General features: G+C 45.4%; 1 gene segment (V, D, J or C); it reads right to left on the bottom strand.

The window, feature by feature from the left end:
- Positions 1-39,105: 39,105 nt before the first annotated feature.
- LOC143795456 (Ig heavy chain V region PJ14-like) lies at positions 39,106-48,870 on the bottom strand. The segment is given in 3 exon segments: positions 39,106-39,175; positions 43,196-43,478; positions 48,810-48,870. Coding segments are annotated over 3 exon segments (414 nt in total).
- Between the last annotated feature and the right edge of the window lie 23,219 nt (positions 48,871-72,089).

Raw genomic sequence — 72,089 nt, 5'->3', positions numbered from 1 at the left:
GCAGTGTATGGTATGTACATACACAAAAAAAGGAGGCCACATCATAGACCCTGGAGGTAAAACATATGATTTCAGTTATTTTATGATTTGTGACAATTATATTAAAACATATTCTACATAAAAAACATATGTATCAGACTTTTCATAGACATACAACCGCAATTCCAGAAAAGCTTAGTCACAGGGTAAAATGGAATGAAAACTAGAATGTAATGCTTTGGATTTTTATTCTTCGTACATATGTAGGAGTAGTAAAACTGTTCCCATTCTCTGTCGGACAGTAGTGTTATAGTTCATTTGTTACAACAGTTATTTCCTTTCCACAGTTCAGTATTTTTCAGTTGTCAGAATATTTCAGACGAATATCTTACATAGACCTTGACATAGCCATCATACCTGTAAGTGGGTTTGCTTACTGTAGGATGGATTGCTATCTTTTATGGCATTTAATTTGCCGCATCTTAAATTTAAAAAGAGTGAAAAGTTTAGTTATGGTGTGGAATAGAAAACACATCATGTCCACCAATGTTCTATTCATCTTGTTTTCACTGAATTCGCTTTGCGCTAAAGATAACGTTGTATACTACTATTTTTGTAAACCCCATTACACCTTTAGAGGAACAAAAATCAATTGAATTGACAAAAAATATAGTAAAATGCTGAAGTTTATGAATTCATCCAAAACAAACTTTAAAAATACAGGAACATAATGGTACTGGAGAAAATGGTGGCAGATAAAAATCCTAATGTAATATTTTCTATGGCAATATAACAATAAAGCTTGCTGTCACTTTTTGATTATTCTTCTTATTAGACAAAATTAGCTAGGTGTAATTCTAAAGAGCGTATGCTGAAAAGTGCGAATGGGGTAAGAATCCCTTTAATCGTATCATATTGCTGTTGATAATGGCATTACTGGTGCACTTTTAATCTTATCAACAGGTAACAAAGGAAAAAGCCAGAACGTATGGTATAGGTGATCCAGCATGTATTAATAATCTAAGATGTATAGAATACCTGAGTGCTGCAGTCCTGTATTAGGGGCTATTTTGGGGACTTCTTGCCCCTTGATATAGCGTGACAGCCGTTGTATTTGCTTTGAGTTTCTGTTTTTTGGCAAATACAGTAAGAGATTATACTTTTGTGAAACGTTGTAATGAAAATAGCTGGATTTGTATAGGGGTTTGCAAATATCTGGCAATAGCACCATCTGCTGGTTAGTTCAAAAATAGCAATTGCTTTGTATTACAATATTTCCACATTGTTGAATGTTATTGTAGCACCTTTTGCACTAGGCACTTTACTTGGGAATAATTCTTATCCCATTAGCACTTTTCAGCATACGCTCTTTAGAATTACACCTAGATAATTTCGTCTAATAATAAGAATAATCGAAGTGTGACAACAAGCTTTATTGGGATATTGACATAGAAAATATATCATTAGGACTAGTGATGAGCGAATATACTCGTTACTCGAGATTTCTCGAGCACGCTCGAGGGTCCTCTGAGAATTTTTTTAGTGCTCGGAGATTTAGTTTTTCTTGCCTCAGCTGAATGATTTACATCTGTTAGCCAGCATAAGTACATGTGGGGATTCCCTAGCAACCAGGCAACCCCCACATGTACTTATGCTGGCTATCAGATGTAAATCAATCAGCTGCGGCAAGAAAAACTAAATCTTCGAGAGCTAAAAAATACTCGGAGGACCCCCCAGTGTGCTCGGGAAATCTCGAGTAACGAGTATATTCGCTCATCACTAATTAGGACTTTTATTTGCCTCCATTTTCTCCAGTACCATTATATTCCTGTATTTTTAAAGTTTGTTTTCAATGAATTAATAAACTTCAGTATTTTGGAATATTTTTTGTCACTTCAATTAATTTTTGTTCCTCTAATGGTGTAATAGGGTTTACAAAAATAATAGTAGATAATATTGTTTCAAAGAACTGCTACCCATAAGTGATGGGCAATCTTTATATATAAGGACTATTTGTTATATAGACCTAAAGATAACATGTTATCTTTATTAAACAGCTTTTAAATGTTTTACTGCTTTTAAAAAAAATAAAAAATAATGGCACAGGTTGCTACATTCTCAGACCTATAACTTTTTATCTTTGTTTCTGACAGAGAAGCTGAACAAACGTTTCTTTTCCTCAGGACAAGCAGTAGTTTTTATTGGAGCCATTTTGAAGTGCAAACAAGTTTTTTCCATTCTTTGCGAGATGAAGTGATAGAGAAACAGCATTTTTCCAGCATTAAACCTGTTGAATTAATATTCTGGATATTAGAAAAGTTATACTCACATCAGGGCTCACATCTCTGGCCCCTCCGCTTCTCTCCATCACCCATTCAGTTCTCATCCCTTGTTCAGTTTGCTGCCATTCACATTGAATTCCCCCATTTTGCACAAGTGTATGCCAAAGGACGCAGCACCATGACGTTGTACGCCAATGCGTTAATCCCTCCCAAGCATAATAAAACCAGAAGCCAAAGCCCACTGTGGAGGCTCTGAACGTGAAGGATCAGCATTATTTTTTTACATTTTGATGACCTTTTACAGCTTAGTAAGATGCTATTTTTCTAAATCTTCACAAAAGTGAATAACAAAAAATCTTCATTTATCGAATGCAAATGTTTGAAAATTAAAAATCGAATTCAATGTTACTGAAATTTGTTTCCTCTCTAGAATAATCTGTAGAATAATCTCACCTATGATATGTAGCAGGATGTAATTTACAGACAATAGAATAAGGTTGTAGGGTTAGAAGAAGCAAGTAGTCTGATCTTCAGTAACAGGTTCAAAGGTGGAAAGTGAGCATGAGGAGCGTGAGGGAAGGAGATGCAGGATCTGAGGGTATTATGCGAAAATGGCCTGATGCATATGGTTGATTTTTTTTCTAGGAAATAAGTGGCCAGAAAATCAGTGCTGAGGTTGGTGACCGGGGCCCCTACTTTAGGACTAAAGGTACCGTCACACTAAACGATATCGCTAGCGATCCGTGACGTTGCAGCGTCCTGGCTAGCAATATCGTTTAGTTTGACACGCAGCAGCGATCAGGATCCTGCTGTGATGTCGCTGGTCGTTGATTAAAGTTCAGAACTTTATTTGGTCGTCAGACCGGCGTGTATCGTCAGGTTTGACACCAAAAGCAACGATGCCAGCGATGTTTTACGCTGGTAACCAGGGTAAATATCGGGTTACTAAGCGCCGGTCCGCGCTTAGTAACCCGATGTTTACCCTGGTTACCATCGTAAAAGTAAAAAAAACAAACAGTACATACTCACCTGCGCGTCCCCTGCCGTCCGCTTCCTGCTCTGACTGAGCGCCGGCCCTAAAGTGAAAGTAAAAGCACAGCGGTGACGTCACCGCTGTGCTGTTAGGGCCGGCGCTCAGTCAGTACAGGAAGCGGACGCCGGGGGACGCGCAGGTGAGTATGTAGTGTTTGGTTTTTTAACTTTTACGATGGTAACCAGGGTAAACATCGGGTTACTAAGCGTGGCCCTGCGCTTAGTAACCCGATGTTTACCCTGGTTACCCGGGGACCTCGGCATCGTTGGTCGCTGGAGAGCGGTCTGTGTGACAGCTCTCCAGCGACCAAACAGCGACGCTGCAGCGATCGGCATCGTTGTCTGTATCGCTGCAGCGTCGCTTAATGTGAAGGTACCTTTAGGAGGGAATGGAAAGTTGTGAAGAGTCATCTTCACCAATTTGGTGAAGGTGTTAAAGTAGGCTTGTTTGGTCAGATGGTGTGCAGAGTTATAAGTTTTGATCGTGACCTTATAGTGGATGAAACCCTCTACTGAAGGTGATTTTCTCCTCTGACACTCAGCACACCCTGAACAATTCTGGAGAAAACGGGTTTGCAGAGTGTGCCAGAGTTACCATTATCTGTGCTGGGTCGTTGTGCGTGTATCTGTGCTGCTTCATCCAGGGCACTCTGCAATGTATCATTATAAAGTGACAATGTGGCGACTGGGTAGGAGAGGAAGGAGATGGGAGCTAAAGATGACTGTAGATTGTTCATAAGCTGCTGGAAATTGATGACATGATCAATACACAAATAGAGACAAATTTCCCACTTTGAGGAGATGTGCAATAAAATATACATCTGTGTTCAGAGAAACTTACTGCTGCAAGCCGTTCTTTATAAAACTTATTATTGCAAAGAGTCAACTGGGCTTCAGACCAACACAAATCTGGAAAATCAGTTGTGAGTCGGAAAATCATCAATACCAGCTAATATCACATGTCTCACCAAAGACAAGCATTTCCAGACGTCACATTAGGGGCGAGTTAATTATCTATTTAGCTAAATAAAACAGTTTAATGTTTATGTTGATAATTCACAGCATGTGAATGATGGTATAAATATACAAATTGTTCTGTGCTGAAAAACTGCTCCCCAGTATGTCATTTATTAGTGTTTTGTTGCTTTTAAAAAAGACTAAAAAGTTAAAAAGAATTTGGTATAAGTCACAATTAAGTTCCAACAATATTGATCACACATATGTACGTGTCAAAGGGCCAGCATAAACGACAAAGTGTGAATCTGAATGCAAGACTTGTATAAATACATCTTGGTCTATATAGTGGTGCAGATAAGTGAAATAAAAGTGAATTTTACCACTAGTGGAACAATTCATTTTGCTAAGGTGATTAATGAAAATTTTGTCTCCTTTTTGTTAGTATTTGTTCTTGACATAGCAAGAGTTGGGCTATATTCCAAATATAAGGCCGGGGTCTCACTTGCGAGTGTGATGCGAGAAACTCGCACAAGTCTCTCGCATCAACACCCGGCAGTGCCACCGGGTAGTGATGCGAGAGACTCACACGAGTTTCTCACATTACACTCCCAAGTGTGACCCCGGCCTAAGGAACACTGTTCTTTGCTAATTGTGGAGTTTGTGGAGCAGAGTCCGGCTGGTCCGAAGGCAAATCCAGAGTTCTCTTAACCAGGTGGAAATCAGTAGCCTTCCTACTAGCGCCTATGTGTTGTAGTACCTCCCTGCTGAGCACCACGGGATAGTCCTCACAACCTTTGTAGATGTTTCTGATGTTCTCTCTCTCTCCGTCCCCCAGATGGTATGGATAGGACAACCCGTATGACGGGGTAGGCCTGGAGCTTATTTATAGGGACCCTAGAGACGCCCCTCTCCCACAATTTGCCTCCGTGTCTTCTTAGGTATTTAGGTCGGGCAGCCAACTTGGAATCGACTGTCCTGCCAGTCTCTGAAGTAATAGGTACAGTCAATTACTCCCTCGGTGTTCTGGCCACTGGCTACGCACCTCAGAAGGAGGCTGCCGATCTTGGGGCAGAACTCCTCCCGGTATTATCTCCTTGTGCTGTGACTTCGTTTCTCACTCTCCACAATATACTTTGCTTCGTGTCCTTTCTTAGGATGCTGCCGCATGGGGTGCAGGCGCAGGTCCATAGCATTCTATCTCTTGCTAGGCCTCTGCCAGGATCCCACCCCTGACAGGGACCCTCTGTCTGCAGCTCAGATGTTCCTCCTTCTCCCCCTGTCTGCCTGACAGATCCTCTCTGGGTCAAACCCAGGCAGCTTCTCACTAACTTCCTATCCAACCCACTAGTTTTACCCGTGTGTGAGGAGTGCCCTAATAGATAGAAGCATGGCTCCCCCTGGTGGACTGGAGTGTGAAGTGTAGTGTGTGACTTGTGATACCTGGCAAGGTGAACTCCTTTAGTACCATCAGACGTAATATCACTCCCCCTGGTGGAAGAGCGATATTACTGCAACGACCAGGACTCTGGGGCACTGCACTTGCATTCCAACTTGCAGCTGGGGATAAAAGTGGATACTTAGCGCCAGTGAACATCTTTGAGATCAATGTCCATATCATGTTTCTCTCTCTTCCTCTTGTGGTTTCCTATAACCAGTGAGACACAGCAGGATTTTGTACGATCTCCTCATTACTTTATATTTATGTGTGTCTTGCACAGTAATATTCTCCAGTGTCTGCAGCCTCCATGTTACTCATCTGGAGATAGGCCTGCTTCTTGGCATTGTCTTTTGTGATTGTGGTTCTGCTCTTTAGTAAATCACTATAATTAATGCTACCATCACCCCATATTACTCCAATCCATTCCAGTCCTTTCTCAGGGACTTGTCTGATCCAGTGTATACCATAACTGGTTAACTCAAACCCAGAGACTGTACAGGTCAGTTTTAGTTGCTGTGAAGGCTTCACAAGTCCTGGACCGGACTCCTTTAATGTCTGACTGAGGACACCTGAAATAATAAGAGAACATGGTAAGAAATATGTAACATATGGTCACTTATAATTGATATTATATACAATACAGACACAATCTAAATCTTACTTATTGGAGAAATCACCAGCAGTAATAGAAGATACATTGTCACTGATCAATTTACAATGTGAGGAAGATAAGTGAGATACAGAGGAGAATGATCTAACCCTTTATATGCTGGGTCATACATATTTGAATAGACTTCATCCTGGGTTCCGGTGCTGAATGTAGGAGGATATAAATTACAGACATTAGAATCAGATTTGCTTCTTTTACAAAAATAAACAATTCAGCAGAATTGTAATAGGAATACAGTATTTAGAAATGTGGGTTTGACGAATGATGTAAAGTATTTTTAATCTTTTCTAGTTACACTTTAGTGGTAAAAACCAGATGGACTGCATTGAGCTCCAAAACTATTACCCATAGCGGCATCATTAGGACACCAATACTGTTAATGGCTATAGCATGTTCCCTGGACAAGGACAAGGACCATCTAGGAGGAGATGGCAGCTGAAATGGGAACTAGCATTAGTTGATTATATATTTTCTATATTATTATCATGTGGCTTGTGTATAGGGGAGCTGTGGTGCATTATACTAGGGGTTAATTGGAGCCATCATACTATTGGTATTTTGGCTCTAGAACACCATATTATTTACAGGAGTGTCAATGTACCATCATCATACCATACATATGGAGTAGCTATGGGTCATCAAACTGTGTATATTGATGGAATATGGGTAGTGTTGAGCGATACCTTCCGATATCGGAAAGTATCGGTATCGGATTGGATCAGCCAATACCGGCAAAATATCGGATCTCGCCGATACCGATACCCGATACCAATGCAAGTCAATGGGACGAAAATATCGGAATTAAAATAAACCCTTTCTTTCCTTGTAGGTTCGTTCTACATGAAGGAAAACAACTAAGAATAATGTAGGATGTATTGGGGGAGGTGGCGGAAACATTAAAGGCACAGAGGTTTAGCCCAATCAAATAGAATAGCAGGAATTTTATTTATTTTTTTTAAGACGTTCGGATTTACCAAGATATTGACTATGTTAAGATTTTTTTTATTTTGTCAGATATTGATGTTTCACCACTTCCACGCCCTTCACCTTTTTTTTAACTTCTCCCACACTTTCTTTTTCATCATCCTCAGCAGCAGCATCTTTGACATCAACTTCTTCTTCACCTTATTCATCTTCTTCATCTTTTTCCATTTTATTTTTTGTTACATTCTTCATATCCTTTTTATTCAACTATTATTCTTCTTCATATTCTACTTCTTCATCATATTCTTATCTGTGACAGGCATTCCTGTAGGTGTTATATATAAAAGTTTGAAGATTACACCTTCCGTTCTGCCTGTCACAAAAGAGTTACAACAGGATTTGTCCGCATTCAGTTTGGCCTGCAGCAGCAGGCTTTATTTAGGGGCACCACGAGGAGGAACGGACTCACCCCCATACACTGCTTAGTCTTCTTCTGCTTATAAATTAGATAATATCTTTTGCTCTGATGTTTAGTGTTATGCTTAATGTTCTTCTGCTCTTTGTTCTGCAGCCTCTTGTTCTTCTGCTTCTCGGTCTTCCATGTCGTCGTCTCCAGGGTCGTCGTCTCCGGGGTCGTCGTCGTCGTCGTCATCGGGGTGGTCTTCAGGGTCATCGTCTCCAGGGTCGTCGTCATCTCAGTGGTTGTCGTCTCTGGTGTCATCGTCATCTTAGGGGTGGTCTTCCGGGTCGTCATCTTTAGGGTCTTGAACTTGGAAATGTAGCAGAAGGTACAAGAAGGCTGAGAAAATGCAGAGAACCAGCTGATGGAACTGGAACTCGGATGGCTACCCGAAGGTCCAAGAGCCAATGGAACTACCGAGGACCAGCTGACGTTACTGGAACCCAGTTACTAAGCAGGAGGTACTCCTGCCAGAAAGCACTACCAAGGACCACCTGACGTTGGTGGAACTCGGATACCCAGAAGGAGGCACCTAAGCCAAAGGCTCTGCCCGGAACCAGCTGACGGTACTGGAATCAGGATGGGGAGCAGAAGGTACAAGAGCAAAAGACACTGCCGAGAACCAGCTGACGGAACTGGAACCCGGATGGGTAGCCGAAGGTACAAGAGCCAATGGAACTACCGAGGACCAGCTGACGTTACTGGAACCCGGTTACTAAGCAGGAGGTACCCGTGCCTGAAAGCACTACCAAGGACCACCTGACGTTGGTGGAACTCGGATACCCAGAAGGAGGCACCTAAGCCAAAGGCTCTCCCGGAACCAGCTGACGATACTGGAACCAGGATGGGGACCTATTCAAGATTGTCATCCAAGAGCCCCAACTAGCGTTGTTGGAGCAAAGGGTCAGCAGGGGGAGCAGAGTGCAGGCCGAAGCCTGCACGGGAGACAGCTTAGTGTCTGTTGTGTCTGCGTGCTGTTTGCAGGACACGTTGCTGGCTACACAGCAGGGGAACAGCTGGCGTTACTGGACCCCACTGACACATTGACGGGTGTTTTTCTCTGTGCAGCTAGCACTTCTGGGCACCAACTGGCGGTGTTGAAGCCCAGGGACAGCAGGAGGAGCAGAGGAGCAGAGTGTAGGCCGAAGCCTGCACTGGAGGCAGATTTGTGTCTGCGTGGTGTTTGCAGGACACGTTGCCGGCTACACAGCAGGGGAACAGCTGGCATTACTGAACCCCAATGACACATTGACGGGTGTTATTCTCTGTGCAGCCAGCACTCCCGGGCAACAACTGGTGGTGTTGAAGCCCAGGGACAGCAGGAGGAGCAGAGGAGCAGAGTGTAGGCTGAAGCCTGCACTGGAGGCAGCTTTGTGTCTGCATGGCGTTTGCAGGACACATTGCCGGCTATACAGCAGGCGCACAGCTGGCGTTACTGAACCCCACTGACACATTGACGGGTGTTTTTCTCTGTGCAGCCAGCACTTCCGGGCACCAACTGGCGGTGTTAGAGCCCAGGGTCAGCAGGAGGAGCAGAGTGTAGGCCGAAGCCTGCACTGGAGCAAGTTGAAAGGGAATCCTTGAACCCCCCCAGGCGTTAGTAACTGGAAGAGCCATCTTGTGCAGCAGTAATGCTGCACAAGGAAAAGGTGGCTCTTTTAATTATGTTCCTTGCACACGCTGAATGAAACACTTATAAAATGTTTCCCCTCACGTCTCGGAGGCGGGACTTTCCTTCTTAATGAGACGAAGCACAGCTGTCAAACATACCCCCTTGGTGCTGGGCGATGCCTCCTGAGTTGCTTTTTTGTGTTCCGAAGTCTGCGCTGTTGTGTTATCCCTTGGCCATGTGCTGTTACTGCGCAAGGTCATGAATCCCAGCTCGCAGTGTCTTCTGATTTATTTACACTGCGGGGCTGGGATTCATGGCCTTGCGCAGTAAATATCGGCGCCTGTCACTCATGTCCTTACTCCTGCTTCAGACTGTGCAGCGTCAGCTGATCCCTTATCGCATGCCACGGCCATGAAGCCGCAAGTCTGAAGAAGGCGGAAGGAGATGAGTGAGAGGCGAAGATATGCACAGCGCATTCCCATGAATCCCAGCCCCGCAGTGAGAATAAAGAAGACACTGAGGCGTGTGATCTTGGGCAGTGCGTCCGCACAGGCGCAGCCAGCCTGACTACAAATGATGTCAGAAGACGGGCAGCGCTAACTGCGGATGGCCAAGGGATAACATTACAGCGCAGGCTCCAGGACAGTTTCAAACAACGCTAAGGCGGTGGCGCACGGCGTCAAGGGGGTTGCTGCGTGTCATTACGAAGGAAAGTCACATCTCTGGGACATTTGAACGGTATCAGGGGAAACATTTTATAAGTGTTTAGTTCAGCGTGTGCAAGGAGTAACACTAAAAGCCACCTTGTCCAAATGCAGCATTAGTGCTGCACAAGGTGGCTCTTTTAGTTACAAACACCTGGGGGGGCAGGTTCCCTTAAATTTTTGTTGTAGTGTCTGCGTAGCGTTTGCAGGACACGTTGCCGGCTACACAGCAGGGGCACAGCTGGCGTTACTGAACCCCACTGACACATTGACGGGTGTTTTTCTCTGTGCAGCCAGCACTCCTGGGCAACAACTGGCGGTGTTGAAGCCCAGGGACAGCAGGAGGAGCAGAGTGTAGGCCGAAGCTGTTGTGAATTCTGCTTTTGGGCTCCCGCCGGTGGTTGTAGGTGGTAACGCAGTTGTCCCTGAGTTGCAGTCCTGGTCAGGTGTATCTGCTGATTGCAGTTCTGACTGGGGTATTTAGGCGTGCAGGATTCATTAGTCCTTGCCAGTTGTCCATGGTTGTTGGGAGGTTTTGGTCCTGGTTTGGTTCCATCTGCCTTCTGCCAAATCAGCAAAGATAAGTGTCTGGTTTTTTTTCTGTGGCATACATGCTGTGTGCTTAATAATTCTGTGCTATTCAGTGTTTTTTTGTCCAGCTTAGATTGTCAGTATTTTCTCAGTCTTGTTGGATTCTCTGGAGTGGCAGATATACATTCCATGTCTTTAGTTAGATTGTGGAACTTTTTGTATTATCTGCTGTGGATATTTTTGGAAGGGTTTTAATACTGACCGCTTAGTATTCTGTCCTATCTTTCCCTATTTAGCTAGAGTGGCCTCTTTTGCTGAATCCTGTTTTCTGCCTGCGTGTGTCTTTCCTCTCCTACTCACAGTTAATATTCGTGGGGGGCTGCCTATCCTTTGGGGTTCTGCTCTGAGGCAAGGTAGTATTCCTATTTCCATCTATAGGGGTATTTAGTCCTCCGGCTGTGTCGAGGTGTCTAGGGTTTGTTAGGCACACCCCACGGCTACTTCTAGTTGCGGTGTTAGTTTAGGTTTTGCAGTCAGTACAGTTTCCACCTACTCCAGAGAAAGTTCATGCGGCTCCAAAGTCACCGGATCATAACAGTACAACTGGCCCACTATGAGTTAAATGCATCTCAGAAGAAGTGAAGAAAGGTGTTGAGTCATTTTTTTTTTCTCTGTAGTTTGCTTTGCCTTTTCTTCCCTCTTTTTCTCTGGGTGGCTAAGGAGTCTTGTGTTAGCATGGATGTTCAGGAATTAGCTTCTCGTGTAGACCAGCTTGCTGCTAGGGTACAAGGAATTTCTGATTATATTGTTCAGACTCCTGTTTTAGAGCCGAAGATTCCTACTCCTGATTTGTTTTTTGGTGACAGGTCCAAATTTTTGAGTTTTAAAAACAACTGTAAACTGTTTTTTGCTTTGAGACCTCGATCCTCTGGGGATTCTATTCAGCAGGTTAAAATCGTCATTTCCCTGCTGCGTGGTGATCCACAGGATTGGGCATTTTCCCTGGAATCTGGGAACCCGGATTTGCTTAATGTAGATTCCTTTTTTCAGGCTTTAGGACTATTATATGATGAACCTAATTCTGTGGATCAAGCGGAGAAGACCTTGTTGGCCCTATCTCAGGGTCAAGAGGTGGCAGAATTGTATTGTCAGAAATTTAGAAAATGGTCTGTGTTTACTAAATGGAATGATGATGCTTTGGCTGCAATTTTCAGAAAGGGTCTTTCTGAATCCGTTAAAGATGTTATGGTGGGGTTTCCCACATCTGTCGGTCTGAGTGATTCTATGTCTTTGGCCATTCAGATTGATCGGCACTTGCGGAGCACAGAACTGTGCGCTGTGGCATTGTCCTCAGAGCAGAGTGCTGAGCCAATGCAGAGTGATAGGATTCTGTCTAGGACAGAATGACAAGGACTCAGATGTCGGAATAGGTTGTGTTATTATTGTGGCGATGCTTCTCATGTCATTTCAGTCTGCCCTAAATGGACAAAGAGGATCGCTAGTTCATTTACCATCAGTACTGTACAACCTAAATTTCTGTTATCGGTGTCCTTGATCTGCTCATTGTCATCATTTTCTGTCTTGGCGTTTGTGGATTCAGGCGCTGCTTTGAACTTAATGGACCTTGAGTTTGCCAGGCGTTGTGGTTTCCCGTTGCAGCCTTTGCAGAACCTTATTCCTTTAAGGGGCATTGATGCTACACCTTTAGCTAAAAATAAGCCCCAGTTTTGGACACAGGTGACCATGCGGATGGCGCCAGCCCATCAGGAAGATTGTCGATTTCTGGTTTTGCATAATTTACATGATGCTATCGTGCTGGGTTTTCCGTGGTTGCAGGTACATAATCCTGTGTTGGATTGGAAGTCTATGTCTGTGACTAGATGGGGTTGTCAGGGGGTTCATAATGATGTTCCTTTAATGTCCATCTCCTCTCCTTCCTCTTCCGAAATTCCAGAGTTTTTTTTCTGATTTTTAGGATGTATTCGATGAGCCCAAGTCCAGTTCTCTTCCACCGCACAGGGACTGTGATTGTGCTATTGATTTGATTCCAGGCTGTAAGTTTCCTAAGGGTCGATTCTTCAACTTGTCTGTGCCTGAACATACCGCTATGCGGAGTTATGTTAAGGAGTCTTTGGAGAAAGGGCATATTCGGCCATCTTCTTCACCGATGGGAGCGGGATTTTTTTTTTGTTGCTAAGAAGGATGGCTGCTTGAGACCCTGTATTGATTATCGCCTCTTGAATAAGATCACGGTCAAGTTTCAATACCCTTTACCTTTGCTTTCCGATTTGTTTGCTAGGATTAAGGGGGCTAGTTGGTTTACGAAGATTGACCTTCGGGGAGCGTATAATCTTGTTCGTATTAAGCAGGGTGATGAATGGAAAACTGCGTTCAATACACCCGAAGGCCATTTTGATTACCTTGTGATGCCGTTCGGGCTCACTAATGCTCCATCTGTTTTTCAATCTTTCATGCTTGATATCTTCCGGACTTATATTGATAAATTCTTGATTGTATATTTGGACAATATTTTGATTTTTTCTGATGATTGGGAGTCTCATGTGGAACAGGTCAGGATGGTATTTCAGATCCTTCATGACAATGCTTTGTTTGTGAAGGGGTCTAAGTGTCTCTTTGGGGTGCAGAAGGTTTCTTTGTTGGGTTTTATTTTTTCTCCTTCATCTATTGAAATGGATCTGGTTAAGGTTCAGGCCATTCATGATTGGATTCAACCCACGCCCGTAAAGAGCCTTCAGAAATTTTTGGGTTTTGCAAATTTTTATCGCCGTTTCATTGCTAACTTTTCCAGCGTGGTTAAACCCTTGACCGATTTGACGAAGAAAGGCGCTGATGTGGCAAATTGGTCCTCTGCGGCTGTTTCTGCCTTTCTGGAGCTTAAACGTCGATTTATTTCTGCTCCGGTGTTGCGCCAACCGGATGTTTCTCTTCCGTTTCAGGTTGAGATTGACGCTTCTGAGATTGGCGCAACGGCCGTTTTGTCCCAGACGGATCATGTTGGTTCCTTGATGAAACCGTGTGCATTCTTTTCCCATAAATTTTCGCTTGCTGATCGCAATTATGATGTCAGCAATCGGGAGTTGTTGGCTATGAAGTGGGCATTTGAGGAGTGGCGACATTGGCTTGAGGGAGCTAAGCACCGTATTGTGGTCTTGACCTATCATAAGAATTTGATTTACCTCGAGTCTGCCAAGCGGCTGAATCCTAGACAGGCTCGATGGTCCTTGTTTTTTTCCCGTTTTGATTTTGTGGTCTCGTATCTTCCGGGTTCCAAGAATATTAAGGCTGATGCCCTTTCTAGGAGTTTTTTGCCTGATTCTCCTGAGGTCCTTAAACCGGTCGGCATTCTGAAAGAAGGGGTGGTTCTTTCTGCTATTTCCCCTGATTTATGACGGGTTCTTCAGGAATTTCAGGCTGACAGACCTGATCATTGTCCAGTGGGGAAACTGTTTGTTCCTGACAGATGGACTAGTAGAGTGATTTCTGAAGTTCACTGTTCTGTGTTGGCTGGTCATCCTGGTATTTTTGGTACCAGAGACTTGGTTGGTAGGTCCTTTTGGTGGCCTTCTTTATCACGTGATGTGCGTTCTTTTGTGTAGTCCTGTGGGACTTGTGCGCGGGCCAAGCCTTGTTGTTCCCGTGCTAGTGGGTTGCTTTTGCCATTGCCGGTCCCTGAGAGGCCCTGGACGCATATTTCTATGGATTTTATTTCAGATATTCCAATTTCCCAGAGGATGTCGGTTATCTGGGTTGTTTGTGACCGGTTTTCTAAGATGGCTCATTTGGTGCCTTTGCCTAAATTGCCTTCCTCTTCAGATTTAGTTTCGTTGTTTTTTCAGCATGTGGTTCGTTTGCATGGTATTCCGGAGAATATTGTGTCTGACAGAGGTTCCCAGTTTGTTTCTAGGTTTTGGCGGGCCTTTTGTGCTAGGCTGGGCATTGATTTATCTTTTTCCTCGGCATTTCATCCTCAGACAAATGGCCAAACCGAGCGAACTAATCAGACCTTGGAGACTTATTTGAGATGCTTTGTGTCTGCTGATCAGGATGATTGGGTGGCCTTTTTGCCATTGGCCGAGTTTGCCCTTAATAATCGGGCTAGTTCGGCTACTTTGGTTTCGCCTTTTTTTTGTAATTTTGGTTTTCATCCTCGTTTTTCTTCTGGGCAGGTTGAGCCTTCTGACTGTCCTGGTGTGGATTCAGTGGTCGACAGGTTGCAGCAGATTTGGGCTCATGTGGTGGACAATTTGGTGTTGTCTCAGGAGGAGGCTCAACGTTTTGCTAACCGTCGTCGGTGTGTTGGTTCCCGGCTTCAGGTTGGGGATCTGGTCTGGTTGTCTTCCCGTCATGTTCCTATGAAGGTTTCTTCTCCTAAGTTTAAGCCTCGGTTTATTGGTCCTTATAGGATTTCTGGGATTATTAATCCGGTGTCTTTTCGATTGGCGCTTCCGGCCTCTTTTGCTATCCATAATGTCTTTCATAGATCTTTATTGCGGAAATATGTGGTACCCGTTGTTCCCTCTGTTGATCCTCCGGCCCCTGTGTTGGTTGATGGGGAGTTGGAGTTTGTGGTTGAGAAGATTTTGGATTCTCGTTTTTCGAGGCGGAGGCTTCAGTATCTTGTCAAATGGAAGGGTTATGGCCAGGAGGATAAGTCTTGGGTTTTTGCCTCTGATGTCCATGCTGCTGATTTGGTTCATGCTTTTTATCTGGCTCGTCCTGATCGGCCTGGGGGCTCTGGTGAGGGTTCGGTGACCCCTCCTCAAGGGGGGGGGGTACTGTTGTGAATTCTGCTTTTGGGCTCCCTCCAGTGGTTGTAGGTGGTAATGCAGTTGTCCCTGAGTTGCAGTCCTGGTCAGGTGTATCTGCTGATTGCAGTTCTGACTGGGGTATTTAGGCGTGCAGGATTCATTAGTCCTTGCCAGTTGTCCATGGTTGTTGGGAGGCTTTGGTCCTGGTTTGGTTCCATCTGCCTTCTGCCAAATCAGCAAAGATAAGTGTCTGGTTTTGTTTCTGTGGCACACATGCTGTGTGCTTAATAATTCTGTGCTATTCATGTTTTTTTGTCCAGCTTAGATTGTCAGTATTTTCTCAGTCTTGTTGGATTCTCTGGAGAGGCAGATATACATTCCATGTCTTTAGTTAGATTGTGGAACTTTTTGTATTATCTGCTGTGGATATATTTGGAAGGGTTTTAATACTGACCGCTTAGTATTCTGTCCTATCTTTCCCTATTTAGCTAGAGTGGCCTCTTTTGCTGAATCCTGTTTTCTGCCTGCGTGTGTCTTTCCTCTCCTACTCACAGTCAATATTCGTGGGGGGCTGCCTATCCTTTGGGGTTCTGCTCTGAGGCAAGGTAGTATTCCTATTTCCATCTATAGGGGTATTTAGTCCTCCGGCTGTGTCGAGGTGTCTAGGGTTTGTTAGGCACACCCCACGGCTACTTCTAGTTGCGGTGTTAGTTCAGGTTTTGCGGTCAGTACAGTTTCCACCTACTCCAGAGAAAGTTCATGCGGCTCCAAAGTCACCGGATCATAACACGAAGCCTGCACAGGAGGCAGCTTTGTGTCTGCATGGCGTTTGCAGGACACGTTGCCGGCTACACAGCAGGGGAACAGCTGGCGTTACTTAACCCCACTGACACATTGAAGGGTGTTTTTCTCTGTGCAGCCAGCACTTCCGGGCACCAACTGGCAGTGTTAGAGCCCAGGTTTGCAGGAGGAGCAGAGTGTAGGCCGAAGCCTGCACTGGAGCAAGTTGAAAGGGAACCCTTAAACCCCCCCAGTCGTCAGTAACTGGAAGAGCCATCTTGTGCAGCGGTAATGCTGCACAAGGAAAAGGTGGCTCTTTTAATTATGTTCCTTGCACACGCTGAATGAAACACTTATAAAATTTTTCCCCTCATACCGTGAAAGCGTCTCGGAGGCGGGATTTTCCTTCTTAATGAGATGAAGCACAGCTGTCAAACATACCCCCTTGGTGCTGGGCGATGCCTCCTGAGTTGCTATTTTGTGTTCCGGAGTCTGCGCTTTTGTGTTATCCCTTGGCCATGTGCTGTTACTGCACAAGGTCATGAATCCCAGCCCCGCAGTGTCTTTTGATTTATTTACACTGCGGGGCTGGGATTTATGGCCTTGCGCAGTAAATATCGGCGCCTGTCACTCATGTCCTTACTCCTGCTTCAGACTGTGCGGCATCAGCTAATCCCTTATCGCATGCCACGGCCGTGAAGCCGCACAGTCTGAAGAAGGCGGAAGGAGATGAGTGAGAGGCGAAGATATGCACAGCGCATTCCCATGAATCCCAGCCCCGCAGTGAGAATAACGAAGACACTGAGGCGTGTGATCTTGGGCAGTGCGTCCGCACAGGCGCAGCCAGCCTGACTACAAATGGTGTCAGAAGATGGGCAGCGCTAACTGCGGATGGCCAAGGGATAACATTACAGCGCAGGCTCAGGTAAAGATTCAAACAACGCTAAGGCGGCGGCGCATGGCGGCAAGGGGTTTCCTGCGTGTCATTACGAAGGAAAGTCACATCTCCGAGACGTTTGAACGGTATCAGGGAAAACATTTTATAAGTGTTTAGTTCAGCGTGTGCAAGGAGTAAAACTAAAAGCCACCTTGTCCAAATGCAGCATTTGTGCTGCACAAGGTGGCTCTTTAAGTTACAAACACCTGGGGGGGCAGGTTCCCTTAAATATTTGTTGTAGTGTCTGCGTAGCGTTTGCAGGACACGTTGCCAGCTACACAGCAGGGGCACAGCTGGCGTTACTGAACCCCACTGACACATTGACGGGTGTTTTTCTCTGTGCAGCCAGCACTCCCGGGCAACAACTGGCGGTGTTGAAGCCCAGAGACAGCAGGAGGAGCAGAGGAGCAGAGAGTAGGCCGAAGCCTGCACTGGAGGCAGCTTTGTGTCTGCGTGGCGTTTGCAGGACACATTGCCGGCTACACAGCAGGGGCACAGCTGGCGTTACTGAACCCCACTGACACATTGACAGGTGTTTTTCTCTGTGCAGCCAGCACTTCCGGGCACCAACTGGCGGTGTTAGAGCCCAGGGTCAGCAGGAGGAGCAGAGTGTAGGCCGAAGCCTGCACTGAAGCAAGTTGAAAGGGAACCCTTGAACCCCCCAGGCGTTAGTAACTGGAAGACCCATCTTGTGCAGCAGTAATGCTGCACAAGGAAAAGGTGGCTCTTTTAATTATGCTTCTTGCAAACGCTGACCTAGACACTTATAAAATGTGTCCCCTCACACCGTAAAACCGTCCCGGAAGTGGGACTTTCCTTTGTAATGTGACGCAGCACAGCCGTCATTCCTACCCCATTGGCACCGTGCGCCGCCTCCTCAGCGTTGTTTGATTCTGTCACGGAGCCTGCGCTGTTGTGTTATACCTTGGCCAGGCGCACTTAGCACTGCCCGTCTTCTGACATCATTTGGTGTCAGGCTGGCTGCGCCTGTGCGGCTGCGCTGCCCGAGATCACGCCTCGCAGTGTCGTCTAATGTAATTCCACTGTGGGCCTGGGATCCATGGGCATGCGCAGTGCATATCCTCGCCTCTCACTCCCCTCCCTCTGGCTTCTTCAGACTGTACGGCGTCATGGCCGTGGCATGCTATTAGGGATCACCTGACGCCGCACAGTCTGAAGAAGCCGGAGGGAGGGGAGTGAGAGGCGAGGATATGTACTGCGCATGCCCATGGATCCCAGGCCCGCAGTGGGATTACATTAGACGACACTGTGAGGCGTGATCTCGGGCAGCGCGGCCGCAAAGGAGCAGCCAGCCTGACACCAAATGATGTCAGAAGATGGGCAGCGCTAAGTGCGCCTGCCCAAGGGATAACATAACAGCGCAGGCTCCGTGAATAGTGTTGAGTGATACCTTCCGATAGTCAAAGGTATCGGTATCAGATGGTACCGGCCGATATCCGAAAAATATCGGATATCGCCGATACCGATACCCGATACCAATGCAAGTCAATGGGACACAAGTATTGGAAGGTATCCTGGATGGTTCCCAGGGTCTGAAGGAGAGGAAACTCTCCTTCAGGCCCTGGGATCCATATTCATGTGTAAAATAAAGAATAAAAATAAAAAATAGGGATATACTCACCCTCTGACGCGCCCTGGTAGTAACCGCTGTAACCGGCAGCCTCCATTCCTAAGAATGAGGAGTTTAAGACCTGCGATGACGTCGCGGCTTGTGATTGGTCGCGTGACCGCTCATGTGACCGCTCACGCGACCAATCACAAGCCGCGACGTCATCGCAGGTCCTAAGCTCCTCATTCTTAGGAACGGAGGCTGCCGGTTACATCGGTAAGGTCCAGGGGCCGCCGGAGGGGTGAGTATATCCATATTTTTTATTTTAATTCTTTATTTTTTACATGAGTATGGATCTCAGGGCCTGAAGGAGAGTCTCCTCTCCTCCAGACCCTGGGAACCATACACTGGGAACTTCCGATTTCCGATATCACAAAAATATCGGAACTCGGTGTCGGAATTCCGATACCGCAAGTATCGGCCGATACCCAATACTTTCGGTATCGGAATGCTCAACACTATCCCTGACAGAATCAAACAACGCTGAGGAGGCAGCACACGGCGCCAAGGGGGTAGGAATGACGGCTGTGCTGCATCACATTACAAAGGAAAGTACCACCTAGGGGACACATTTCATAAGTGTTAAGTTCAGCGTGTGCAAGGAGCACAATGAAAAGAGGCACCTTTTTCTTGTGCAGCATTACTGCTGCACAAGGTGGCTCTTTCAGTAACAAACGCCTGGGGGGGGACAGGTTCCCTTAAATTTCAGTACTTGTGCCAGCGTGGCGGTCGCATGACACATTGCTGGATACACAGCAGGCAAGCAGCAGGCGTTACTGAACCCCACGAACACACTGATGAGGTGTTTGGCTCTGTGCAAACAGCACTTCCAGGCAGCAACCAGCGGTGTTGGAGCCCAGGGACAGCAGGAGGAGCAGAGTGTAGGCCGAAGCCTGCACTGGAGGCATTTGAATGTCTGTTAGTGTGCCAGCGTGGCTTTTGCTGGACACGTTGCCGGCTACACAGCAGGGGAACAGCTGACGTTACTGAAGCCCAATAACAGAGGAGCGACTGTTGACTGTGCGGACAGCACTTCCAGGCACCAACTGACGGTGTTAGAGCCCAGGGACAGCAGGAGGAGCAGATTTGCGGTATTGCCGCACACACAGCTGGGGAACAGCTGACGTTACTGAACCCCAATAACAGAGGAGCGACTGTTGACTGTGCGGATAGCACTTCCAGGCACCAACTGACGGTGTTAGAGCCCAGGGACAGCAGGAGGAGCAGATAGGTTTTGCCAGATACACAGCTGGGAATCAGCTGACGTTACTGAAACCCAGTAACATGGCAGCAAGTGTTAACTGTGCAGCCAGCACTTCCAGGCACCAACTAGCAGTGTTAGAGCCCAGGGACAGCAGGAGGAGCAGATTTGAGGTATTGCCGCACACACAGCTGGGGAACAGCTGACGTTACTGAACCCCAATAACAGAGGAGCGACTGTTGACTGTGCGGACAGCACTTCCAGGCACCAACTGACGGTTTTAGAGCCCAGGGACAGCAGGAGGAGCAGATAGGTTTTGCCAGATTCACAGCTGGGAATCAGCTGACACTACTGAAACCCAATAACACGGCAGCAAGTGTTAACTGTGTAGCCATCACTTCCAGGCACCAACTAGTGGTGTTAGAGCCCAGGGACAGCAGGAGGAGCTGAGTGTACGCCAAGGCCTAATTGGATCAAGTTGAAAGTTAACCTTTAACCCCCCCCATGCGTTAGCAACTGAAAGAGCCAACTTGTGCAGCACTAATGGTGCACAAGGACAAGGTGGTTCTTTTAATTATGCTTCTTGCACACGGTGAACTAAACACTTACAAAATGTGTCCCCTGATACCGTGATACTGTCCCACAGGTGTTACTTTCCGTCGTGATGAGACACAGCACAGCCGGCATTCACACCCCCATGACGCCGGGCACCGCCTTATCAGCGTTGCTTGAATCTGTCACGGAGCACGCGCTGTTATGTTAAACCTTGGCCATGTGCAGTTAGCGCTGCCCATCTTCTAACATAATTTGGTGTCATAGTAACTGTGCCTGTGCGGACGCACCACCCGAGAAACCGCCTCGCAGTGTCTTCTGATTTAGTCCCACTGCAGGGCTGGGATTTCTGGGCATGCGCAGTGCATATCTTCGCCTCTCACTACTCTCCATCCGCCTTCTTCAGAGTGTGCAGCGTCACGGCCGTGGCATGTGAATTGGGATCAGCTGACGCCACACTGTCTGTAGAAGGCAGAGGGAGAAGAGGGAGAGGCGAAGATATGCACTGTGCATGCCCAGGAATCCCAGCCCCACAGTGTGACAAAATCAGAAGACACTGTGGGGCGTGACCTCTGGCAGCGCGCCTGCACAGGCACAGTCAGCATGACATCAAATGATGTCAGAAGATGGGCTGTGCTAACTGTGCATGCCCAAGGATCAACATAACAGCGCAAGCTCCGGGACAGATGAAAACAACGCTGAGGATGCGGCGCTCGGCACCATGGGGGTATGAATGCCGACTGTGCTACATCTCATAGCAAAGGAAAGTGCCACCTACTGAACGGTTTCACGGTATGAAGGGACACATATTTTATAAGTGTTAAGTGCAGAGTGTGCAAGAAGCAGAATTAAAGGAGCCACCTGGTCCTTGTGCAGCATTTGTGCTACACAAGGTGGCTCTTTCAGTTACAGACGCCTGGGGGGTGACAGGTTCCCTTAAATTGCTGTTGTAGTGCCAGTGTGGCGGTCGCTGGACACGTTGCCGGATACACAGCAGGGGATCAGCGGACGTTACTGAAACCCAATAACACTGGGTCATGTGTTGTCTGTGCAGCCGGCACTTCTGGGCAGCAACTGGCGGTGTTGGAGCCCAGGGATTAAAGTTCAGGTGGTTGAAACATGAACACAGCTGGAGACCTGGATACTGTTGGCAACCAATTATTCCATCGGTAAGAGGAGTGGCAAATTCCTGTGAGATCCAGGCCTTGTTCATTTTCAAAAAAGTAAGCCGGTCAACGTTATCGGATGATAGTCGCATGCGACGGTCTGTTAGAACACCACCTGCAGCACTAAAGACACGTTCCGATAATACACTGGCAGCAGGGCAAGCCAGCACCTCCAATGCATACTGGCTAAGCTCTGGCCATGTATCCAGCTTAGAGACCCAAAACTTGAAGGGGGAAGAGCCGTCTGGGAGTACGCTGAGAGTGCAAGACATGTAGTCTGTCACCATCTGATGGAAACGTGGCCTCCTGCTGACTGGATCCGTCACCGTCAGTGATGGTGTAGACATTTGTGGCGGGCACACAAAACTTTGCCACTGTTGGATCAGACTGGTCTTGGCTTGTGCTGGGCCACTGCTTCTGCTACCTCTTTGTGCAGAGATTCCTCCACTGCCTCTACGCACAGAGCTGCTTTGTAAAGCACTAGCAGTAGCAGGCGCAGCACTTCTCTCGATTGGACTGGAGAAGATGATGGACTGCACCAGTGTATCTTGGTACAGCCGCATTTTACGCTCCCGCTGCAACGGTGGTATGAGGGTTTGCAAATTGTCCCTGTAGCACGGGTCGAGGAGGGTGTACACCCAATAATCAGCCGTGGTAAGAATGTGGGCGATGCGGCGGTCGTTTCTCAGGCACTGCAGCATGAACTCAACCATGTACTGCAGACTGCCAACTGGCCAAGAAACGCTGCCCCATGCTTGAGGCGTGATGTCTGCCTGCTCTGCATCACCCCACCCTCGCTCTACATACTGACTACTGGAGATTTGTGTAACTCCCTCCTCTGGAAAGATGTCTTCCTCCTCCGTTGACTCCTCCTCATCCTCCTCACAAAAGGTCCCCTGCCTATTCCTTTGTGAGGAACCACATCGCACAGACTGTCCAGAAACCGATGGCATTTCTGACTCCTCATCCTCAACCTCTTCCACCACCTCATCCCTTAGCGCTTGCAGGGTTCTTTCAAGCAGGCAGATAATGGGAACAGTCATGCTGACTAGTGCATCATCTGCACTCGCCATCCGCGTGGATTCCTCAAAGGCCCGCAAAACCTGGCAGATGTCCTTCATAGTGGCCCACTCAGTGGTTGTTAAGTCTGAACGGCGTGCACTGCGACTTTTTTGCGCCTGATGCAGCTGGTACTCCATTACTGCTGGCTGCTGCTCACACAACCGCTCCAACATATGTAACGTGGAATTCCACCTGGTGGGGAGGTCACATATGATGCGATGTTCAGGAAGACGGAATCGGCGCTGCAGACTTGCAATGCGCGATCTTGCCATGCAGGCACGCCGCAAGTGAGCACACTCAAGGTGGACCTTGTGCAGCAGTGCATCAAGATCCGGATAGTACCTCAGAAAACTCTGCACAACCAAATTGAGCACATGTGCCAGACATGGGATGTGAGTGAGGTTGCCAAGGTCCAGAGCTGCCACCAGATTTCGGCCATTGTCACACACTACCATGCCTGTCTGGAGATTCACTGGCGCAAACCACTTGTTGCTCTCAGAATTGATGGCATTCCAGAGCTCCTGCACTGTGTGGCTTCGATTCCCCAAATAAATTAATTTAAGTACGGCCTGTTGACGTTTGGCCACAGCTGTGCTCATATCGGTTGTAACAGGTAAGCGTTCACGGGTCAAGGTGGAGGTAGACCGTGACAGCTCCTGCAGCGATGATTCTGAGGAACTGGAGTATGAGGCGGAGTCAATGTGTAGAGACTGGATTCCTGCAATCCTTGGTGTTGGCAGTACACGTACAGCACCACTCGCCATGTGTGTACCCGGCTCCACAACATTGACCCAATGGGCAGTGAGGAAAAGGTATCATCCTTGTCCATTGTGACTGATCCACGCATAGGTGGTGAGGTGGACCTTGCTACTAACGGCGTTTAGTAGCGCATGTTTGATGTTTGCCTCCACATCCTTTTGCAGGGCAGGGATGGCTTGCCTGCTGAAATAAAAGCGGCTGGGCACATTGTATTGTTGGACTGCCAATGCCATCAAGTTACAGAACCTGTCAGTCTCCACCAGCTTGAATGAGAGCATTTCCAGTGACAGAAGTTTGGCAATGCCTGCAATCAGAGCCTGTGCTCGTAGGTGGTTTGCCGAGAATGCCCGCCTTTTCTCCCATACCTGTGCTACTGATGGCTGTAGACTGGGCTTGGAGTGTGAGGATGACTGGGAACGTGGTGCTGTGGGTGGAATTACACTGGGTCTCTGGACAACAGTGCCAGAGGTTCTTCCATGGCGATCCTGTGAGGAAGCCGAACCAGCAGTGTGTGAGCTGGAGGAAGAGGCAACAACACGAGCTGAAGAGGTGGTAGGTGCTGCTGTAGGTTGGCCTAGGTCTTCAGTGTGTTTTTGTAACTCCACCGTGTGCTTGGTCCACACATGTTTCCACATGTTTGAGGTATTGAGGTTGCTGACATTTCTACCTCATTTGATTTTCTGTCTACACAGCTTGCATTTGACAAAGCAAATGTCATCTGCAACTGTGTCAAAAAAGGACCAGGCACTGCAACTCTTGGGAGCACCCGCTTTGGCTTTTGGAAGAGGCATGCTCTTAATGGGTGCCGAAGTGGAGGCTCCAGGCGCCGCAGTCTTCTCTTTCCCTCTCCCAGCCGTTCGGGGAATCTCTTCCTCAGAGCTGCTCCCACCACCTTCCTGTTCCTCACGCCATGATGAGTCGAGGACCTCATCATCTATGCTACCCTCTGCCACCAACTGCTTCTCATGGGTAGTCTCGGCAGCACAGTACGCACCAGAAACTGGCACCTGAGTCTCATCATCTGATGCGTACTGAGAAGTTGTAACCGGAAGCACTGTCCCACCCACCTCTTCTGATTCAGAGAGACAAAGCTGTTGGGCATCACTGCATACAGCCTCTTCTTCTGATTCTCTAATGCTGCTTGGCTGGCCCCCTGTTTCCAAGCCAAGAGATTCAGAGAACAGAAGTAGAGATGGCTCCTGTCCTGGGCTCTCTGACTGCCTCGGCAATTTGGCAGGTGGTGAAGAGACAGATGGTTGCTCTTCAGTGCTCTGTGCCTGAGATGATGTGGCACTAATTGAAGTCGATGCGTTAGCTGCTATCCATCCGACAACGGCTTCAATTTGTTCGTCCCGCAGCAGCGGGGTACGGCGAGCTCCGACAAAGCTACGCATGAAGGTCTGCTCCCTGCTGAAACTGGGGGATGATGAGTCACCGGTGCCCGCAGCTGGCACAGAATCCCCACGTCCTCTCCCTGCTCCACGCCCATGCCCACGTGCCTTACTCCCTGCCTTCTTCATCGTGATAGACTGAGTGATAAAGATAGGCAAAAAAGTACTAACGGCTTAGTGTGCTTATTCCTGAACAGCTGCTAACAGGTATAAGAAACACTTATTTTATGGAGTGTGGACTAGACTTTATTATGAGCTTATGTGACCTACACAACAGTAAAGTGGAGTGTTTGGTGAACTTTGGGTTTGTTTCGCAGAACAGACACTACAAAGTGAGTGCAGTACTCACACACAGACCGTGCAGACAGCCGTGAACGGCGCTGCAAGGCCAAGAAAAGCTCCTCTATCTAATCCTATATAGTGTTTTTCCACAATCTAGCGGGATACGTATGGAAAGACACTAATAGGATATTATTGAAAAAAGGTGCAGGTGGCCGCACTAATTGCAAAAAAAAAAAAAAAAGGATTTAGCAGTATGAGGCAGTGACGCACTCTTAGCTGAACACAACCGGCTGTGGCTGCGGACAGACAGCAGAGTGAGCTGCACTCACACAGACCGTGCAGACAGCCGCGAACGGCGCTGCAAGGCAAAAGCAAGGTGAATACACAGCGGTTGCTGATTTAGCCTGGATTAAGCACAATGAAGCAAATCGCAATCTCTAAACTGGCCCTCAGTCAGAACACAGCGTCCTGTCCCTGACTGAATTCACAGCAGAGTGAGCACAAAATGGCGGCGGCAACTTTTAAAGGGCGTCGTGACATCATTTCAGCAGCCAATAACAGCCATGCCAGTAGTTACATGCCCACCATGCAGAACAGGATGTGCCCACACTTCAAATCATTCCTTATTGGCTGATTCATAAAAAACCGGGAGTTTGCATGATGGGAATTTCCGATTCCGGTTTCCGATACACTGAAAGTATCGGAACTCGGTATCGGAATTCCGATACCGCGAATATCGGCCGATACCCGATACTTGCGGTATCGGAATGCTCAACACTATCCGTGACAGAAAGAAAGAAAGAAAGACAGAAAGACGGAAGTAGACCTTAGACAATTATATAGTAGATATTTCTTCTAATTTTTGTTATTATTTGTTCTTCCCATAGCAAGAGTTGGGCTACATTCCAAATATAATGAACACTATTTTTAGCAAACTATGAAGTTTTCATTCCAACTTGCAGCTGGGGATAGAAGTGGATACTTAGCACCAGTGCACATCTTTAATTGCAATGTCCTTATTACGTTTCCCTTTCACAGATCAGTACCTCTCTTCCTCTCGTGGTTTCCTATAACCAGTGAGACACAGCAGGATTTTGTATGATCTCCTCATTACTTTATAATTATGTGTCTCTCTTGCACAATAATACACTCCAGTGTCTGCAGCCTCCATGTTATTCATCTGGAGATAGGCCTGCTTCTTGGCGTTGTCTTTTGTGATTGTGGTTCTGCTCTTCAGTGAATCAGTATAAGCAGTACCACCATCATGCCATACAGCTCCAATCCATTTCAGACCTTTCCCAGGGGCTTGTCTGACCCAGTGAATATGATAACTCGTTTACTCAAACCCAGAGACTGTACAGGTTAATTTCAGTTGCTGTGAAGGTTTCACAAGTCCTGGATCGGACTCCTGTAATGTCTGACTGAGGACACCTGAAATACAGAGAACATGGTAAGAAAAATGTGACTTATAGCCGCTTATAATTATTATTATATTTAATACAGACACAATCTAAATCTTACTTATTGGAGAAATCACCAGCAGTAATAGAAGATACATTGTCACTGATCAATTTACAATGTGAGGAAGATAACTGAGATAAAGAGGAGAATGATCTAACCCTTTATATGCTGGGTCATACATATTTGCATAGACTTCATCCTGGGTTCTAGCGCTGAATGTAGGAGGATATAAATTACAGACACTAGAATCATTGCTTCTATTACAATAATAAACTATTCAGCAGAACTGTAATAGGAATACAGTATTTAGAAATGTGGGTTAATAATAATGTACAGTAATTTTTAACCTTACTAATGCCATTAGTGGCAAATGCCAGATGGCCTGCCTTGAGCTACAAAACTATTAACTCCTTTAATCACAAAGGTGGTTTGCACGTGCTGGGATAGTACGACCAGCGCGTTCGGCCGCGCTCACGGGGGGAGCGCGGCTGGGTGTCAGCTGATTATCACAGCTGACATCCGGCACTATGTGCCAGGAGCGGTCACGGACCGCCCCCGGCACATTAACCCCCGGCACACTGCGATCAAACATGATTGCAGTGTTCCGGCGGTATAAGGAAGCATCGCGCAGGGAGGGGGCTCCCTGCGTGCTTCCCTGAGACCCCCGGAGCAACACGATGTGATTGCGTTGCTGCGAGGGTTTCTTACCTCCTATCACTGCAGGCCCCGGATCCATAATGGCCGCGGGGCTGCATCCGGGTCCTGCAGGGATTACTTCTGGGTGCAGACCAGGCGCTGGTAAGCCTGCAGCGCTCTAAGTCAGATGGCCGATCTGACAGAGTGCTGTGCAAACTGTCAGATCAGCGATCTGTGATGTCCCCCCCTGGGACAAAGTAAAACAGTAAAAAAAAAAAAAATCCGCATGTGTAAAAAAAAAAAAATAAAAATCCTAAATAAAGAAAAAAAAAATATTATTCCCATAAATACATTTCTTTATCTAAATAAAAAAAACAATAAAAGTACACACATTTAGTCCGTAACGACCCAACCTATAAAACTGTCTCACTAGTTAACCCCTTCAGTGAACACCGTAAGAAAAAAAAAAAAAGAGCCAAAAAACGCTTTATTATCATACCGCCGAACAAAAAGTGGAATAACATGCGATCAAAAAGACAGATATAAATAACCATGGTACCGCTGAAATGTCATCTTTTCCCGCAAAAACGAGCCGCCATACAGCATCATAAGCAAAAAAATAAAAAAGTTATAGTCCTCAGAATAAAGTGATGCCAAAATAATTATTTTTTCTATAAAATAGCTTTTATCGTATAAAAGCGCAAAAACATTAAAAAATGATATAAATGAGATATCGCTGTAATCATACTGACCCGACGAATAAAACTGCTTTATCAATTTTACCAAACGCGGAACGGTATAAACGCCTCCCCCAAAAGAAATTCATGAATAGCTGGTTTTTGGTCATTCTGCCTCACAAAAATAAATAGTGATAATAAAAAGTGATCAAAAACTGTCATGTGTCCGAAAATGTTACCAATAAAAACGTCAACTCGTCACGCAAAAAACAAGACCTGACATGACTCTGTGGACTAAAATATGGAAAAATTATAGCTTTCAAAATGTGGAGACGCAAATACTTTTTTGCTATAAAAAGCGTCTTTTAGTGTGTGACGGCTGCCAATCATAAAAATTCGATATAAAAAACGCTATAAAAGTAAATCAAACCCCCCTTCATCACCCCCTTAGTTAGGGAAAAATACTAAAATTTAAAAAATGTATTTATTTCCATTTTCCCATTAGGATTAGGGCTAGAGTTAGGGTTAGGGCTAGGGTTAGGGTTAGGGCTAGGGTTAGGGCTAGGGTAAGGGCTAGGGTTAGGGTTAGGGCTAGGGTTAGGGTTAGGGCTAGGGTTGGAGCTAAAGTTAGGGTTAGGGTTTGGATTACATTTACAGTTGGGAGTAGGGTTGGGATTAGAGTTAGGGGTGTGTCAGGGTTAAGGGTGTGGTTAGGGTTACCGTTGGGATTAGGGTTAGGGATGTGTTTGGATTAGGGTTTCAGGTAGAATTGGGGAGTTTCCACTGTTCAGGCACATCAGGGGCTCTCCAAACGAGACATGGCGTCCGATCTCAATTCCAGCCAATTCTGCGTTGAAAAAGTAAAACAGTGTTCCTTCCCTTCCAAGCTCTCCCATGCGCCCAAACAGGGGTTTACCCCAACATATGGGGTATCAGCGTACTCGAGACAAATTGGGCAACAACTTTTGGGGTCCAAGTACTCTTGTTATCCTTGAGAAAATAAAAATTTGGGGGGCTAAAATCATTTTTGTGGGAAAAAAAGATCTTTTATTTTCACGTCTTTGCGTTATAAAGTGTAGTGAAACACTTGGGGGTTCAAAGTTCTCACAACACATCTAGATAAGTTCCTTGGGAGGTCTACTTTCCAATATGGGGTCACTTGTGGGGGGGTTTGTACTGTTTGAGTACATCAGGGGCTCTGCAAATGCAACATGACGCCTGCAGACCAACCCATCTAAGTCTGCATTCCAAATGGCGCTCCTTCCCTTCCGAGCTCTGCCATGCGCCCAAACAGTGGTTCCCCCCCACATACGGGGTATCAGGGTACTCAGGACAAATTGGACAACAACGTTTGGGGTCCATTTCTCCTTTTACCCTTGGGAAAATACAAAACTGGGGGCTAATAAATAATTTTTGTGGAAAATATTTTTTATTTTCACGGCTCTGCGTTATAAACTGTAGTGAAACACTTGGGGGTTCAAAGTTCTCACAACACATCTAGATAAGTTCCTTGAGAAGTCTAGTTTCCATATGGGGTCACTTCTTGGGGGTTTGTACTGTTTGGGTACATCAGGGGCTCTGCAAATGCAACGTGACGCCTGCAGACCAATCCATCTAAGTCTGCATTCCAAATGGCGCTCCTTCCCTTCCGAGTTCTGCCATGTGCCCAAACAGTGGTCCCTCCCCACATACGGGGTATCAGCGTACTCAGGACAAATTGGACAACAACTTTTGGGGTCCAATTTATCCTGTTACCCTTGTTAAAATACAAACCTGGGGGCTAAAAAATCATTTGTGTGAAAAAAAATAATTTTTATTTTCACGGCTCTGCGTTATAAACTGTAGTGAAACACTTGGAGGTTCAAAGCTCTCAAAACACATCTAGATAAGTTCCTTAGGGGGTCTACTTTCCAAAATGGTGTCACTTGTGGGGGGTTTCAATGTTTACGCACATCAGGGGCTCTCCAAACGCGACATGGTGTCCCATCTCAATTCCAGTCAATTTTGCATTGAAAAGTCAAACGGCGCTCCTTCCCTTCCGAGCTCTGCCATGCGCCCAAACAATGGATTACACCCACATATGGGGTATCAGCATACTCAGGACAAATTGCACAACAATTTTTGTGGTCCAATTTCTTCTCTTACCCTTGGGAAAATAAAAAATTGGGGGCGAAAAAATCATTTTTGTGAAAAAATATGATTTTTTATTTTTACGGCTCTGCATTATAAACTTCTGTGAAGCACTTGTTGGGTCAAAGTGCTCACCACACATCTAGATAAGTTCCTTAGGGGGTCTACTTTCCAAAATGGTGTCACTTGTGGGGGGTTTCAATGTTTAGGCACATCAGGGGCTCTCCAATCGCAACATGGCGTCCCATCTCAATTACAGTCAATTTTGCATTGAAAAGTAAAATGGCGCTCCTTTCCTTCCGAGCTCTGCCATGCACCCAATCAGTGGTTTACCCCCACATATGGGGTATCAGCATACTCAGGACAAATTGTTCAATAACTTTTGGCATCCATTTTCTCCTGTTACCCTTGGTAAAATAAAACAAATTGGAGCTGAAATAAATTTTGTGTGAAAAAAAGTTAAATGTTCATTTTTATTTAAACATTCCAAAAATTCCTGTGAAACACCTGAAGGGTTAATAAACTTCTTGAATGTGGTTTTGAGCACCTTGAGGGGTGCAGTTTTTAGAATGGTGTCACACTTGGGTATTTTTTATCATATAGACCCTCTCAAAATGAGTTCAAATGAGATGTGGTCCCTAAAGAAAAATGATGTTGTAAAAATGAGAAATTGCTGGTCAAATTTTAACCCTTATAACTCCCTAACAAAAAAAAAATTTGGTTCTAAAATTGTGCTGATGTAAAGTAGACATGTGGGAAATGTTACTTATTAAGTATTTTGTGTGAAATATCTCTGTGATTTAATAAAAATTCAAAGATGGAAAATTGCGAAATTTTCAACATTTTCGCCAAATTTCCATTTTTTTCACAAATAAATGCAAGTTATATCAAGTAAATTTTACTACTATCATGAAGTAAAATATGTCTCAAGAAAACAATGTCAGAATCGCCAAGATCCATTGAAGCGTTCCAGAGTTATAACCTCATAAAGGGACAGTGGTCAGAATTGTAAAAATTGGCCCGGTCATTAACGTGCAAACCACCCTCGGAGCTTAAGGGGTTAATGAACAGGCCAATTTTTAAAATTCTGACCACTGTCACTTTATGAGGTAATAACTCTGGAACGCTTAAATGGATCCTGGCGATTCTGAGTTTGTGTTTTTGTGACATATTGTACTTCATGATAGTGGTAAAATTTCTTTGATATTACTTTTGCAATTTTCATGCCCTTACATCGCAGAAATATGTCAAACAAATCAGTTAATAACTATCTTTTCAAACATGTCTAATTATGTCAGCACAATTTTGGAGCCAAATTTTTTTGTTAGGAAGTTATAAGGGTTAAAAGTTGACTAGCTTTTTTAATTTTTCAACAAACTTTACAAAGCTATTTTTTTAGGGACCACTTCACATTTAAAGTCACTTTGAGGGGTTTATATGATAGAAAATACCCAAAAGTGACAGCATTAAAAAAAACTGCACCCCTCATGGTGCTCAAAACCACATTCAAGAAGTTTATTTACCCCTCAGGTGCTTCACAGGAATTTTTGGAATGTGGAAAAAAATGAACATTTAACTTTTTTTCACAAAAAATTTACTTCAGATCCAATTTTTTTAATTTTGATAAGGTAATAGGAAAAATGGACCCCTAAATTAGTTGTGTAATTTCTCCTGAGCAAGCAAGATACCGACAAATCCGCACTTCTCCAAAATCAGACAAAGGAATCACAGAGTTCAGAAGAGTTGCATACTTTATTCAGGGCTATAAAACTACGCATTTCGTGGACTTCCTGTCCACTTCCTCAGGTACAGTACATAGCCAATACTAACCACATGGTATTACTCACAAATATAGGGTGGGCTGGACATAGAAAAATGGGCGTCAGACACACCTGGTGCCCTGAATGCTGCAGTTATATTTAAAATAAAAACATACATTTTTTCCATATCTATACAACAGTGATTACAAATTCAATTTGTCAGCATAAAAATTATATATGACATTAACATGCAAGATTTTTCTGCAAATAACATTGAAAAGAAAAGAAATAAAAAGTCTGCTAAGATTGAAAAACCTTTTTTCCAGGACATCCCTCCTGACAGCACCCTGGAGGACGTCCTCCTCCTCCTTGCTGGGACAGGAAACACACGAGAGTTCAAATATCCGGTCCCACCCACCAATCCTCAGTGTTTTTCCTGTCCCTGCATGGAGGGACACACGAGGAAGAGCTGCACAAGCTTACCGAACTCAGGGGGATCGTGCGGTCCTCCAATATCCTTCTCCCTGTCAAGAGGCTCAGGGTCAAAACTTCCCAGTGGGGAGTCCCTCTACCCCAAAGGCTTGGAGCAGGATGAGGCTCCGGGATTGAGCCGCTCCTCCCGGTGGGAGGCTCTCGGCTCAGGACGCTGCGGTGATCCTGGCGGGCCTCCATTCAGCAAAGCGCGCTGTTCTGGAGACGCTACACCTGACGGGCACTTCCGAAAACCAGAGGAGCCGAGTCACTTCCGGTTTCGTCAGGGCCGGTGAAACGTCACTTCTAGTGGCATTCTATGAGCGGGGAGAGCAGGCGCTCCATCAGGATAATGCATAGCAGCGCAGCCGCTACTAACATTAGCGTCCAGCATCCCTAACCCTAACCATGACGTACAAAGCCATCCACAACCTGTCTCCTCCTTACATCTGTGACCTCATCTCCCGGTACTTTTCTACACACAACCTCCGATCCTCACAAGATCTCCTTCTCTACTCCCCTCTTATCTCCTCTTCCCACAATCGCATACAAGATTTCTCTCGCGTATCACCCCTACTCTGGAACCCTCTACCACAACACATCAGACTCTCGCCCACCATCGAAACCTTCAAAAAGAATCTGAAGACCCACCTCTTCCGACAAGCCTACAACCTGCAGTAACCACCGATCGACCAAACCACTGCATGACCAGCTCTACCCTCACCTACTGTATCCTCACCCATCCCTTGTAGATTGTGAGCCTTCGCGGGCAGGGTACTCTCTCCTACTGTACCAGTTATGACTTGTATTGTTCAAGATTATTGTACTTGTTTTTATTATGTATACCCCTCCTCACTTGTAAAGCGCCATGGAATAAATGGCGCTATAACAATAAATAATAATAATAATAATAATAATCGTGCAGGGGGTGCGCTGTCGGCTTCAGCTTCAGACCAGCTATGGAAGACAGGATCAAGGATGAAGGGGTAAGTCTGCCTGATGCAGTTCAACCTCACCTCAGATAATATCACGCACGCCATCTAGCCTATTACTCCCTATCTTATGTCGTTTAGGATAAGGGAAACCCCGCTGCTCCCCCAGCCACAGCTAAAAAATCTGGGAAGGTCACAGTGAAGTCCAGCAGATGTCCTGTATGCCATATAAAGCTCCCAGACTCCCATGGCAAGACCCTCTGTGCACCCTGTACTTCTATGGTCATGAAGGATGAGCAATCATCACTGCTTTCAGAGATGAGATCTCTAATACGGGAGGAGGTTCAGGCCTCTTTATCCAGCCTCTCACATTCACGCCCTGCCAGTCCCATAGCTGGTCGCAAGCAGGCCAGGTGGGAAAAAGACCATGGGGACCCAGAGTATTCTTCTGATAAAGGTTCCGAGTTAAGGGATTCTCTGTCAGAAGAGGAGGGAGAGATTCCAGTAGAGAGCCAGGATCGAGCCAGGAAGTACCTCTTCCAGTCTGAGGAGACAGATGAGCTTGTCCAGGCAGTGAGGAATACTATGCAGATCGAGGACACTTCTAAGCCACAGTCCAGACAGGACTTGATGTTCGGAGGACTTGTGATGTGAAACCAGACTGTTTTCCCTATAAGTGATCATATTAAAGCCATGGTCCTAGATGAGTGGAAAGATGCTGAGCGTCGGCTGGTGCTATCTCGTGACTTTAAAGGTCGTTTGCCATTCGACCCAGAGGAAGTCAAGTTATGGGAGGAGGTCCCTAAAATTGACGTTCCAGTTGCAAAGGTCACCAAAAAGACTGCTATATCCTTCGAGGACTCTTCTAATTTGTGTGACCCTATGGACAGAAAAGCTGACATTCTCCTAAAGAGGGCCTGGGAAGCTTCTGTGGCCCTAATTAGGACAAACATAGCAGCCACTTCGGTGGCCAGATCTATGTACTTATGGATGGGTCAGTTGGAAGAGCATCTATCCAATAAGACCCCTAGATCTGATATTCTGAGCTCCCTACCTATTATGAAGTCAGCCATGGCATTTTTATCAGATATGACAGCGGAATCGGTTAGATTCTCAGCTCGTAACAGTTCCCTATCTAATGCGGCTAGGAGGGCTGTATGGCTAAGGTCCTGGTCAGGAGACAATGCCTCTAAGACGAAACTTTGCTCTATTCCGTTTTCGGGACAGAGGGTGTTTGGACCAGTGTTGGACTCTATCCTTGAGTCAGCCTCTGATAAAAAGAAGGGGTTCCCTGAGGACAAGCCTAAGCGGTCCCAGCCCTTTCAGAGATGTTTCTTCTCCAGAAAGCAGTTTGATTTCAGGGGACAGAGTCGGTCCAGCAGAGGATCCTACAGAGGCTCCCGTGGACAGGGTAACAGGAGCAGAGGTCTTTTCTTTAGTCCATCCTCCAGAACTAAGTCACAATGATGCCACCTACATTGGGGGAAGGCTTCGTCAGTTTGCAAAAAACTGGGCCCAGATCACTCAAAATCAATGGGTTCGCAGAACCGTGTCAGAGGGATACAGCATAGAGCTTTACTCCCCTCCCCCAGAAAGGTATATTGCACCTACTATAGTTACAGCAGACTCTGCCATACTAAAAGATTTACAAGACATGTGCAGTACGGAGGTAATAATCCCGGTCCCTCCGTCAGAGATAGGAAGGGGGCACTATTCATCCCTATTCACTATCACAAAGCCATCGGGCGACACTAGCACCATAATAAATCTAAAGCCTTTGAATGCCTGGGTGAGATACAAAAGGTTCTGAATGGAATCTATCCGGTCAGCAGTTCATCTTATAGATCAAGATGCTGTTATGTGCACACTCGACCTAAAGAGTGCCTATTGTCAGGTCCGAGTGCATCCCTCGTCACAGAATCTGCTGAGGTTTGCAGTAGCTCTGCCAACCCGGACCTGCCACTACCAGTTTCAGGGCCTCCCCTTCGGGCTGGCTTCTGCTCCTCGTATTTTTACAAAACTTGTGTCAGAGATTGGTGGCCTTCTTGAGAAGCCAAGGTATTATAATAATTCCATACCTGGACGACTTTCTTCTTGTGGCAGATTCAGTAGAGGTCCTGGCGGATCACAGGACTCGGACGATTTCAGTAATGGAACATCTTGGATGGGTGCCAATCTGGCAGTAGTCCGACCTGCTACCAGAACAGAGGAAGATTTTCCTGGGAGTGTGCCTGGACTCCAGACGCAGAATATCCATATTACCAAATGTCAAGTGAGTGACAATTCAAACTTGGGTCAGGTATCTATTTGAACATCGAGTTTCCATAAGGATTGCGATGAAAGTACTCGGCCTAATGACGGCCTGCATACCATGTGTCAGGTGGGCACAGACACACTCAAGACCCCTGCAGAGACAAATCCTGTCTGTTTGGGATCACCGTCAGTCTTCTCTAGATGCCCCCTTGAGGCTGGCAGGTCCAACGCGGAGATCTCTCCACTGGTGGACGCAGACAGAGAACCTGAAGGTGGGCGTTTTATCGGCCTCCTCCCCTTACGTAGTGGTCACCATGGACGCCAGAGCATCGGGCTGGGGAGCTCATCTACAGGGCAGAATCTTCCAGGGAAGGTGGCCAGCAAGCATCAGAGACAGATCCTCCAATTTCAAAGAACTATATGCCGTATGGGAAGCATTAAGGCGAAATCGTCTCACGCTCTCAGACCGTCATGTAAAAATTTTCTCTGACAATGTGACGACAGTCTCATTCCTGAATCATCAGGGAGGCCGAAGATATCGACCACTGCAGGATCTAGCAGAGACGATTTTCAACTGGGCAGAAGATAAAGTTCTATCTATAATGGCTATCCACCTAGAAGGCTCTCAGAACGTGATAGCAGATTATCTGAGCAGACGGCAACTGTGTCCAACAGAGTGGGAACTGAATCAGACTATCTTCCTGAAGTTATGTCATTGGTGGGGAACCCCCAACATAGACTTGTTTGCAAACAGAAGAAACTCAAAGGTCTCAAGATTCTTCTCTCTGAACCCCTCGGATCTTCCAGACGGGGTAGATGCACTGAGTCAGCAGTGGGACCAGCCTCTCTCATACGCGTTCCCACCCCTGGCATTAGTTCCAGCTGTCCTACAAAAAAATCAATGAGGATTGAGCAAAAGTCATCCCATACTGGCCAAGAAGAAGCTGGATTCCCTTACTGGGGTTCTTAGCGATCAACAACCCAGTTGAGTTGCCCCTCAAGGGGAAGGTCATTCACCAGGGACCAGTGTACCATCTGAACCCAAGCAAACTCCATCTTTCAGCTTGGATCCTGAAAGAGACATCCTGAAGTCTAAAGGCTGGTCAGATCCGGTCATAGCTACTATCCAGGCTAGTAGGAAACCTGTAACTTCAGCCATTTATCGAAAAATTTGGAAACGATTTTGTCTAGAAGGTGGCAGGTCCGACGTTGTGTCAGGCTCTCCGGATGTGCCGGGTATCTTAAATTTCCTACAAAAAGGGTTCAACATGGGTCTTAGACCCAGCACATTAAAGGTTCAGGTGTCTGCACTAAGTTCCTTTCTGGACTATCCTTTGGCAACTCACCCATGGATAATAAGGTTTATTCGGGCCACCCAGAGAATGCGTCCCACCATTAGGCAGTTGTCCCCATCTTGGGACCTTAACTTAGTCCTCAGGCCCTTGTGTAAAGGTTCTTATGCCCTGGGTGAGGAGATGCCTATTTCTGTTCGCACACGGAAAACAGCTTTTTTAGTGGCGAATCTGGCGATCACTATGGCCAAGAGGGTTGGAGAGATCCAAGCTCTGTGTATCAGAGACCCGTATCTCCAGATCAGGGATGATAGTTTAATTCTGAAATTAGATCCAGCATTTATCCCAAAGGTAGGCTCTGCCAAAAATAGGAATCAGGAGATAGTACTTCCTTCTTTTTGTAATAACCCTTCCAATGAGAAAGAGAAAGCCCTCCACTCGCTGGATGTCAGACAGGTGGTTTTAGACTATTTGAAAGCTACAGATACTTGGCATATAGATTCAAACCTTTTTATTCTTTTTGGGGGAAAGAACATGGGTAAGAAGGCCTCTAAGGCCTCAATTGTGCATTGGATCACAATGGTAATCTCAGATGCTTATCAGTCGGATGGGATGTCCCCTCCAGTTGGCTTAAGGGCCCACTCTTCACGTAGTGTTTCTGCCTCCTGGGCTGAGCGGGCAGGAGCATCAGTGGAACAAATCTGTAAGGCCGCAACATGGGCCAATGCTGGCACCTTCTGTAAACATTATAAACTTGATGTTATGCCTGGTCAGCACACTGCTTTCGGGAGGAAGGTCCTCCAAGCGGTAATCCTACCCTAAGGAGGTGCTTTGGTACTCTCCAGGGTGCTGTCAGGAGGGACGTCCTGGAAAATAGGCATTAGACCTACCGGTAATTATGTTTCCAGGAGTCCATACTGACAGCACTGGTAGTTTCCCCCCCCCCCCAGTTTTGTCATATGTTCATATATATTCACTTATGTATATATATATATACTATGATGTAATGTGATTCTGTCATTAAAGGTTTTATTTGCATCATTCCATGAGATAGTTCTTGTTACAACACTGAGGATTGGTGGGTGGGACCGGATATTTGAACTCTCGTGTGTTTCCTGTCCCAGGAAGGAGGAGGAAGACGTTCTCCAGGGTGCTGTCAGTATGGACTCCTGGAAACATAATTAACGGTAGGTCTAATGCCTATTTTCGTAATATTCTCTTGTCTTAATTGCAGACCCTGAGGATTAGAACACATCAACCTTGGAAATATTGTGGAAATGAAAAGATCTCTGAGCTATCCTGCTAACTGACCCTTGAAGCTTGAAAAAATAAGTTTGAATACATAAAAAAATCGATATTAGTAGTATAAAAATCAATTAAAATGTATATTGAATATAATTTATTGATCAATTATTTCATATTGAGGAACTAGCTGCAAGAGTCAATCTCAATTTTGATAACGTCAATCTCATCTGGAAACCCTGGACCCAATATAGGACCCAACAAACTTTTTACTCAATAATAATGCCATGAATGGAAAACCTCTCACCCCAAGGTGCTGCTACCCCCCCTCACCCCATTAAATATTCTCCCCCCCTAATTTGTCCCTCATCTTATCTTTCCCCTATCTATCAGACTCTTTTCCCCTTCTTACCTCTTACTTTAAATATAAAACTTGAGAAGCTACTTCTTTAATTGACGAGAGATATTTGTATAACTCTGATACCACTGGTACTTACGATAATAGAAATAATCAGAGCTACCCGTACCAGATATATGCATAAATCTTTGTACTATGTTATGGTCTCTTTTGTTGAATTTGATTGTTATGCATTAATTTTTCAATAAAAAGAACATTGAAAGAAAGAAAGAATATAATTTATTTATAAAAAATGTATGCAAAAAAATAAAATAAAAATGAAAAATAAATAAAAACATTATAGAACACTAAAGAAATTCTTATGATCTATAATGTTTTTATAATAAATAGCGCAAAACTCACACAAAAAATAAAAAAAGTTGTTTTTTACATTAAATAAGGTCTTCACTAAAATTGATTTATAATGTGTATGTTAAATATATATATTTTTTGTATCACAATTTTTTATTATTAAGGATTATGTAGAGGCACCCGTCATTCACTCATCCTTTCATCATAATTAATTTATTCAATAATTTATTCAAGTTTTCTTTTTTATAATTAATAAAACCACAAATTTTGTATTTATTTTTCATTTTTATTTTTATTTTGCATACATTTTTTATGCATGAATTTTATTCAATATACATTTTAATTGATTTTCAACTAATGTCGATTTTTTTTTAGGTATTCAATTTATTTTTTCCAGGCTTCATGGGTAAATTAACAGAATAGCTCAGAGGTCTGTACCCTGAGGCCCTTTTACTTCCACGATGTTTCCAAGGATGGTAGGTTCTAATTCTGGTCTGCAATTAAGATAAGAGAATATTACGAAAAAAAAGTTTTTCAATCTTAGCAGACTTTTCATTTCTTTTTTTTTCAATTTTGTTCGCAGAAAAATTACATTTTAATGTCATATGTAAGTTTTATGCTAACGAATTGCATTTTTAATCACTGTTGTATAGATATGCAACACATTTATATTTGCATTTTAAATATAACTACAGCGTTCAGGGCACCAGGTGTGTTTGACGCTCATTTTTTCTATGTCCAGCCCACCCTATATACGTAAGTAATACTATGGTTAGCCTTAGCTACGTTTTATAGCCCTGAATAAAGTATGCAACTCTTCTGAACTCTGATTCCCTTAGGCTAGGTTCACATTGCGTTAATGTGTGCACGCTAACGGACAGCGTTGCACGGCGAAAATGTCGCAATTAACGCCGTGCAACGGGTCCGTTAGCGCACCCATTGACAGCAATGTGAAGTTTCCCTCTAGCGCATCGCAAGCGAGTGCCTTTTTCGGCTCGCGCTAGCGATGTGCCGTTCTTCTGTGGCGCGCCTCGGACGCTGCTTGCAGCGTCCGCAGCGCCCCCGAGTTCCGTTCCCCGCTCTCGCAGATCGGGGATCTGCGAGAGCGGGGATGTTAACGCGACCCCCAACGCGGCCCCTAAATAAACATTGCATTAGCGCAATCCGCTAGCGCTAGCGCTAAACAGATTGCCCTAACGCAATGTGAACCTAGCCTTACCTGATTTTGGAGGAGCGCGGATTTGTCAGTATTTTGAATATCCTATCCAGAATTTCTTAAAGATCCTTTGCGGGTCCGGTGCCATCTGCAGCCCTCCTATCATTCTTGCTATATGTGTTGTGCGTACTCACAATGTGTAAAGGTTAGAAATTTACCTTACAGTAAACCAATTGTTAGTATTATTGTTGTTAGCTGCGCTATTGCGTTCCTCTCTTCACGGTTTCTAATACCCCATATGAGGGAGAAAACTACAGTTTGGGCACATGGCAGATCTCGGAAGAGAAGGAGCGCCATTTAATTTTTTTAATGCAAACTTTGCTAGAATAATTAGCGGACGTCCTGTCACGTTTGGACAGCCTCTGATGTGGCTAAACAGTAAAAATCCCTCACAGATGACACAATTTTGGAAACTAGACCGTTCAGAGAACTGACCTAGATGTGTGGTGTGCACATTGAGCCCTTAGGTACTTCACAGAAGTTTATAACGTTGAATAGTGAAAACAAAAAAGTCACATTTTCCCCAAAAATATGTTTTAAGCCCCAAATGTTGCATTTTCATAAGGGTAACAGGAGAAATTGCATCATACAATTTGTATGAAAACTACACTTTGGGCGTAAGGTAGAGCTCAGAAGGGAAGAATTGTCATTTGAAGTTTTGAATGTAAAATTTCTTGGAATCATTAGCGGATGTCATGTCTGGTTTTGAGAGCCCCTGATGTGCATAGACAATGGATACTCCCCACAAGTGACCCCATTTTAGAAACAAGACCACTCAAAGAATTTATTTAGTTGTTTGGTGAGAACCTTGAAACACAAGGTGCTTCACAAAAATGTAATTTTAGCCCAAAATTTAGCATTTTCATAAGGGTAACAGGAGAAATTGCACAATACAATTTGTGGTGCAATTTCTCCTGGGTATGCCGATACCTCACATGTGGAGTTATACTACGTTTAAACCACAGTCCAAAGCTCAGAAGGCAAGGATCACCAGATTTTACTGTTATGGTTTGCAGGTGCCATGACCCACTAAGAGAGCCCGTGAGGTACCAGAGCAGCAGAAATCCCAATAAGTGACTCCATTTTACAAACTGCACCTCTCAATGAATTCACCAATGGGTGGAGTGATCATATTGACACAATCGGTGTGTCAAATAATTTTATACCATTTGGCAGTGAAGAAAAAAACTAAATTTTTACCTCTAAAATTTTGTTTTGGCCCCAGATTTTATTTTTCATACAAGAAGTGGGTAAAAATGGCACCATAATTTGTCCCACAATTTCTACTGAAGGTGGCAATACCTCATATGTGGCTGTACAGTACTACTTAGCCATATGGAGAGGCGGCGCGCTATTTGCCTCCTGGAGAACAGATTTTCCTAGAATAGTTTGAGGACTCCATAAACAGAGCCCCTAAATTGTAGAAGAGCAGAATCCCCCTCAAGTGACCCCATTTTGGAAATTATACCCCTTTGGGAATTTATCTACAGGTGTAGTGACGATCTTAACTCCATGGGTATTTTCTTGAAACGAGTAGCAATGTATGTTGGTGAGCGGAAATTGCAAACTGCCGTTGTAGTGACCAGTATGCTGCAGCAACTAGTATGTTGCAGTCACTAGTACATTATGCCCAGCCCGTGCTTCTAGAGACATGCATCCGTAAATTAGGCGTGCTCTCATCACTTCAGAAATGCCAAACATGTGGACGCTATATGTGGTTTAGGTACACTTTGGGTCTCAGAAGGGAGGGGGGCATTTGGATTTGTGAGTGGAATATTTGCTGAATTTCTTTTGGTGGGTGAGGAGCCATTTTGCTTTTCCAGAGCCTTTGTACTACCAGTAACATGGAAGCCCCTTATATTTCCATTAACAGAGTACAGACTTTAGTGGGTATTTGCTTTTTTTGTCAATTGAGTTGAAGTTTTTATTGGGAACATTTTGCATAACGTTCGGGAGCACTTACTTTGGGGTTTCCATCGATATCTCTGAATTACATGATTCAAATTAAACCCCCGAGGGATCCATTGACTATAATAAGGCAGCAGAGTTACTGTGGACTCCATCTGTTCTCTGATCAATGCTGTTCTTCTTTTCAGACGTGCACAAAACTGTGGCCGACGGCACTTTTATGCAATCCTAAAAAGACAGACACCGCCGGATCAGAGGTCAGACGACGTCTACAGTGCCTCCTTCTGTCTCATTATAGGGAATCTTCCATCGAGGGTTCCATCTGAATCACGTATTTCAGAGATTTACATGGAAACCCCGTTGTAAGCGCCCAGTGTAGAGCAAAGGATAAATGTGCGCCGAGCCTTACTGCGATCTTTGGGAGACAGAATGAAAAAATAAACAGCAGGTGAAGCATTGTTTTTATTTATTTTTCAAGCCGTTCCTTGTCTGATTACAGCGATACCAGATATATTTTGACTTTGTATGTTTGGCTGCTGTTACACACTAACAGACGTTTTTTTATTGCAAAAACTAATTATTGATATTACCATATTTTGAGAGCTGTAATTTTTCCAATTTATGGCCCACAGAGTCATGTGAGGGCTTGTTTTTTACGGGATGAGTTGACATTTTATTGCATCTTTTTCAGCCACATAACATTTTTTGATCACTTTCTATTCCAATTTTTGGGAGGGAGAATGAACAAAAAACAGCAGTTCAGGAATGTTTTTTGGGGGGAGGTTTATGTCATTCTACTTGTGGTAAAATTGATAAGGCAATTTTATTCTTTGTGTCAGTACTATTCCAGCGATACCTTAGTTATATTTTTTTTATAATTTGGCACTTTTACACAATAAAAACTATTTTATAGAAAAATACATATTTTTGCATCGCTTTATTCTGAGAGCTATAACTTTTATTTTTCAGCTGATGGAGCTTGTATGATGGTTTGGTGGTATGTTTTTTTGTGGGACAAGATTATGTTTACAGCAGCAGCATTTTTATTTATATCTGTCTTTGATTGTGTTTTAGTCCACTTTTTGTTCAGTGGTATGATGATAAAGCATTGTTTCATAGTGTTTGGCCTTGTTTTTTATTTTTAAATGTCATGGAAAACTGCTCTCAATCTCTGTTGGAGGAAGGGGTTGTGGTTATATATATATATATATATATATATATATATATATATATATATATATATAAACAAAAAAAATGTCCTTATAATGCTTCTTGTTCACAGATCAGTACCTCTCTTCCTCTTGTGGTTTCCTATAACCAGTGAGACACAGCAGGATTTTGTATGGTCTCCTCATTACTATAAATTTATGTGGCTCTTGCACAGTAATACATTCCAGTGTCTGCAGCCTCCATGTTACTCATCTGGAGATAGGCCTGCTTCTTGGCATTGTCTTTTGTGATTGTGGTTCTGCTCTTCAGTGAATCAGTATAAGCAGTACCACCGCTAGCCCATATTGCTCCAATCCATTCCAGTCCTTTCCCAGGGGCTTGTCTGACCCAGGATATGTCATAACTGGTTAGATCAAACCCAGAGACTGTACAGGTTAATTTCAGTTGCTGTGAAGGTTTCACAAGTCCTTGACCGGACTCCTGTAAAGTTTGACTGAGGACACCTGAAATACAGAGAACCGGGTAAGAAATATGTGACTTATAATCTATAATTTATGCAGTCTATAATTAATATTAATATGATAAAAGACAATCTAGATCTTACTTATTGGAGAAAACACCAGCAGTAATAGAAGATACATTGTCACCAATCAATTTACAATGTGATGAAGATAACAGAGATAAAGAGGAGAATGATCTAACCCTTTATATGCTGGGGTCATACATATTTGCATAGACTTCATCCTGGGTTCTGGTGCTGAATGCAGGAGGATATAAATTACAGACACTTGATTAAGATTGCTTCTTTTACAGAAATACCCATTTTAGCAAAAATGTAATAGTACAGTATGAGAATTTGACATTTTAGATGTTATGTTCTCATACAAATGTTTGCAAAACGTGATTGAAGCACAGACTGTCTGCGGGTTCTGTGACCCAAGCTCAACAAGGGTTTTTTCTATTGTGTCCCAATATTTTCCTTCTTTAGATTATAAGCTTGTGAGTATGAGCATGGACCTCACTCCTCCTATAACTCTTGTAACTGTGGAACTATGAGTTACTGGGTAATGTTTTTATTGTCTGTACACAGTGTCGGACTGGCCCACCGATAAATGGGAGGATTTTCCGGTGGGCCCAGGCATTGACACCTGCTGGCATACAGGGTCAGCAGTTGCCTAGGGCCCCCGCTGCTCCTAGATTTAGCATGGATTTGAGAGTCTTGTTAAATCTCTCCACCCACCAGTTGGTTTGTGGGTAGTACACTGATGTACATAGCTGTTTAGTCTGGAGCAGCTTACATAGCTCCCTGGTCACCTTTGACATAAAAGGAGTGCCCTGATCAGTAAGGATCTCCTTTGGCAGCCCAAGACGATAAAACATTGCAAATAGCTCGTGGGCGATTAGTTTCGCCAAGGTGTGGCAAAATGGTATCGCCTCTCTGGATAGTGTGTGGGGCAATCCACTACGGCCAGAATATGTTGGTGGCCCAGGGGGGGATTTCACTATAGGGCCCACCAAATCCATTGCTATCCGCTCAAAGGGTACCTCTATTATGGACAGAGGCACCAATGGACTCCGTAACTTCGCATTGGGTGTGGTTAGTTGGTACTCGGGACATGACTCACAATACCGTTGTACCTCCGCATACACTCCAGGCCAAAAGAACTGCTGCAGAATGCGTTCTTGGGTTTTCTTTACCCCTAAGTGTCCTCCCAGCATGTGAGTGTCTGCCATCTCTAGCATGGCCCAACGGCATAACTGGGGCACCACCAATTGTTCCACCACCTCATCTTGGATTTTATCAACTCTATACAATAAGTCTTGGTTTACAGCCATGCGGGGGAAAACCATTTTTGCCTCCATGTGCTGAGCCACCTCAGTTAATTCCACCACCCTTTCTCATGCCCATGCCAGGGTGGGAAGGAACAGATGATTGGCCTCGGGGAGACCAAAACATCCAACACCGCGGAGACACCATCACGTGTTTCTCAACGCAGTGATCCAGAACACTTCCCCCATCCCTTATGGGAAATATGCAAATGCATGTAGGATAGCTGCGGAGACACCATCACGTGTTTCTCAACGCAAGCAGTGAATAGCCAGACCTTTCCCCGGGAAGGAACAATGACGGGAAGGGCAGCATCCTATAAAGGAAAACATCCAATACAGGAAAACCACCTATGCCAAGCATGGTATCCATCCACAGACAGCTGTTTCGGGGTGTTTGCCCCTCATCAGTGTGGAGTAGGAATCTGGCTATTAGGAGCAGTGCCTAGTAAAAGGCTGTGAAGGAACAGATGATTGGCCTCGGGGAGACCAAAACATCCAACACCGCAGAGAGACACCATCACGTGTTTCTCAATGCAGTGATCCAGAACACTGCCCCCATCCCTTATGGGAAATATGCAAATGCATGTAGGATAGCTGCGGAGACACCATCACATGTTTCTCAACGCAAGCAGTGAATAGCCAGACCTTTCCCCGGGAAGGAACAACCACGGGAAGGGCAGCATCCTATAAAGGAAAACATCCAATACAGGAAAACCACCTATGCCAAGCATGGTATCCATCCACAGACAGCTGTTTCTTTATACCTTAATATAAAGTGCTGGAGTGCTGAAACATGCTGGAAAAATTTTTTGACACACACATCACTCTCACCACCTCAGTTGAAGATATTGAGTACGCCCAGTACTATCACAGAGACAGGTGCAGAGTACATGTAGATAGTGTTTTTGTAAAACTGCGCACGCGCAAAAAATAATACTGTCCCTCATTAACGCATCATCCTGTCCCTACGCCATGCCAAGTAGAAATAAAAAACAAGAATCTTGGAACAGTTTGAAGTAAAGAAGGAGGTGGATGCAGTGATATAGGTGGAAAAGGTGGAGGAAGAGGTAGCCAACACAGTTTTTTGTGGGGTTTTTTGTGTAGGAGGCCCCCAAATGAAATGAATAGCAACTAGAGCTGAAGACTGGCTGGGTGCGGCTGTCATAGTTGTCTTATCATCCAAAGGTATGAACAAGTCGTGTGGGATCCACACCTGGTTCATTTTAAGGAATATTAGGTTACCCATGTTGGATATGGACAGCCGTATGTGCCTGTCTGTGATGAACCCCTCCTGCCATGCTAAACACATGTTCTGATAGTATGCTTGCTGCAGGACAGGCCAGCACCTCTAGAGCATAAAGGGGAAGCACAGACCATGTGTCCAATTTGGAGACCCACAAGATAAATAGGGCAGACCCAGTACGTGGAGACATGTATACAGGTAGTCTTCCAACATATTGTTGTAACGCTGCCTCCTACTAATAAGGACCATGTCAGAAGTTGGTCCATGCTCATAAAGTTTTTCCACTTTTCAGCCATGCTAACCATGCCTTCCGAAGGGCTGGTGGTGCCTAGCTGCGTTAGTGACTTCCTTCTTTGCCTTGTTCTACTGAGTCTCACTGTCAGGTGGGAAACAAATTGGCAGTTTTTCTACCAGCGTGTACTTTTATTTATGCATTTTGCAATCCCTCTCCAGTGACAGAAATATTGATGGTACATTCTCCTTGTAGCAGGGATCCATCAGGGTGGCCACCCAGTTATTTACCTTGCTAACAATATGGGAAACTCTTATTTGGTCATGTGTGCAAGGCTGCCCAGAGAATGCAACAAGTTGTCCTTGGTGAGAGGTATATCGTCGGGGTACCCTGTATTCCCCAGCCATACTCCAGTGATGCCAGCGAGGTGACATGAATACCACACTGCTGTGAAAAGGTTCATCATCATCTTGAATCATGCTGATCGTGAGCGGGAGGAAGAGGCTGACATCACAGCAGAAGAGGGAGCAGGAGGAGGCTCAGATCTGTCATGGATTTTATGATGTGTACTCCACTGCACCTCGTGCTTAGAATTCAGCTTGGTTCAGTACATCTATGCCTTGTTTCTCGGTCTGACAGCAACCCATCTGTCTCTTGTCGGCAGCACATTCCCTGAAAAAATACCATGCCAGGGAGTTGTTTGGAGCTCTTTTTGGTATACTTATAGCATCAGTGCGGTGGGCAGTTGCAGCCTATATACTGGCTAGGGGCTGCTCACTGTGGTGCTCCCACTTTTTCTGTGCTGTTGCGGGAGCATGGCCACCTCCTCTTCCTCTGAACTGTGTACGTCACTGTGCACAACCCCTTTGTATGCCAGACCAATGCCCTAACCCCATAATTTCCCTCTCCAAAATCACTGAAGGATAGCTTGCTCATCTTCTCTCCAAATAACACCTCAATGCTTGTGCGCTTGACCCATCCCACCTATTCCCTAACCACACCTCTACACTTATCCCATCCCTAACCCATCTCTTCAACCAATCACTAACTTCTGGTACCTTTCACTCTGATTCAAACATGCTACAATCACAACTATCATCAAAAAGCCTTCCCTTGACTGGAGAGAGCTATGTCCAGCTATCGCCCCATATTTTTGCTCCCATTTGCTTCCAAACTCCATGCTGAACTTTCCTCTCACCTTGCATCTAACTCGCACTTCAATCTGGCTTCCATTCCCACCATTCCACTGAGACTGCCCTGGCCAAACATACGAATGACTTACTTACAGCCAAAGCTAACAGACAATTCTCTATACTCTTGCTCCTAGACCTGTTCTCTGCCTTCGACACAGTTGACCGCTGCCTCCTACTACAGATCCTCTCTTCCCTTGATGTCAAAGACCTTGCCCTATCCTGGATCTCATCATACCTTACAACTGCACATTTATCATTTCCTACTCCCATGATACCTCTTCATCTCGCCCCCTCTCTGTTGGTGTCCCTCAAGGCTCTATCCTAGGACTCCTTCTCTTCTCAATCTATACCCTTGGCCTGGGACAACTCATAAAGTCCTATGGCTTCTAGTACCATCTATATGCTGATGAAACTCAGATCTACCTCTCTGGCCCAGATGTCACCTCTCTGCTCTCCAGAATCCCAGAGTGTCTACCAGCCATATCTTCCTTCTTCTCCTCTAGCTTCCTCAAACTCAATGTGGACAAATCTGAACTAATTATCTTTCCTCCATCTCGCACACCTTCCCTACCTGATCCATCTACCACAATAAATGAATTCATCCTTTCCCTTGTCCCAGTAATCCGCATCCTCAGAGTAACCATTGACTCTGCCCTGTCCTTCAAACTGCATATCCAAGCTCTTGCCACCTCCTGTCACCTCCAGCTCAAAAATATTTCCAGAATCCATCCTTTCCTCAACCCTCACTCTACCAAAATGCTTGTGCATGCCTTAATCATCTCCCGCCTTGACTACTGCAGCATCCTCCTTTGTGGCCTACCTTCTAAAACTCTCGATCCCCTCCAGTCCGTCATTAACTCTTCTGCCTGACTAATTAATCTCTCTCTTCGCTACACTCACACTTCCCCTATTTGCAAATTCCATCACTGGCTCCCAATTTCCCAGCGTATTCAGTTTAAACTACTAACACTGACCTACAAAGCCATCCATAACCTTTCTCCTCCGTATATTTCCGAACTAATCTCTCAATATCTTCCCTCTAGTCAGAGAAAAGAGGGAGATACCAAAGCGCAAATAGGGTCTTATCAAACGTTGCACAGAGTTGCCCACCAAGAGAACTACTCACCTGGTGAGAGTGAAGGAAGGACATATATTAATGGCAGCTGCTGCAGATCCACAGGTCAGAGCAAGTTGAAACCTCTACAATTTTTTGAATTCTTCTTGCGGCAGCGCGGGGATGATCATTTTTTCCTACCTAAGTGTAAATATCTTCCCTCACGTAATCTCCAGTCCTCCCAAGACCTCCTTTTCTCCTCCACGCTTTTTTTCTCCTTACCCAGTCGCCTCCAAGACTTCTCCCAAATATCCCCCATCATCTGGAAATCTGTGCCCAACATGTCTGGTTATCCACCACATTTGGATCCTTCAAATGGAACCTGAAAACTCATCTCTTCAAAAAAGCTTACAACCTGTAATGACCACACGACCACCTCAACACCATTGGAGCTGCTGTAACCCCCGACCTACTGTCTCGTTCCCCATAATCCTGTAGAATGTATGCCCACAAGGGCAGGGTCCTCTTCCCTCAGTACCAGTCTGCCATTGTTAGTTTTGTTTACTGTAAGTGATATTTGTATTTTGATGTAACCCCTTCTCATGTACAGCACCATGGAATTAATGGTGCTATATAAATAAATAAATAAATAATAATAATAATAATAATAATAATAATAATAACCCCTTCCCGACCCATGACGCCTATGCGGCGTCATGGAATGATCGCATCCCTGCAGATCGGGTGAAAGGGTTAATTCCTATTTTACCCGATCTGCAGGGAGAGGGGGAGTTGTACTTCAGCCTAGGGGGGGTGGCTTTGCCCCCACGTGGCTACGATCGCTCTGATTGGCTGTTGAAAGTGCAACAGCCAATCAGAGCAATTTGCAATATTTCACCTATGAAAATGGTGAAATATTGCAATCCAGCCATGGCCGATGCTGCAATAGCATCTGCCATGGCTGGAAATCATGTTCTGGCCCCCCCCACCGCCCCCGATCTCCTCCCCAGTCCTCCGTTCTGTCCGGTACCCCCCTCCATCCCCCTGTTCGCTCCCCCGTGCTCCTGTCCGCTCCCTCGTGCTCCTGTCCGCTCCCCCCGTCCTCCGATCCCCCCCCCTGTGCTCCGATCCACCCCCCCACCACCCCCTCATACTTACCGATCCTCCCGAAGTCGGTCCGTCTTCTCCCTGGGCGCCGCCATCTTCCAAGATGGCGGGCGCATGCTCAGTACGCCCGCCGAATCTGCAGGCTGGCAGATTCGTTACAAGTACATTTTGATCGCTGTGGTAGGTTCTACCACAGCGATCAAAATAAAAAAATAATAAATAAACCCCCCCCTTTATCACCCCCATAGGTAGGGACAATAATAAAATAAAGAAAATATTTTTTTTTCTTTTTACACTAGGGTTAGGGTTAGAACTAGGGTTAGAACTAGGGGTAGGGTTAGGGGTAGGGTTAGGGTTACGGGTAGGGTTAGGGGTAGGGTTATGGCATGTGCACACAGAGCGGATCGGCTGCGGATCCGCAGCGGATTGGCCACGGATCCGCAGCGGATCGGCCGCGGATCCGCAGCGGATCGGCAGCGGATCCGCAGCGGATTGGCCGCGGATCTGCAGCGGATTGGCCGCGGATCCGCAGCGGATTGGCAGCGGATTGGCCGTGGATCCGCAGCGGATTGGCCACTGCGAATTCGAAGCAGTTTTCCATCAGGTTTACAGTACCATGTACACCTAAGGAAAACCAAATCCGCTGTGCCCATGGTGCGGAAAATTCCGTGCATAAACGCTGCATTGTATTTTCCGCAGCATGTCAATTCTTTGTGCGGATTCCGCAGCGTTTTACACCTGTTCCTCAATAGGAATCCGCAGGTGAAATCCGCACAAACAAAACACTGGAAATCTGCTGTAAATCCGCAGGCAAAACGCAGTGCCTTTTACCTGCAGATTGTTCAAAAATCGTGCGGAAAAATCTCACACGAATCCGCAACGTGGGCACATAGCCTTAGGGTTAGGGTTGGAATTAGAGTTAGGGTTGGAATTAGGGCTAGGGTTTGAAATAGGGTTAAGATTAGGCTTGTGGTTAGGGTTACGGATAGGGTTAGGGGTGTGTTGGGGTTACAGTTGTGGTTAGGGTTGGGATTAGGGTTAGGATTAGGGTTGGAATTAGGGTTACGGTTGTGTTGCGGTTAGGGTTGTGGTTAGGGGTGTGTTGGGGTTAGGGTTGTGATTAGGGTTATGGCTACAGTTGGGATTAGGATTAGGGGTGTGTTGGGGTTAGTGTTGAAGAGCATTCCATCAAAGTCTGCATTTCAAAACGTCACTACTTCCCTTCCGAACCCCGACGTGTGCCAAAACAGTGGTTTACCCCCACATATGGGGTATCAGCGTACTCAGGAGAAACTGGACAACAACTTTTGGGGTCCAATTAATCCTGTTACTCTTGCAAAAATAAAAAAATTCTGGGCTAAAAAAATATTTTTGAGGAAAGGAAACACATTTTTTATTTTCACGGCTCTGCGTTATAAACTTCTGTGAAGCACTTGAGGGTTCAAAGTGCTCACTACACATCTAGATAAGTTCCCTTGGGGGTCTAGTTTCCAAAATGGAGTCAATTGTGGGGAGTTCCTACTGTTTAGGCACATCAGGGGCTCTGCAAACGCAACCTGACGCCCGCAGAGCATTCCATCAAAGTCTGCATTTCAAAACGTCACTACTTCCCTTCCGAACCCCGACGTGTGCCAAAACAGTGGTTTACCCCCACATATGGGGTATCATCGTACTCACGAGAAACTGGAAAACAACTTTTGGGGTCCAATTTCTCCTATTACCCTTGGGAAAATAAAAAATTGTGGGCTAAAAAATCATTTTTGAGAAAAGAAAAATTATTTTTTATTTTCATGGCTCTGCGTTATAAACTTCTGTGAAGCACTTGGGGGTTCAAAGTGCTCACCACACATCTATATTAGTTCCTTGGGAGGTCTAGTTTCCAAAATGGGGTCACTTGTGCGGGAGCTCCAATGTTTAGGCACACAGGGGCTCTCCAAACGCGACATGGTGTCCGCTAATGATTGGAGCTAATTTTCCATTCAAAAAGCCAAATGGCGTGCCTTCCCTTCCGAGCCCTGCCGTGCGCCCAAACAGTGGTTTACCCCCACATATGGGGTATCATCGTACTCAGGACAAACTGGACAACAACATTTGAGGTCCAATTTCTCCTATTACCCTTGGGAAAATAAAAAATTCTGGGCTAAAAATCATTTTTGAGGAAAGAAAAAATATTTTTTTATTTTCACGGCTCTGCGTTATAAACTTCTGTGAAGCACCTGGGGGTTATAAGTGCTCACTATGCATCTAGATAAGTTCCTTGGGGGGTCTAGTTTCCAAAATGGGGTCACTTGTAGGGGAGCTCGAATGTTTAGGCACACAGGGGCTCTCCAAACGCGACATGGTGTCCGCTAACGATTGGAGCTAATTTTCCATTCAAAAAGTCAAATGGCACGCCTCCCCTTCCGAGCCTTGCCGTGCACCCAAACAGTGGTTTACCCCCACATATGAGGTATCGGCATACTCAGGAGAAATTGCCCAACAAATTTTAGGATCCATTTTATCCTGTTGCCCATGTGAAAATGAAAGAATTGAGGCTAAAAGAAATTTTGTGTGAAAAAAAAGTACTTTTTCATTTTTGCGGATCAATTTGTGAAGCACCTGGGGGTTTAAAGTGCTCACTATGCCTCTAGATGAGTTCCTTGGGGGGTCTAGTTTCCAAAATGGGGTCAATTGTGGAGGAGCTCCAATGTTTAGGCACACAGGGTTTTCCAAACGCGACATGGTGTCCGCTAACGATGGAGATAATTTTTCATTCAAAAAGTCAAATGGCGCTCCTTCCCTTCCGAGCCTTACCATGTGCCCAAACAGTGGTTTACCCCCACATGTGAGGTATTGGTGTACTCAGGAGAAATTGCCCAACAAAATTTAGGATCCATTTTATCCTGTTGCCCATGTGAAAATGAAAAAATTGAGGCTAAAATAATTTTTTTGTGAAAAAAAAGTACTTTTTCATTTTTACGGATCAATTTGTGAAACACCTGGGGGTTTAAAGTGCTCACTATGCTTCTAGATAAGTTCCTTGGGGGGTCTAGTTTCCAAAATGGGGTCACTTGTGGGGGAGCTCCAATGTTTAGGCACACGGGGGCTCTCCAAACGCGACATGGTGTCCGCTAAAGATTGAAGCCAATTTTTCATTGAAAAAGTCAAATGGCGCTCCTTCCCTTCCGAGCCCTGCCGTGCGCCCAAACAGTGGTTTACCCCCACATATGAGGTATCAGCGTACTCAGGACAAATTGTACAACAACGTCCATGGTCCAGTTTCTCCTTTTACCCTTGGGAAAATAAAAAAAATTTCGCTAAAATATCATTTTTGTGACTAAAAAGTTAAATGTTCATTTTTTACTTCCATGTTGCTTCTGCTGCTGTGAAACACCTGAAGGGTTAATAAACTTCTTAAATGTGGTTTTGAGCACCTTGAGGGGTGCAGTTTTTAGAATGGTGTCACTTTTGGTATTTTCAGCCATATAGAACCCTCAAACTGACTTCAAATGTGAGGTGGTCCCTAAAAAAAATGGTTTTGTAAATTTTGTTGTAAAAATGAGAAATCACTGGTCAAATTTTAACCCTTATAACTTCCTAGCAAAAAAAAAAATTGTTTCCAAATTTGTGCTGATGTAAAGTAGACATGTGGGAAATGTTATTTATTAACTATTTTTTGTCACATAACTCTCTGGTTTAACAGAATAAAAATTCAAAATGTGAAAATTGCGAAATTTTCAACATTTTTGCCAAATTTCCGTTTTTTTCACAAATAAACTCAGAAATTATCGACCTAAATTTACCACTAACATGAAGCCCAATATGTCACGAAAAAACAATCTCAGAATCGCTAGGATCCGTTGAAGCGTTCCTGAGTTATTACCTCATAAAGGGACACTGGTCAGAATTGCAAAAAACGGCAAGGTCATGAAGGGGATAATAATAATAATAATAATCTAGGTGTGTTGAGCTTGCTGAATCTGTAGGTGTTTCTCAAAACTTTTTAAAATGTGGGTATGAATGTGGAAAAAAAAAATTGCATTAAAATGTTGTTCTAGCCCCAAATTTGTAATTTCCACAAAGGATAATGGAAGAAAACACACCCCATAATTTGTTTCGCAATTTCTCCTTAAGTGACTTCATTTTGGAATGTTTATGTGTGGGGGACAATTTGCGTCACTGGCTGCTGTTAAAAGACGGACATGTCAGTATATTTTGCACACGGACACACAGTCCGTGGAAACACAATGGCATGCACAGGCCCATTCACTTCAATGGGTCTACGTGTATAAGTGTCTCCGATACATGTGAAAACTGTCACCATATGTACCGGACACACTATCATCTGAAAGAGCTCTAAAGCTGCACTCTGAAATGCTATAATATGTAAGCACTGAATATGTGAATTTGGTACTGTTGCTGGCTGTTGTCCTCCACAAACTGGCCAATTTGTGCACTAAGTACCTTCATTTTTTTAACAGGTTTTCTTCAGCAGTAATGCAGTCTGCAACAGAAACAGGGGGCATCCTCTACATCTAGAGGAAAGAAGGTTAAATGATATTCACAGATGCATATTCTTTACTGTAAGAGCAGTGAGACTATGGAACTTTCTACCACATGATGTTGTAATGGTTGTTTCACTGCTAAAATTGAAGAAGGCTCTAGCTGCCTTTCTTGATTAAATGCAATATTACAGATTATGGGTACTAGATTCTCTGAAGGGGCATTGAACCAGGGAACTAGTCAGATTGCCATGTCGATTCGGGATGGATTTTTTCCCAAAGTATGGAGCTGTTAAACCCTTAACGACCTATTACGTATATGTACGTCATAGGTCCTGTCCCTGCATTCCATGCGGACTCTGGCACTGAGCCCGCAGTTTTGCTGTCCCATGACAGCTGATTTCATCAGCTGACATGTGCCCCTAATGGTTGTGGGAGGAATTGCGATTCACCCTCAGCTGTTAACATGTTAAATGCCTCTGTCAATCTCCGACATCGGCATTTAACATGGCCGTCCTGGAAGCGTGTTACTAAACCCGCCCTTGTCACATGAATGCCGGGTGCAGATGGGTTGAAAATTCTGGGTCTGCAGGAGACCTCGGTGGTTGTCACTGCCGCTTTGTTATGAGCGCCACCAAGTGGCTGGCGATCATAGCAGATGATCAATTTTCCTAAACATAGTAGGGCTGAAACCCTGCAATGTGTTGCACAGCTGATCAGAGTATCGCATCTTTAAGTCTACTAAGGAGATTATTTAAGCATGTAAAAGAAGGAATTTTTTTTTTATGTAAAAAAATATAAAAGTAAATAACCCACTTTTGCCCCATTCCTATTAAAACAATTAAAAAAAATATGCATATTTGGTTATTTGGTATTGCTGCATTCAGTAATGCCCTATCTATCAAAATATAAAAGAATTAATCCGATCAGTAAACGATGTCACGAGAAAAACAATCAAACTGCCAGAATTACGTTTTTTTGGTCGCTGCAACATTGCAATAAAATGCAATAAAAGGCGATCAAAAGATTGTATCAAGTATCAACCCAATAGTATCCATAAAAATGTAAGTCTGGTGAGCAAAAAACTAAGCCCTCAACCATCACCAGATCCCTAAAACGGGAGATGCTACAGGTCTTGGAAAATGTTGCCATTTTTTTATTTATTCTTTTACAAACTTTAGATTTTTTTTCATCACATAAATAAAAAAGAACCTAGACATGTTTGGTATCAATGAACTCGCAATTACCTGGAGAATCATAATGGCAGGTCAGTTTTAGCTTTCAGTGAACATGATAAAAAAAAACCCCCACAATTGTGAAATTGCACTTTCTTTGAAATTTCATCACAATTCGATTTTTTCTCCATTTTCCAGTACATGATATGGTAAAACCAAAGGTTTTATACAAATTTACAATTTGTCCCACAAAACAAAAAGCCCTCACATGGCCCTATTGTCTAAAAAAAATGTCTCTGGGAAGAAGGGGAGCAAAAAATGGAAATGCAAAAATGGAAAATTCCATGTTTGTGAAAGGGTCAACAGCAACCATGCTGCAGATTTCCACCCTGAAGGTGTCTATGAAATCAGTATGACCATTATCGCCATAGGTTTAGTTTATCATAGATAATTCGGATGATAACTTCTCTATCGGAATAGCAGCTGTTTGGATGCATCGTATTTTTGATCCATCCAAAACACTGCATTCTAATCACGCAGGTAAATGCGCAATTATTCATTGAACCTTGTGGATTTATTGAATCTAAAGAATGGCTAAGGCTTCTTTAACACTAGCGTCGGGCTCGGCCCATCGCCGTGCGTCGGGCCGAGGTCCCCGACGCTAGCGTTGTCCCCGCCGCACAACGGGGGCAGCGGATGCATTTTTCCTGTGCATCCGCTGCCCCATTGTGAGGTGCGGGGAAGTGCGTGGAGTTGGGGGCGGAGTTCCGGCCGCGCATGCGCGGTCGGAAAAAGCGGACCGTCGGGAGCAAAAAACGTTACATGTAACGTTTTTTGCTCCCGACGGTCCGCAACAGCACGGCGCTACCGTCGCAGGACGGTTGCGACGTGTGTCATTGCGTCGCAAATGCGTCGCTAATGTTAGTCAATGCAGAAAAAACGCATCCTGCAAGCACTTTTGCAGGATGCGTTTTTTCAGCAAAACGACGCATTTGCGACGCAATGCAGTTAACACTAGTGTGAAAGTAGCCTTAACGGGTTTGTTTACACAGCATTAAAAAGAAGCACAATGGGCATGGAATTTATAGAGATCCCATTCACTGTGCTTGTAACTTAAAACGCAGCGCAGGTGAGCTACGTCCAAAATGCTGCTCTTCCAGATCATGGGCACATACCCTAATGAATCGCCTGAGGATGGTATAAGGAATGTGCTCTTTAAAAAGCTGTGAACCCACTATGTGATCTATTGTATACAAGAACAAAAGTTTTGGAGCTGTAGCATGTGGTTCAGTGTATAACACACACTATTTACATATTTTGCTTCCACCAATTGATAAAATGTAACTTTTATAATATCTATTAAAACATCTATTTCTCCTTATACTTTTTAAAATTAGCAGTCAAAGTAATATAAAGTATATTGCTAAAGTAAGCTAATATATAGACAATGCTGCCCCACTAAAGTAGTCATTATCTACAGTATATTAGCCTACTAGCTGATGTGGGGATGTAATGTGATCTCTAAAAGAGAAACCTTCATAACTGTGTTTTTCAAAAAAATGATCACGCTCCGACCAAACTCTCATGGTAAAAACTGACACTGGCCAAAATGTCATAAAATGCTGATAAATCTCTCATAGATACTTTTTGGTGTCAAGTTCCCGCTGCTGCACAGGAGGAATCTCGAACCATGTCTGCAGCGATCTCCCATTCTTCTCCAGCCACAGTGTAACCTGCTCAGTGGAGACATTGGTCCCAGTGTCTGGCTCAGCCTGATACTGTGTGAATGGTTACTGCTGCCTTTCCAGGCTCTGCCTTTGTAGCCAGCACTGGTCAGCGGCGAGCAGGCTTTTCTGGGACTAAGTCCTGCTTTTCGCACAGAGTATGCCCACGGGAGGACTTCTCATTGGAGGTCGGGGGTCACATGCTCAGGCTCTGTTGCAGCTCCTATTAGTCCACCAGGAAGGTCCTGAAGAGCTGCAACTATAAAAGGTTTGCATGGCCGCACGGCCATGCGCTAGTATCAAATGTGTTTGGCTTATGCCAGTGGATACTATACCACTCTCTTCATATGTGGTGTGAGGCTGTAGCTTTGGGACTGTACACTCAGGCAGGCAGCTAGCGTCAGTGGGGGCAATTAGCTGTTGGCTTTGCATCTGGTTCCAGAGTAAGCACAACCCTAGTTAGGGTAATAGTTTTGTGTACAGCGCGACTCTGTGAGGCAACAGAGGTCGCTTCCAGTTCACACGGGCTTAACCCACGTATGAGCTCAGAGTTTATCCGCCATTACTTTGCAGCAGATATCTCTACACGGTGGACCCCAGGCTGCGAATGCACCTTGTAGCTACCTATCTATACTCGGTGCGTTTCGCTAGCCCTAACAGTATACTAGCGCCAGGGTCTGGCTAAGTAATGGCCGATGAACAGTGATTGCAGGGGTACATCCAGCAGCTGGAGGGCAGGTTGGTGGCTCTCGAGCGTGCAACCTCAGCTGTGGATGTTACCGCAATAGCTGTTCAGGCTTCTAGTGTGGCTGCAGCAACTTTAACCACTGCCACCCCTGTTCTGACCTTATCCCACCTCCCACTTCCAGAAAAGTATTCTGGTGACAGTAAATCATGTAGGGGTTTCGTGAGCCAGTGCGGTATTCACCTCGAACTCCGGGCTGCACGTTTTCTCACAGAGCGGGCAAAGGTGGGATTCATTATTTCTCTTCTGTCGGACAGGGCGTTGGAATGGGCTACGCCGCTGTGGGAGCGCGACGATCATGTGGTGCAGAATGCTCCTCAGTTTTTATGCACTCTGAAACAGGTCTTTCTAGGACCTCGAGTCACCCATGATACGGCACTCCAACTGCTGGCATTGACTCAGGGTTCGTCCATGGTCAGCCATCTTGCCGGCCACTTCTGGACTTTAGCATCCGAGCTGGAGTGGATAAAGCCCTCATCCCGGTATTTTGGAGGGGGCTGGCTGACCATGTGAAAGATGCTTTGACCACTAGGGAGATTCCTGCCACACTGGAGGAGCTCATAGCAGTATCAACTCGCATCGACCTTAGTTTTAACGAGCGAAGGTTGGAGCGAGCCCAGTGTAGGCATAACCAATAACAGAGGAGCTAGACAATATGGTAATTAACTAACCACCCCTAACCACTCCTTTCTATATGCAATTATAAAACTATATATGTACAATAAATCATCAGTATTGATGAAATGTTATTGACACAATGGTGTGCAGTCTCATTCCTTGAGCGCTCAGAATACTCAGTCTTATTGGGAACGGCCACAGCACACACAGGGATAGATTTATCCAAACCAAATTTCCATAACAACTGGCATCTGAAAGGGGGCGTGGACAAAACACACAGGGGACCCTGCTGACTGGAGAGACGGAGGTGTTGGCCACGGCCTTGGTTCACGGGACGGAGACTGCGCAGCTCCATAAGTAAGGTAAGAAAATGTTATCATCTTACCTGAAAGTCCCCTGTGCCCAGTACGGGTCTATACCTCTTGCCGGTCAGGTGTAGTCACCACCGCATTCCCAGGTAGTGTTAAAAGTCCAACTCGTATCCAACAAACCCTGGGATATAAGTCAAGGTGTCTGCTGTGTGCCATGTATGTGTTCCATGTTTGTGTGAGATCTGGAAGAAAAGCTGGAACGGTGACTGTTTTGTTTGTGGTTGCTGGGTAACAGACCGCAGGAGGTCAAATCGCTCGATAAGTTATTGCAGGATTCCCGTGCAACAGGAGGGACAGGTAATCCCTGGGAAAGGTGTTTCCAGGCTCCAGGCTCGGGTAGTGATAACTTAGAGGGCTACTGCAGATTCCCGTAGTGCCGGCGAGCCAGTTAGGACAACCGGACCGGGGTGGTAGATTTCCCACTTGCATTTCTCACTCAGGCGGCCCGGGCACAGGTGTGCCCAGTGCGATTAGCAGTAGTCTGTTCCCAGTGCAACCTGCACATGTCACAGAATAATAAAATGGGCATCGGTTCTCCCGGACGTGTATCTGTTTGATAATGTCACGTATTGCTACTTTAAGTGATAACAGTTGTAAGTGCATACAATTGTAAAAGAAAGTTTTTTTTCTCTTTTCTGAACTTCCCCTTCTCCACGCTGCTAGCAGAGATATATCCATTGTAAATCACACTGTCACATCTGTTTTTGCAAAGGTTCCTGTTTCTGCATTCTGAGTAGTGCTACAGTGTAGCAATTTTTGAAGAAGTGAAACTAAGTGGTATCTATCATTTTTGCTGTGACATACTTGTTTTCAGATACGTGATTTTAGACTTCAGATACAGCAGCATAAGAAAAGGGGAAGTGTGTGTGTCTGACTGCGTTTGAGCACAGAGGGAAAAAAAAGAGAAAAGCCGTTTTAACTTTTTACTCTTTTGAAGGTTTTCCTTCTGTCTTTTTTCATTTTAAAGTTTTTTTTAAAGTTTTTTTAATTAAGTTTTCCAAAGTTTTCCTTTCTGTCTCTTTACTTTTTTTTTAAAGTTTTTCCTTTTGTATCAAAGTTTTAAGGTTTTGGTTGTGTACCAAGGTTTTGATGGTTTTCTTTTCTTTTGGTTTCAACTTCTTGTACCAACTTTTTGAAGGTTTTCTTTTTGTGTTTTTATATATCAATCTTTCTGAAGTTTTTTGTTGTTTTCTTTTTCCTTTTTTGTTTGTTTTTCATTTTTGTTTTTGCCATGGGGAATAAGGTGGCCAATCAACAGGAGGGTCTTTTACTTCCTGAAGAGCAAACAGGCCCCCAGATAGTGGCATAACACGAAGGTGTTAAGTATGTGAAGAATTTTGGAAGGTATAAAGTATGTGAAATCCATAAGAATGGCAGACTTCGAGCTGCGGAATGGCATGATAGAAAGGAAAATACGGGAAGTTCGCTGATGTTAAATTGCTGAATACTAATACATGGTATAAAGTGGCAGCAGAGCTTACATCGCTTAGGTGGTACAGAAAGATATGTGAACAAACCAGGAAGTGATTTTTGTGTGTTTAAGATGGGGAAAGGTATTAAGCCATCAGTGCCTCCCTATACATTGGGCATGTGCAGTCTGCTCTCTACAGAATCCATGGTATAGGGAGGTTTATTTTGCATGTGGCACACCCCGTCCCTCCCTACAGGGAGAAGGCATCAATGTTCCAACTATGCCCTCTTAGACTGCACAGGGGGGAGGAATTCTCTTCTCTATCCTCCTTTTTCTCTGTCACTCTTTCTCTCCTCCTTCTCTCTCACTCTCCTTTCCTCTCCTCTTTCTCCACACTTTTCTTCTCTCTCTCTCTCCCTCTCTCTATCACAACCATGATACCATGGCTACGCTACCACTCTCCTCATATAGAGTGGTCCTCAGGGAGAATTCTGGGATGGAGTAAATCCTGTGAGGGTAGACGTCAGAGGGAGTGCGTTCAGGTTGCTGCAACTGAGGTACCCGCAGATCTTTCCTCTCTCCCCAAGCACTATTGGTCCTATGCGGATGTGTTCTCTAAAAGGGCTATGGAGACCCTTCCACCTCACCGCCCCTATGACTGTCCTATTAACCCTTTGCCTCGTGCAGAGCCTCCACGGGGTCAAGTCTATCCGTTTTCTCTTCCGGAGACGGAGGCAATGTCCCCGGACATCCGAGAGAATCTAGCAAGAGGATTCTTTAGGAAGTCAGTGTCACATGCAGGGGCTGGTTTCTTTTTCGTGCAGAAGAAGAGTGGAGAACTACGTCCATGCATAGACTACACGGGTCTTAACGCCATCATCATTAAGAATAAGTACCCACTACCCCTGATGTCTGAGCTCTTTGATAGGCTGCGGGGAGCAAGGGTATTTACTAAATTAGATCTGCGGGGTGCTTACAACCTGATTCTCATCTGTGAGGGGGACAAAGGGAAGACGGCTTTTAACACAAGGGATGGGCACTATGAATATCTGGTGTTGCCGTTCGGGCTCTGTAATGCCCCAGCCATTTTCCAAGACTTTGTGAACAATATCTTCTGGGATATGCTCACCACCTCGGTCATAGTCTATCTGGATGATATTCTCATCTACTCTCCAGATATTGACTCCCACCGGAGAGATGTTCGCAAAGTCTACGACCTCTTATGGGCAAACTCCCTCTACACCGAGTTGGAGAAGTGTGTGTTTGAGCAGGAGTCCTTACCTTTCCTGGGCTATATCATCTCCACCCAGGGATTGGCCATGGATCCTGCCAAGCTACAGGCTGTGATGGACTGGCAGGAATTCCATTCTCTTAAAGCAGTACAGCGATTTATGGGGTTCATTAATTACTATCGCCAGTTCATTCCCCAGGTCTCAACTTTGGTTGCCCTCACCAAGAAGGGAGCAAATCCCAAATTGTGGTTGGAGGAGGTCTCCAAGGCCTTTCTTGCTATTAAGTCACACTTCGCTAGCGCTCCCATCCTACATCGCCCTGATGTAGATAAGCCGTTTATAATGGAGGTTGATGCATCATCCGTTGGTGCTGGAGCAGTCCTCTTCCAAAAGGATGCTCAAGGTCAGAAGCATCCTTGCTTCTTCTTTTCCAAGACCTTCTCACCAGCGGAGAGGAATTATTCCATCGAGGACAGGGAGTTGCTAGCCATGAAGTTGGCTTTCTCAGAGTAGAGACACCTTCTGGAGGAGGCTTGCTTTCCCTTCCAGGTTTTTACAGATCACAAAAATTTGGTGTACTTACAGACTGCCCAGCGGCTAAATTCTCACCAGGCCAGATGGTCCCTGTTCTTCTCCCGGTTCCATTTCACTCTCCATGTTCTCTCTGGGGAGAAGAACGTTATGTCAGGACTCTGAACATTTTTTATTAACTTTTTGTGCATTACTGCCCTTTTCCAAGATGGTGTCTTTGGTCTCATGTGCACTGTGTCTTCCTGCTATAAAACTCCACCCCAGCCTTCAGTCTGTGCTAGAGTATCCTGCCTTGCATCCAGCTCCTGACCTCTGGCTACTCCCTGGCTATATACCTGCTCCTGTGAACCTGTGTGGTTATTCTGCTACTCTGCTCTGAGTTCCTGCTGCATACACCAGTTCCAGTAATCCTCCTTCATCTGCTGCTCGTATTTACTTCCATCTGCATTTGCTGGACATGTAAGCTGTTGCTGCTCTGCTTAAACCTGAGACTAATAACCAGGCTCCCCTGGTTGAGCTAAGATATTATTTGAACTGCCTTATAAGCATATCTATCTGTGTTTTGGACTAAGCAAGGACTTATTCGTGTCAAGTATCCTCAAGAATAATTGTGCTTCATAGACTTTCTGCATGATTGCATTTTCTTATGAAGTTTCCTATAGACTGCTAAGCTGCATTTAATATTTACTCCAAGTGTTGTGGACTTGAGTTTCTCTCTGCACCTGTTTGAATCACCGTGTGATAATATAGACTTTACCACTTATAAAACTGTGTCCTGTAATTGACTTGTTCCACGTAAAGAGTCTCCTGAGTTATTCCCTATAATTATTACAGGATACTCTAGCCTAAAAAAAAAAGGAGACTGCTGGAACAATGACTGCAGAAAGCAGACTAGAGCAGGTGTTTTCCATAATTAGATCACTGCAGAAAGATGTGGAAGGTCTGCAAAAGAAGTTTGGAAGCTTTGAACACAACAAGTGTTTGGACAGACTTTGCAGGACTTAAGCACTTGCATGGCAGCCCAGGAAAACAAACTTGCTGGCATAGAGTCCCAGTATGTACGGGCTTTTCAGGACATAAGCATGCAAATAGCTGCACAATCGACTTTTCTCTCTGGGCAACCGCCACCAGCTAGCCCACCTAAGTTGCCCCCATTCAGATTTAGTGGTGATCGCGACAAATTTCGTGGCTTTGTGAATCAAAGCTTTGTGAATCAATGTATGCTATATTTTGATGTGCATGCTGACCGTTTTCCTAATGATAGATCCGAAGTATTGTGTGTAATAATGCTGCTGACCGCACGAGCGCTCGCCTGGGCAAATCCGATGATTGAGTCTCGTGACCCACGGTTAAATAACTTGGATGATTTCTTGGCTGCTATTGCATTAGTGTTTGATTATGCTAATCGCTGTGCAACCGCTGAATCTGCTTTATTGTCTTTACGCCAGACAAAACGTTCTGCTATTGAGCATTTTTCTGAATTCAGGAGATTAGCGGTAGATACTAATTGGGACAGTTATGCACAATTGCCTATTTTTAAAAGGGGTCTGTCTAGTATTGTAAAAGATGAACTAGCTCGCTCTGAGTCACCACAAGAGCTAGAGACATTTATTCAGCATTGTGTGCGCATTGATTTTTGCCTTACTGAGCATAGGCAGGAGAAGTTTTCTGCATATAACCGTATTTCTAACTTTTCCCTTCCTTCCAAAGAGCCTGCAGGTAAAACATCTCGGGAGGTGGAGGTGCCAATGCAAATTGATTCCGTTCGGAGGCGCAAGATCAATGAGCGCCGGGAGCATCGCCTTCGTGAAAGTCTATGTTTCTACTGCGGCCAGTCTGACCACTTCTTGATCAATTGTCCTAAGTGTCCTAGATGGCCTAACAAGGTGCTAGCAGCAGTAGGGGAGTATGACAACTGTGATGATGAATCTGACATCTTTGAATGTAGCCTGCCTTTAAATGCTGTATTCCATTCACTTTCTATGACTTCACCCCCCAAGGAGCTTAAAGGGAACCTGTCACCCCCAAAATGGCTGGTGAGGTAAGCTCACCGGCATCAGGGGCTTATCTACAGCATTCTGTAATGCTGTAGATAAGCCCCCGATGTTACCTGAAAGAGGAGAAAAAGACGTTAGATCATACTCACCCAGGGGCGGTCCCGCTGTGGTCCGGTCGGATGGGTGTATTCGGTCCGCTCCGGTGCCTCCCATCTTCAAACGATGATGTCCTCTTCGGGTCTTCACGCCGCTGCTCCGGCGCAGGCGTACTTTGTCTGCCCTGTTGAGGGCAGAGCAAAGAACTGCAGTGCGCAGGCGCCGGAAAGGTCAGAGAGGCCCGACGCCTGCGCACTGCAGTACTTTGCTCTGCCCTCAACAGGGCAGACAAAGTACGCCTGCGCCGGAGCCGAGGCGTAAAGACCCGAAGAGGATGTCATCGTTTGAAGATGGGAGGCGCCGGAGCGGACCGGAGACACCCATCCGACCGGACCGCAGCGGGACCGCTCCTGGGTGAGTATGATCTAACGTCTTTTTCTCCTCTTTCAGGTGACATCGGCGGCTTATATACAGCATTACAGAATGCTGTAGATAAGCCCCTGATGCCGGTGAGCTTACCTCACCAGCCATTTTGGGGGTGACAGGTTCCCTTTAAGGAAAAGAACTCTCACTGTTCTCTCCCTATTAAGATCCTGTGTTCAGGACAGTGGATTTCCAGTGCAGCTATATGGCAATTTCATGGATATCGCATTTGCCAAGGAACATGGTATTGAAATTCAGCAAAGAGCCTCTCCAATTACCATGGAAACAGTGGATGGGTCACCTTTAATCTCTGGGCCTGTGGATCAGGAGACTGTACCCCTTGAAATTTTGTTGGAGCCTAATCATCAGGAGCAACTTTCTTTCTTGCTAATTTCTTCTCCTCATTTTCCTGTGATTTTAGGCATTCCTTGCATTCTCAGAACCCAATTATCAGCTGGGAGATTATCTTTCCAACAAGGAGCAACTCAGCGTTAACAGAAGCTGTCCCTGAGTCCATGGCTACGGAACCACATGTACAGGTATTTTATTTACCTCCAGCATATAAAGAGTTCTCTGACATCTGTGACAAGAAGAATGCAGATCAGCTTCCTCCACACAGGCATTATGACTGTCCCATTGAGTTGCTTCCTGGGGCAGCTATTCCTTTTGGTAACGTATACCCTTTGGCGGCACCTGAGCTTCAAGCCTTAAAGGAGTATATTGATGAAAATCTGGCCAAAGGCTTCATACGTCCTTCTTCCTCACCAGCAGTGGCATCTATCTTTTTTGAAAAGAAGGATGGGACCCTGAGACCCTGTGTTGACTATCGGGAACTCAATAAGGTAACCGTATGAAACTGTTACCCTTTGCCTCTGATTCCCCTATTACTGGAAAGAGTCCGCCATGCTAAGGTGTTCTCTAAACTGGATCTTCATGGGGCTTATAATTTGGTGCGTATTCGTCCAGGGGATGAGTGGAAGACAGCATTCAGATGCCGGTATAAACACTTTGAATCTCTTGTGATGCCCTTCGGGCTTTGTAACGCCCCTGCAACGTTTCAACACCTTGCTAATGACATTTTCAGAGATTTGTTGGACCAGTTTGTAGTGATCTATTTGGAGGATATACTAATCTTTTCTGACTCTCTACAGGGACATGAAGAACATGTCAAAACTGTTTTAAGATGTCTGAAAGAGAACCATCTGTATATTAAGCCGGAGAAATGCGAGTTCCATCATTCTGAGATACAGTTCTTAGGTTATATCATCTCTCCCCAGGGGTTGAACATGGAATCTGGTAAGATTCAGGCTATCCTTGACTGGCCGGTACCCAAGAATGTTAAGGAGGTCCAACGTTTTATTGGTTTTGCAAATTTCTACAGACGCTTCATTCGAAATTTTCCTGATATTGTCCGTCACATTACTTCCTTGACAAAGAAGGAAAAGCCCTTTAAGTGGTCATCACAGGCTCAAGAAGCTTTTGATCGGCTTAAGATCTGTTTCACATCAGCACCGCTGTTGATACACCCAGATCCAACACTTTCTTTCATTGTGGAGGTGGACGCTTCTGATAATGCTTTGGGGGCTATTCTCTCCCAAAGACCAGGAGAGAAGGGTCTGCTATATGCTTGTGCTTTCTTTTCCCGCAGACTAACCTCAGCAGAGAAGAATTACGACGTGGGAGACAAGGAATTGCTGGCTATTATTGCGGCTTTCAAAGAATGGAGGCATCATCTGCAAGGAGCTGCACAACAGATCATAGTGCTAACTGACCATCGCAATTTAGAGTTCCTTAGATCCGCTAGATGTCTTTCTCCTCATCAGGCTCGTTGGAACTTATTTTTAAATCAATTTAACTTTGTTATCTCGTACCATCCAGGATCTCGTAATGGGAAGGCTGATGCATTATCCGGAATCCATGCTGTGGATTCCGTACCTGGAGCCCCGTCCAAGACCATTCTATCTGATGCCAATTTCAGCGGAGTTATCCACGATCAGGACTTGTGGAAGGAGTGCAGGGAGGCCTATGACGGTGATGTATTTCTAGCCAACCCACCTGTGGATATTAATCTTGTCTTTACGGGTGGCATGTGGTTCAGAGATCAACGTATCTACGTCCCTGAGGTTGTCCGTCTGCAGATCCTCAAGTTGGTACATGACTCCAAGTTGGCTGGTCACAGGGGGGTACAGAAGACACAAGAGTTCCTGAGCCGATTCTTCCGGTGGCCAACTTGCCTGAAGGATATCAAGGTCTATGTTCTCTCTTGCAAGGTATGTGCTCGTTACAAGACTCCTCATGTGGCACCTACGGGTCTTCTACAACCATTACCTGTTCCGTCCTGCCCTTGGGGGTCTATATCAATGGACTTTATTGTGGAGCTGCCTACATCGGGGGCATGAATACAATCATGGTGGTAGTTGATCGCCTGACTAAAGCTGCTCATTTTGTTCCGTGCACCGACCTCCCCTCAGCTAAAGATACAGTGAACTTGGTTATACAGAATGTCTTTCGGTTGCACGGGGTTCCAGATGAGATCATCTCTGACTGTGGAGTGCAGTTCACTTCAAGATTCTGGAAGGGGTTTTGCTCTGCACTCAATATTAATGTCTGTCTCTCTTCTGCTTACCATCCCCAGACAAATGGTCAGACTGAGCGTACCAACCAGATGCTGGAACAATATCTAAGATGCTATGTCAGCCATCTCCAGGATGATTGGTTGGAGTTGCTGCCATTAGCCGAATTTTCATATAACAATTATCAGAGCGCCTCCACTAAATTTACACCTTTCTTTGCCAATCTGGGTTATCATCTGTGTATCTTACCTAGGTCTCCAATTAATTCTCCAGTTCCAGCAGTGGAGGAAAGTCTGACTGCGATGAGGCAAAATCTGGAGGTTCTGAAGGAATCCCTGACCACAGCTCAAGAACGTTATAAGAGACCGGCTGATAGATTCCGTAAACCTGCACCCATGTTCAAGGTAGGAGATTCCGTGTGGTTAGCAACTAAGAATCTTAAGTTAAACCTTCCTTCACAAAAACTTGGACAGAAATTCATTGGCCCTTTCAAGATCAACGGTATTGTGAGCTCTGTGGCCTGCCGGCTGAAGCTGCCTAGGACTATGAAGGTACACCCAGTTTTTCATGTATATTTACTAGTGTTGAGCATTCCGATACCGCAAGTATCGGGTATCGGCCGATACTTGCGGTATCGGATTTCCGATACCGAGTTCCGATACTTTTGTGGTATCGGTATCGGATCCATATTAATGTGTAAAATAAAGAATTAAAATAAAAAATATTGATATACTCACCTCTCCGGAGGCCCCTGCACCTTACCGCTGTTAACCGGCAGCCTCCTTTGCTTAAAATGAGCGCGTTTAGGGCCTTCCATGATGTTACGGCTTCTGATTGGTCGCATGCCGCTCATGTGACCGCCACGCGACCAATCACAAGCCGCGACGTCATTCTCAGGCCCTAAACTCCTCATTCTAGGAATTTAGGACCTGAGAATGACGTCGCGGCTTGTGATTGGTCGCGTGGCGGTCACATGAGCGGCACGCGACCAATCAGAAGCCGTGATGTCATGGAAGGCCCTAAACGCGCTCATTTTAAGCAAAGGAGGCTGCCGGTTAACAGCGGTAAGGTGCAGGGGCCTCCGGAGAGGTGAGTATATCAATATTTTTTATTTTAATTCTTTATTTTACACATTAATATGGATCCCAGGGCCTGAAGGAGAGTTTCCTCTCCTTTAGACCCTGGGAACCATCAGGATACCTTCCGATACTTGGTGTCCCATTGACTTGTATTGGTATCGGGTATCGGTATCGGCGATATCTGATACTTTTCGGGTATCGGCCGATACTATCCGATACCGATACTTTCAAGTATCGGACGGTATCGCTCAACACTAATCTTAACTAAAGCCTGTATCTCCTAATACCTTCCAGGGACATGTTGTGCCACCTCCGCAGCCTGTGGTGATTGATGGGCAAGAACGATTTGTGGTGGAGGAAATTGTTGATTCCAGGATTCGCAGGAATCGGCTCCAATATCTGATAAGATGGCAGGGATATCCCCCTGAGGAAGACTCTTGGGAACCTGTGGAAAACATCAATGCCCAACAGAAGGTTTCTCGTTTTCATCAGAGATTCCCTGAGAAACCAGGTCCAGGATCGTCCTGAGGCCGCTTCTAAGGAGGGAGTAATGTCAGGACTCTGAACATTTTTTATTACCTTTTTGTGCATTACTGCCCTTTTCCAAGATGGCATCTTTGGTCTCATGTGCACTGTGTCTTCCTGCTATAAAACTCCACCCCAGCCTTCAGTCTGTACTAGAGTATTCTGCCTTGCATCCAGCTCCTGACCTCTGGTTACTCCCTGGTAGTGTTGAGCATTCCGATACTGCAAATATCGGGTATCGGACGATATTCGCTGTATCGGAATTCCGATACCAAGTTCCGATATTTTTGTGATATCGGAAATCGGAATCGGAAGTTCCCAGTGTATGGTTCCCAGGGTCTGGAGGAGAGGAGACTCTCCTTCAGACCCTGTGATCTATATTCATGTAAAAAATAAAGAATAAAAATAAAAAATATGGATATACTCACCCCTCCGGCGGACCCTGGACCTTAGCGGTGTAACCGGCAGCCTCTGTTCCTAAGAATGCAGTGAGTGTAGGACCTGCGATGACGTCGCAGCTTGTGATTGGTCGCGTGAGCAGTCCCATGAGCGGTCACGTGACCAATCACAAGCCGCGACGTCATCGAAGGTCCTTCACTCTGCATTCTTAGGAACGGAGGCTACCGGTTACACCGCTAAGGTCCAGGGTCCGCCGGAGGGGTGAGTATATCCATATTTTTTATTTTTCTTCTTTATTTTTTACATGAATATGGATCCCAGGGCCTGAAGGAGAGTTTCCTCTCCTTCAGACCCTGGGAACCATCCAGGATACCTTCCGATATTTGTGTCCCATTGACTTGTATTGGTATCGGGTATCGGTATCGTCGAGATCCGATATTTTGCCGGTATCGGTCGATCCAATCCGATACCGATACTTTTGAATATTGGAAGGTATCGCTCAACCCTACTCCCTGGCTATATACCTGCTCCTGTGAACCTGTGTGGTTATCCTGCTACTCTGCTCTGAGTTCCTGCTGCATACACCAGTTCCAGTAATCTTCCTTCATCTGCTGCTCGTGTTTACTTCCATCTGCATTTGCTGCACATTTAAGCTGTTGCTGCTCTGCTTAAACCTGAGACTAATAACCAGGCCTCCCTGGTTGAGCTAAGATATTATTTGAACTGCCTTATAAGCATATCTATCTGTGTTTTGGACTAAGCAAGTACTTATTCGAGCCAAGTATCCTCAAGAATAATTGTGCTTCATAGACTTTCTGCGTGATTGCATTTTCCTCTGAAGTTTCCTATAGACTGCTAAGCTGCATTTAATATTTACTCCAAGTGTTGTGGACTTGAGTTTCTCTCTGCACCTGTTTGAATCACCGTGTGATAATATAGACTTTACCACTTATAAAACTGTGTCCTGTAGTTGTCTTGTTCCATGCAAAGAGTCTCCTGAGATATCCCCTGTAATTATTACATATTCGTGCCGATGCTCTCTCCCGCTCTGTAGTGTCATCAGAGGAGGAGGAGGAGGAGAAGCCTCGGCTTATTGTCCCTTCTGAGAACCTGAGAACCGTGGCTCCGGTTTCGCTAGAGTCTGTGCCCCCAGGCAAGACATTTGTGCCATCAAATATGCGACCACAGGTTCTCTCTTGGGCTCATTCATCCAGGGTGGGTGGACAATTTGGAACTAAGAGGACATTTGAGCTTCTGGCGAGGACATACTGGTGGCCGCATATGGCTCGTGACTTCGGGGATTATATTCAGGCGTGTGTCTTCTGTGCCCAGAATCGATCTCCTCAGCAATGGCCTGCTGGGCTACTTTACCCCCTTCCGGTGGCAGACAGGCCTTGGGAGATGGTCAGGATGGAATTTGTGGTGGGCTTACCTAAGTCTCGTAGCTGCACCGTTATCTGGGTAGTCGCCAATCATTTTTCTAAAATGGTGCACTTGGTGCTGCTTCCATGGTTACCTTCTGCGTGGGCCTTGGCAGCGTTGTTCATAAAACATATTTTCCATCTACGTGGCATGCCTGACAAAATTGTCATTGACCGGGGTCCCCAGTTCAAGTCTCGGTTTTGGAGAGAGCTCTGTCGTTTAATCTGCATTGAGCTGAATCTCTCTTCTGCATACCATCCCGAGACGAATGGGTTGGTAGAGAGGGCCAACCAGACTCTGGTGTCATACCTGCGACATTTTTGTCTCTGCTAAGCAGGATGACTGGGCCCTTTGCTACCTTGGGCGGAATTTGCTTTGAACAATGCCATAGCTGACACCACTGGGCAGACTCCATTTCTTCTTAATTACGGCCAGCATCCGCGGGTCCCTGTGCCCATGCCCGTATCATCCACTGATTCCAGGGTGTCAGACTGGGCACTGGAGGCACGTGACATTTGGGACCGCACACAGGATGCCATTCGGGCCTCCAAGGAGAGAATGAGGGTTTCTGCCGATGCACACCGGCGCACTGCTCCAACCTTCGCTCCTGGCGACTTAGTGTGGCTCTCCGCCCGTAACATCAAGCTGCGAGTTGAATCCACTAAGTTTACATTGGTCCTTTTAAGGTTCTGGAACAGGTTAACCCTGTGGTCTACCATTTGGCTATTCCTCAGCACCTTGGTATCACCGACACCTTTCACGTCTCCCTCTTAAAGCCCGTCTATATGTCCTGCTTTTCTGAGTCATCTGCCAGGACATCAGGTTCATCCACGGATGAGTACGAGGTGAACTCTATCTTGGGGTGCAAAGTGGTACGTGGCAAGAAATACTATCAGGTGGACTGGAAGGATCATGGCCCAGAGGGCAGAACCTGGGAACCTGTGGAGCACATTTGAGCTCCACTGCTCATTGCAGCCTTTGAACATAGAGAGGCTCAAGGAGGAGTGGGCCCTAGGAAGGGGGTAATGTTAGGTGTCGAGTTCCCACCGCTGCACTGGGGGAATCTTGAACCATGTCTGCTGCAGTCTCCAATTCTCCTCCAGCCACAGTGGAACCTGCTCAGCGGAGACGGCGGTCCCAGCGTCTGGCTCAGCCTGATACTGTGTGAATGGTTACTGCTTCCTTTCCAGGCTCTGCCTTTGTGGCCAGCACTGGTCAGCGGCGAGCAGGCTTTTCTGGATCTAAGTCCTGCTTTTCACACAATGAGCATGCCCACGGGAGGACCTCTCATTGGAGGTCGGGGGTCACAAGCTCAGGCCCTGTAGCAGCTCCTATTGGTCCACCAGGAAGGTCCCAAGCTGCAACTGTAAAAGATTTGCATGGCCGAACGGCCGCATGGCCATGTGCTAGTATCAAATGTGTTTGGCTTATGCCAGTGGATACTATACCACTCTCTTCATCTGTGGTGTGAGGCTGTAGCTTTGGGACTGTACACTCAGGCAGGCAGCTAACGTCCATGAGGGCAATTAGCCATTGGCTTTGCATCTGGTTCCTGAGTTTCGTGTACAGCGCGACTCTGTGAGGTAACAGACATCGCTTCCGGGTTCACATGGGGTGAACCTTAACCCACGTGTGAGCTCAGAGTTTATCCGC

The sequence above is a fragment of the Ranitomeya variabilis genome, chromosome 1 (assembly GCF_051348905.1).
Source record: "Ranitomeya variabilis isolate aRanVar5 chromosome 1, aRanVar5.hap1, whole genome shotgun sequence".
NCBI classification, from domain to species: domain Eukaryota; kingdom Metazoa; phylum Chordata; class Amphibia; order Anura; family Dendrobatidae; genus Ranitomeya; species Ranitomeya variabilis.
Note: the sequence above shows the minus strand (reverse complement) of the source record. Positions and strands in the feature narration are given on the sequence as shown.